This window comes from Sceloporus occidentalis, unplaced genomic scaffold (assembly GCF_023333645.1).
Source record: "Sceloporus occidentalis isolate IW3139 unplaced genomic scaffold, rSceOcc1.0.p SCAF_419, whole genome shotgun sequence".
Lineage (NCBI taxonomy): Eukaryota > Metazoa > Chordata > Lepidosauria > Squamata > Phrynosomatidae > Sceloporus > Sceloporus occidentalis.
The window spans coordinates 1-58767 of record NW_028317399.1 but is presented as its reverse complement, the minus strand read 5'-3'; the positions used below and the strand labels follow the sequence as shown (position 1 = coordinate 58767).

General features: G+C 39.1%; 2 protein-coding genes and 1 pseudogene across 2 annotated transcripts; 2 read left to right on the top strand and 1 right to left on the bottom strand.

Annotated features, from left to right (window-relative positions):
- The first annotated feature begins 1338 nt into the window (after positions 1-1338).
- LOC149272780 (peptidylaminoacyl-L/D-isomerase pseudogene) lies at positions 1339-2607 on the top strand (annotated as a pseudogene).
- Positions 2608-3077: 470 nt separating this feature from the next.
- On the top strand, positions 3078-15697 carry LOC149272779 (IgGFc-binding protein-like). Its single transcript, XM_089506732.1, has 16 exons — positions 3078-3362; positions 3564-4134; positions 4438-5036; positions 5460-6027; positions 6154-6749; positions 6902-7481; positions 7593-7792; positions 7885-8026; positions 9481-10079; positions 10206-10773; positions 11152-11747; positions 11933-12503; positions 12798-12997; positions 13123-13491; positions 13656-13904; positions 15644-15697. Exons 1-16 carry the CDS (start codon positions 3078-3080, stop codon positions 15695-15697), a joined length of 6747 nt encoding a protein of 2248 aa, XP_089362858.1.
- Positions 15698-16374: 677 nt separating this feature from the next.
- Positions 16375-39104, bottom strand: LOC149272778 (IgGFc-binding protein-like). The gene is made up of 21 exons (XM_089506731.1): positions 39062-39104; positions 34745-35082; positions 33341-34229; positions 31522-31862; positions 29716-30289; positions 28459-29057; positions 27786-28353; positions 27059-27657; positions 26304-26862; positions 25939-26138; positions 25480-25621; positions 24982-25310; positions 24140-24710; positions 23184-23782; positions 22110-22677; positions 21344-21939; positions 20669-21233; positions 20350-20549; positions 19659-20039; positions 18913-19199; positions 16375-16519 (listed from the first exon to the last, which is right to left on the bottom strand). The coding sequence occupies exons 1-21, from the start codon at positions 39102-39104 to the stop codon at positions 16375-16377; spliced, it is 9093 nt and encodes a 3030-aa protein (XP_089362857.1).
- Between the last annotated feature and the right edge of the window lie 19663 nt (positions 39105-58767).

Sequence of the window (58767 nt, the reverse complement as noted above, 5' to 3'; positions counted from 1 at the left end):
TGTTGACTCCATGATACTCATATATTGTTGTCAGGAAACTGTATCCTACTTCTTCATGGCGACAGTCATATCTCACACGTATGCCCTCAACTCCAACATCATGTCACCCAGAACAAAACCTCAGTATCTTCTTTTTTTAGCCTTTTTAATACTCTTAACTACAAGATGTTCCATAAGTCTTTTGCTCTTCCTTTGGGAAAAGCTGATACTAGAGCCGTTATCCCCAACGAGTGGGAGAGAAGTTGTACTCGAGGCATCTCCAACCCAAATAATGCCCAGCCCACCAACCTTACCCCAACCCTTCTCCTAGTACCTTCGTACCTGTAATAAAAGAACATGGAATGACATGTCCACAGCTCAACAATCAAAGTTTTATAATCTCCATTTATTTGTTGAGTGTTTTCTTCTATAAAACAGAATCAACACAGATTAGTTTTTTTCAGAAGGCTTTATTGTTGTCTCTGAAAATATGCAGAAGTTCAACAACAAGTTCTTGTCCATCTTTAAACGCCACCTTGATCACACAAACACACCTTCGGGGGCAGAGTTCAGCCATGTCAATGTTATCATGCCCGCATATGTTTCTAATCTTATTCTATCGAGAGGGGCTGATAACCCGTAAGGACATTGCGGTACGGGGCATGCGTCTTTGTACAGTTTGAACAAACATAAAAATGTGAAAATAGGCAAACAATGTATGTGGGATTTTTTGTACAAAAAGTATGACGAGGTCAATCTCACACATTATGATGAGTTACCTTGGCTGCTTTTGTAGGAGAAACACATGTAGCATGGCTTTCGTAATAAAAAAAAAATCCCTTTTAAATACAACTCGATAAAATTTCACTGCATAAGACATTAAACAAACAATAAGATCTGGATTAATGGAAGGAAAGAGGCAAATACAATGATTTTGAAATGCAATCCTGGAACAGGGGGAGTTTAAGCTGCCTCCCTTGATAAAGTTCTGTAACGAACATTTTGAATGTACATTTGAGTTTATTTAAGTGTAAAAAGGGTGGTTTATTGAGAAAAGAAAAACATGGGTAGGTGGTCAGGCTTGAAGAACTAATTGAACTGGCATATCATTCAGGTTCATCTTCAGGTTCATCTGAGCTTCTTAAATACTTGGTCTAGCCTGTCTTCTGAAAAGTCAAGTCTTTCATTTTTTTTTATTTAAAATATTTCCTTTACAAATTAATGAATATAGTCCGCAGAATCTTCCGTTCGGAATAATATCAACAGATTTTAAAAAATTGCTGTTTTTTTATTTTGGTTTCTTTTATTTCAGGGGTCTGTAGGGCAGGTCCACTGGGCAAGAATTTTGTTACAGCCTTTATGCAGAACTACAAGCTGACCTACAGCCAAGCGAACTTCCAAGTTTTCATCACTGGGTACTCACCATCCACCACTGTCACAGTATGGTTGAACAAGTCTAGCTTTAAAAAAGTCTTGAACGTAGATGAACGATCCACCATTTCGGTCCAGATCCCTCCAAGTGCAGAGCTACCAGGAGAGAGTAAGACCTGCAATGTCGTTGTCATCCAAGCAGACAAGGACATCTCAGTGCTGTCCCTAAATTACAAGTTACAAAGTGCTGATGTCAGTCTTGTGTTCCCTGTCCAAGACTTGGGCACAGAGTATTATGCTGTGACTCCTTTGGGTGGTCCTGATGATGGATTCAAGGAGTTCTCCGTCATTAGTACAGATGAACCTACCAACGTTGATATCTTCCTCACAGGAACTGTAAGATATCAAGGCAGTGTCTACCGAGCAGGAAGCAAGCTGACCGTACTGCTAGAAGCTTATAACGTTCTTCAACTTCTTAGCCAAGACGATCTTTCAGGGAGCAGAATAGTATCTCAGAAACCCGTGGCTGTTCTGAGTGGCCACACGTGTACATGGCAGAACACCAAGTGCAACCATGTATATGAACAGCTCTTGCCAGTTTCTAGCTGGGGTACCACTTTTTTTGTGCCCCCAGTTTCTCTTCAGACAAGGCCCGACATTGTCTTTGTGGTGGCTTCTCAGGCCACAAAGATTGATTATCAAGTAAATGCAAAAACAAATTCTCAGAACCTAAATGCAGGACAAGTGCTAAAGCTAGATATCCCAGTAAGAACACCAATTTTCATCCAAGCCAGTGCTGGAATCCAAGTAACTTACTATCTGACAGGCTGGCAAGACCGTTTTTTTACCCAGTTTGACCCTCTTCTGATGAATATCCCACCCATGAACAGCTATTGTTCCTCCTACTACATTTATGGCCAGCAAGAGTTTGAAAATTACGGCACACTGCTTGTGAGAAGTGCAGACATTTCTAAAGTGACCATCAACAAAAATCCAGCCGGAGACTTATCATGGACTGATATTCCTGGTACTGATTACTCATGGTCAACCACAAGAATGACCAAGGGATTCAGTTTCCAGCTTGTGGAGAACCCCTCGCCGTTTTTACTGCTATCATATGGTCTCACTAAACTAAATAGTTATGGAACCGCAGCTACTTGCATCAATGGTAAGTGTGAAAAAAACACTATTTTACAAAGAAACGCTTTAAAACAAAGTCTTACTAATGTTAGAGAGGATAAGGTAAAACAATATTAGGTAAAAACACAAAGTGTAGGAAAGTACCATGACACCACTACTAATAAGTTGGCTGGCGTGGGCATTACATTTAATAACATATTTCTATGATAATATACAGTACATACACTCATTACCAGGCATGAGCAGTTTCAGATAATTAACCTTTCTATTAGCCGATATGAGCAGTTTCAGAGAATGAACCCCTCTATTGCCAGACTTTACACACACAGTCACACAAACAGACAATCACAGTCACATACACACCCAGTTACAGAATTCTAATTCCGGGACAATGCATTGAGGCTGCATGGGACCCGGAACTTAAAGTCCCATTGCGGGACTGTCCCGGGCCATCCCTAGTATTAATGTTTATGTGATGAGTGACGTGAAATTCTGTCTTTAAATGTATGTAACATTGTCTCTCCTCTTCAGCTGTCCCAGTATCTTCCTGCAGCACAGTAAAATGCAGAGCAAAAGAAAAATGCACGATGGAAAATGGTAAACCCAAGTGCGTACCAGAGTTTGAATCTTACTGCCATGCAGTCGGTGACCCTCATTACCGAACCTTCGATGGCCGTTTCTATGACTTCCAAGGCACATGCACCTATACCATCGCCAAGAACTGTGGCAGCGATAGTGGTCTCACGGCTTTCAACATCGAGGCCAAAAATGAGAACCGAGGATCAACTAGGGTCTCCTACATCAGCTATGTCACAGTAGAGGTGTATGATTTTACTATATCCTTAGTGAGATACGAATATGGATTTGTGAGGGTAAGTTAATGTATCAATTCCGTTTCCTTATTAATTAAGACGTTCTAATGATTCGCAGAGACATAACTGGAAACTATATCAACCAACCTGAGTTCCGTAAAACTACCATTGACTACCCAGCTCCAGAATTTCTCTTTATATTTTTTGTTGGAACATATGTCTGTCACAATTATTTTACCTGTGGCTGTCCTTTCCTTCTAGGTAAATAACCAACGCCAGCGCCTTCCCATAAATCTGAACAATGGCCAGGTCCGATTATATCATTCTGGAGCCTTTGTCATCATTGAAACTGATTTCACATTGAAAGTCTACTATGATTGGAATTCCATCCTAAAAGTATATCTCTCCAGCAGCTATTTTGGAAGTGTGTGCGGAATGTGTGGTAACTTCAACGGAAACGCAGGAGATGACCTGGTAACATCCGCAGGCACCCAAGCTCCCAATTTGGTTGACTTTGGCAAGAGCTGGAAAGTTGAGGACGGAGACAGGTTCTGTTGGCATAATTGCAATGGAGAATGCAAAACCTGTCCTTTGGAAACACAAAAAAAATACGAGGCTGAAGGCAATTGCGGACTCATTTCCAAGGCAGATGGTCCCTTCCGCCAATGCCATGCAGTCGTAAACCCCAAAACCTACCTGGATGATTGCGTTTACGACTTGTGCATGAATGGGGGCTCCAAACAGATCTTATGCCAGAGTATAAAGACCTATGCAGAAGCTTGCCAGAGAAACAATGTTCAAATTGGTGAATGGAGACAACCATCTGGGTGCCGTAAGTCCACATTGTAATGTTTTTTTTTTACTTTGCTTAGTTAGCGGTTAATAATTCTCTACTAGAATTCAACTATTCAGATTCCAGATAAATGATTTTCACATACTGCTCCGGTCCATTTGATTAAAGATGGTGGACACCCATATCCTATGTATGAATGTAGTCTTTATGGAGCATAAATGATTTACATAACCGTAACGCAGAATAGTTAGAGAAGAATTGGAAGATATTTTACCAAATATTTCTTGTCAAAAGTAACCATGTATTATAAAAAAGCTAAATCGAGCTCCTTTTTTTCCGCAGCGATGCAGTGTCCCGATAACAGTCAGTATAAGCTGTGTGGCAGGTCTTGCCCCAAAACTTGTAACGATGAAGCTACACCAAAGATTTGCTCCAACACTTGTGTGGAAACGTGCGAGTGTAAAGACGGCTTTGTGTTGGATGAAGGTAAATGTGTCCCCGAGGCCAAGTGCGGCTGTATTTACGAGGGCAAATTGTATGCCGCCAATGAAAAGTTCTGGGGAGACAACAAATGTGAGCAGCAATGTGTTTGTAATCCAAGCACCAGGAAAGTCGAGTGTAAGGCCACGCGGTGTAAGTCTTCCGAAAGGTGTGCTGTGGTCAATGGCATTCAAAACTGCTACCCGTTGACCTACGGCACCTGCTCAGCATCTGGAGACCCCCATTATGTGACCTTCGATGGCAAGAGATATGATTTCCAGGGAACGTGCATCTATCAGTTTGCAGGAGTCTGCAAGAAGTCCGAAGACCTGATAGACTTCCAGGTCAATGTCCAGAATGAGAACAGAGGCAGCAAAGTGGTGTCTTATACCTCTGCCGTCCAGGTGAAAGTTTGCGATTTTGACATCGTCATCGACAGACGTTATAAGGACAGGATCTTGGTAAGCCTTCGGTTCACCTGGAAAAGATTTATCCTCTTTCCTGCCAAAACCCTCTTTTTACCAAGTATAATCTTTACCTACTACCCTGCTGTATCTACTTACTTTCATGAAGGAGGTGGAAAAAGGATAACATGTACATTTTCTTTTGAGTGGAAATGACCGTAACTGGAATTATTTGTAACTAATGCTAGATGGGTATTATTAACAGAGCCACAAACCTGTTTCCTCTAATTAGTAAATGTTTCCTTGGCAAATCTTTTACGTGTAGAGACAGGTCATAGACTGGACACCCATCGATGGTTTAAAAGTAAAGCGTGGCAAGAAAATAGTGATATCGATAATACGTAGCCTTTTTATGGTATCTTCTCTTAAAAAATTTGGTCACAGCTCTCGACTTAACAATTTTATTTTTCCCCTTCACAGCTGAACGGCATTTTGACTAATCTCCCTTACGTGGTTGACAATGGCAAACTGTCCATCTACAAGCAGGGCTTCCACGCAATCGTTCAAACAAGCTTTGGGTTGAGAGTGACTTTTAACTGGGAAAGCTACATCTCGGTCACCGTGCCTAGCACTTATGCCGGAGCACTGTGTGGTCTTTGTGGCAATTTTGATGGCAAAACAGACAATGAATTTACAATGAAGAACAATCAAGTTACTACAAAGCCGGTGATTTTCGGTAATAGCTGGAAGGTGCAAAATGTCCCCGGGTGCTATGAGGAAGATAAGGGAGACTGCACCAAACTGGCAGAGCTGGAATTACGACACATTAATAACAAGGAAGGATGTGGCATCATTGTAGACAAGAGCGGGCCTTTCCGTGAGTGTCATGCCAAAGTAGACCCTCAAGGCCACTTCAAGAGCTGCGTTTATGATGCTTGCTTCTATGAGGGACGCCAAGATGTTCTTTGCAAGATCATAGCCAGTTATGCGACTGCTTGCCAACAAGCTGGGGCTACCGTATACCCATGGAGATCTGCCAAGTTCTGCAGTGAGTAACTGCTTATATAGTACTGTATAACAACTAAACAAAAGTTAAAAAAACAATACCCCAAATAGCATAAAATGGAACAAACCGGTAATTGATACCTAACATTTTTTTTCTTATTTTCAACAGGTCCTGTCTGCGGTAAAAACAGTCACTATGAAGTATGTGCAACAGGGTGCGCTCCAACCTGCCTCACACTTGCCCCCCCATTGGGATGTAACCCTGTATGCTCAGAGGGTTGTGTCTGCAATGATGGTTTTATCCTCAGTGGTGGTGATTGTGTCCCCCTTGCACAGTGTGGGTGCAACTACAAGGACAAATATTATAAGTCTGGTGAAATCTTTTACCCCAGTGGGCTGTGCAGTCAACAGTGTGTCTGTACCCCAAGTGGGGCTGTAGAGTGCAAAGCTTTCTCTTGTGGTCCCAATGAGGAGTGCAAGGTGGTTGATGGAGTTCAGAAGTGCCAACCTATTGGTTCTGCCCAATGTTCTGCAGCTGGAGATCCTCATTATTTATCTTTTGATGGCCTTGCCTTTGACTTCCAAGGCACCTGCACCTACACGCTGTCCAAAACTGTCACATCCAACCTTAATTTAGAACCTTTTGAGATCAGTGTGGAAAATGAAAAGTTTGGCAATGGACAAGTGTCAGTTACCAAATTGGTTGCTCTTGAAACCTATGGCTATAACCTCGTCCTTCAGTATAACAACCGTGGTCGAATCCTGGTAAGATTTTAAATATACACTAAGTCCAGTTATACTGATTATTGTAATTTGTTTGTGGAGGGTTTCAAAGATATTGATGATTAATTCTTACCTTTAGAGGTTATGAATTTAATTGGTTATATTAAACATATTTATGGTACTTTTTTGTGTAGGTCAATAAAGTCCTCCATAACCTCCCTTTAATCTTGGAAGATGGAAAGATCAGAGCCTATCAACATGGCCTGAGAGTCAACATCGACACAGACTTTGGTGTTAAGGTCAGCTATGATCTGGTTTATCATGTAATAGTCACGGTGCCAGGAAACTACAAGGGCCAGCTTGGAGGTCTGTGCGGTAATTACAATGGCGATAGAAAAGATGAGTTCCAACTTCCCGACAAGAAGTTAGCTCCTGATGCCACCACTTTTGGAGCTGCCTGGAAAGTCAAGATCCCTGGTATTAGTTGTAATGATGGTTGTGGAGGTCCTGGCAATCCATGCCCATCTTGCAATGACAGACGAAAAGAAATATTCAAGACAGAGAACTATTGTGGCTTCCTGAAGAAGAGCGGTGGTCCATTGAGCGCTTGTTATGCTGTCATAAATCCCGATCCTTATTTCAACAGCTGCATCTTTGACGTATGCGCTAGTGAAGGGAATGCTGCTATTCTCTGTCAAAGCATTCAGAGCTACGTGGCCGCCTGCCACGCAGCCGGTGTGACGATCCAACCATGGAGAACAGAAGCTTTCTGCCGTGAGTCTCATTCTTCACTTTAATGTGAAACTTCACCATGTATCCATAAAAGATGAACAATATATATATATATCTTGATATTGTTTTTTTCATTTTTTTCATCCATGTTAGCTCTTAAATGCCCCGCCAACAGCCAATATAAGGTCTGTGCCGATGTCTGTTCCACGGGCTGTGCTGGAATCACTGACCCCGACAAGTGTCCCACCAGTTGCTCTGAGGGCTGTGAGTGCGATGATGGATTTTTCTTCGACGGACAGGGTTGCGTTTCAATGGACAAGTGCGGCTGCTTTGAAAATGGGAAATACTACCAGGTATGTAACGTCGCCAACGTGTTTGCAACCCATGGGTGTGTTATTTTATGTATATTTATTAGGTTTAAGTGTACTAATTTGTCTTTTGGCAGCCAAATGAGGAAGTCTTATCTGATGACTGCAAGGAGGTCTGCCAGTGTACCCCAGCTGGTGGTCTTGTTTGCCAGCAAACTGGATGTGCCGCTGATGAAAGATGTCAGATAAAAGATGGGATAGTCAAATGCATCAACATAGGTAGGAAAAAATATAAATATACAGGATGGTGTACTGGGAATTTGATGGAATGGATATGATAATGGGCAACAATTCTTGATGTAGAACTCAGATGGGCAATGGTATGTTAAAGCTTTCTTATAATACTGTAAGTGGTGGAATAAAAGTTAAATATGTGAATGATCATTCCTTTTGTTTCAGATCCATGCAAATCCGTTAAATGTAGAACTAAGGAGACCTGCAAAGTTCAAAATGGAAACCCAGTTTGTGTCCCTGATTATACCGACACCTGCTGGGCCTGGGGTGACCCCCATTATCACACCTTTGATGGTTATAACTACGACTTCCAGGGCACTTGTACTTACATTCTGTCCAAATATATTGGGAACGATGCCGGCTTGGTGCCGTTTACAGTAGAAGAGAAGAATGATAACAGAGGAAACCAAGTTGTGTCTTATGTTAGAACTGTCAGTATCTACGTATACGGCTACAAGGTTTCAATCCTGAAGGGTGAATCTGGAAGAGTTAGGGTAAGTTCACGAAATCTAGATATATATTTACTTTTTGGGGAAGACTGGGTTTTTTTTAACCCAAAAAATTGGAGAAAACCTAAAACATTGAATAAACTAATTTACTATTTTTTTGCAGGTTAATGATGTCATAACCAACTTACCAGTGACATTGTTAGATGGAAAGATCTCTATAAGCATGAGTGGTCCCAACGCGGTGGTGCGTACAGATTTTGGCCTTCAAGTAACATATGAATATAATTGGCATGTTGTGATCACCTTGACCAGTAGCTATTATGGTGCTGTTGGTGGTCTCTGTGGAAACTTCAACCAAAATGTCAAAGATGAGTGGATTGGAGTAGATGACAAACCAGTCACATCCATCATAGACTGGGCCAAGAGCTGGAAAGTGAATGACAGAGATCCCTTCTGCTTTGACGTCTGTCGTGGAGTCTGTCCTACCTGTGATGAGAGTAAAAAGAACCTGTATGGAAGTAACCAATTCTGTGGTCTTATTAGCAAAGCTGTGGATGGACCCTTCAGGGAATGTCATGCTAAAGTCAATCCAGATACCTTCTTTGACAGCTGTATCTATGATGTGTGTATTAATGGTGGGGCCAAACAATTCCTCTGCCAGGCTCTTGATGCTTATGCCACCACTTGCCGGAAGCAAGGAGTTAAGATTTATGACTGGAGGACACCTTCTGGTTGTGGTAAGTCTATCTATCTATCTATCTATCTATCTATCTATCATCTATCTGTCTATCTATCTTTCTTTCTTTCTTTTTATGTGCTAACCATTTTCTCTGAAGATTAATATTTTCGAATGATGGTATCCCTGAGCTCTGGATTAAACTAAACCAATGGGGCCTATCTAGCCAGAAACTCAGTAGAACATTTCTTCTTAATCACTATCCATATATTCATAGATAGAAGGACAAATTAATCGCTCAAATTTTTTTACAGTTCTACCATGTCCAGCAAACAGTCATTATGAGTTCTGTGGAAATGCTTGCCCAGCCAGTTGCACTGATCGAACTGCCCCAGATCGATGTACAGAAGACTGCGTGGAGACTTGTCAGTGCAACAATGGATTTGTTCTCAGTGCTGATAAGTGTGTCTCAGTTTCAAGCTGTGGTTGCAACTATAACGGTGCATATTACCAACCCAACCAGGAATTCTGGTCTGATGACAACTGCCGTGTCCTCTGCAAATGCGACCCAACCTTGGGCATGGTGGTGTGTAAGGAAACCAGCTGCAAAGCAAGCGAGAGGTGCATGGTGGTCGATGGTGTCCGTGGATGCCACCCCTTTAGCTTCTCTACCTGTTCTGCTTCTGGTGACCCGCACTACACAACTTTTGATGGGCAAAGATATGACTTCATGGGAACCTGTATATACCAGTTTGTTGAAGTTACCTCTAAAGACCCATCTCTCACACAGTTCACCGTTAAAGTAGAAAATAATAACAGAGGGAACAAAGCTGTGTCCTATACTAAGGTGGTCACTGTGGAAGTCTATGGACTGACTTTAACCCTCAGTATGGATTATCCACGTCGTATTTTGGTAGGTATATTTGAAAAAAACAATCCTGGATAATTGAATCATGTAACATATAATTTTATGAGTATAGACAAGTGTTAAGAATGTATTGATGGCTAGATAGTCATTAATTTTCCTTCTATCCTTTAGATCGATGGGGTCACCAGTGCATTGCCATTCTATTACCAAGCCAACAAAGTTATGGTTTACATCAGCGGTTATCAGGGTGTCATAAAGACAGACTTTGATATGACTGTGACCTACGACTGGAGCAGCTATGTAACAGTCACTCTACCGAGCACGTATTCCAATGCTGTGGCTGGTTTGTGTGGCAATTATAATAAAAATCCAAAGGACGATTTAACCATGAAGGACGGAAAGGTTACAACCAATGTCGTGCAGTTTGGCAACAGTTGGAAGGTGGGTGATGCCCCTGGATGTACCCCAGAATGCACTGGCAAATGCCCACAATGCACAGAGGCCCAGAAACAGGAGTACAAGAGTGAGAAGTACTGTGGAATCATCACCAAGCCCAACGGTCCATTAAGTCAATGTCTTTCGGTCGTTGACCCAACACCATACTTCAGTGATTGCATTTTTGACGCATGTCAATACAAAGGCCATCCATCATCATTCTGTAGCGCTATCAGCCGCTATGTGTTGGCCTGCCAAGGTGCCGGAGTGAAACTTCAAGAATGGAGATCAGCTTCCTTCTGCTGTAAGTTATATTTATTCAGACAAGATTTGTCCCAACTTCACATGGATATATTCTACAGGGGTCAATATTTTGACATTGATGGATATGAAGGGAAGCCATATATCCTTCTAGTTTGTAAGCTTGAGAGCTGGGCCCTCTTTACCCATTGTATCAGGTTGTCTTATTCTGTCAGTTCTCTGTTTTTTATGTTCTTCAAAAATATGTATTGTAAGAAGTGTTTCGCAAACTGTGGGATGTACATAAATAAAAGATAATAATAAATAATTATAAATAATAATAACACAATAATTCACAACATTAAGGTTAAAAATCATTTGATGAATGTTCTATGTTATGACTATTTTGAATCATCTGACATATTATTATCTCTCCCGATAGCTCTAACCTGCCAAGCTAACAGTCACTATGAGCTGTGCGGAGATAGCTGCCCCGTTACCTGTCACGGCCTCTCCTCACCTGCTGGCTGTGAGGCAACCTGCAAGGAAGGCTGTTACTGTGATAATGGATATATCCTGAGTGGGCATAAGTGTGTTCCCTTATCACAGTGCGGCTGTATCTACCAAGAAAAGTATTATCAGAAAAATGAAGTTTTCTTCCCGAAAAACCAATGCAACGAGAAATGCCAGTGTTTGGAGAACGGCGTTGTGAAATGCCAAGCTGAAGCATGTGGACCAGAAGAAGAATGCAAAGTTGTCAACGGTGTCCGTGGCTGCCATCCAAAGGGTTGTGGTAGATGCGTGGCAGCGGGAGATCCTCACTATACTTCTTTTGATGGCCTCAACTTTGACTTCCAAGGAACATGCACCTACACTTTTGCAAAGGTGGTGGAAGATGACCCTCGGCTCGTGAAATTCTCTGTGGTAGTGGAGAACGAGAGCTATGGTGATGGCAGAGTGGCCGTCACTAGGCTGGTGGTTGTTTCTGTGTACGGTTACACCATAGCCATTGAACGAGGGATGAAGTGGAAAGTGAGGGTAAGTGTATTACCAATCCTTTTTTATATGGATTAGTTACATCAGCTCAATAAACACAACTGACGCCATTTCAAGACAAAAGTTCTGATCAACCATTCTTGACACCATCTCTATAGACATATAGATATTAGAAGAAAGAAGTATAAGTTAGTAAACAAACCTGTTTTATTAATCTTCTCTCACAGGTTGATGGGGAGATATACAAATTGCCATTGCTCCTTGAAGACGGCGACATCGCCATAAACCAAGAAGGAAACAATATTGTCTTGCAGACCGACTTCGGAATGAAGGTTCTTTATGACACAGTCTACTATGTAATGATCAACATTCCCAGCACATATCGTGGCAAAGTGGGTGGCCTTTGCGGCAACTTTAACGGGGATAAGAATGATGAGTTCCAGCTTCCTGACAAACGAGTTGTTAAGAATGTAAATGAGTTTGGGGCATCTTGGAAAGTCAGCATTAAAGGGGCTAAGTGCAGCGATGGTTGCGGTGATCAATGCCCTGTGTGCGTTCCTGCCAAACTGGAGCCGTACAAGAAACCAACGTCATGTGGCATGATCACTAACCCAGCTGGACCATTTAAAGCCTGCCACTCAAAGATCAGTCCAGTTGAATACTTTAACAATTGTATTTACGATGCGTGTGCTGTTGATGGAAAAGATGACATTGTATGTAAGAGCTTGCAAGCTTATGCAGCTGTCTGCCATACTGCTGGAGTCACCCTTGCTGCCTGGAGATCACCTACATTCTGTCGTAAGTACCACACATGAAATGACGCTTACAGATCTAGTGAGTGCACACTATGGCAATATATGGCACACTCAGTGCACTCACTTCCAGATAATCCTCAAGGAACAATGGCCAACACAATTTTCACTAATATTCATCAACAACGCTACTTAAAAACCCCACCGATCTAGACACCTTAGAACACTAGCTACCGTCACAAACCTAGGGATCGCTACTAAGTCTCCCAACAATGAGTTTCTTGGCCAAGCGTGAGTTCCTTACATAAAGTAAAAAAGCACAATTTATTTTTCCCCCCAGCTCTCTCGTGTCCAGCCAACAGCCATTATGAGCTTTGTACTAATACTTGTGGAAACACTTGTTCTGGAATCAGCTCACCAACGAAATGCACGGATCGATGCTTTGAGGGTTGCGAGTGTGACACAGGCTTTGTGTTTGATGGCGACAACTGTGTTCCCATGGAAAAGTGTGGTTGTACATTCAACGGAAGATACCTGAGTGTAAGATTTTTCTTTTTTCTTTATTCAATATTTTTCATACATCATTTGTAATGTTTTCATTTGACTAAAATAGACCTGAAAACGTAAAATGCAATTTTTTTATTAACTTTTTTTAATTCCAACAGGATGGTGAATCTTTTGTTAGTGTCGATTGTAGCCTACAATGTAAGTGTCAAGCTGGAGGTGTGATCTGCAAGGCCATATCATGTGGTGCCAAGGAGCAGTGTGGCGTCGTTAATGGAGTTCGAGGCTGTTACAAGGCGGAAGGAGAATGCCAGCTAAGTCCGCAGAAGTTTGTGACTTTCGATGGCCTTTCGGGCGGACCTGTCGGAAATGGACCATTCGAAGTAGCATCTCTGTGTAACGCTGACTCGGATTCATGGTTCAGAATCGTAGCCGACATTCAGAAATGTGGAACCGTATCATCTGTGTCTAGGCTTCACATCTTCCTTCGTAATGCCTTTGTGACCGTGTCCAAAGATAAGGAGGCTTGGGTAAGCCGATCAATCTACATAATTTACTAATATAGCTGCAGATTTATGGGAATGAAATCCACAAAGACCAAGGGTACTCAACAATTCTTAATATTAAACTAAAAATTATTTAATTGAATATTAATTTTTTTGTTTCTTTTTTATATATTTTTTTTTCCATCTAGTTCAATGGGCGTTCCATAAGCTTACCAGCCGAGGTATCAGACTATTTAACTGCAAGCACGAGGGAAGACGCCGTGTTGATTCAGATCGGATCTTCCTTGAAGATAGAGTTGAGCAATAAAGGAGGATTAGTACTGCGTGCATCCGAGGGCTTGTCCAAGGCTCTATGCGGGGCATGTGGAGACTTCAACGGAGATGAGACCGATGACCTTCTGACTGCAGGAGGAAAGCAAGCTTCCAACGTTCTGCAGGTCATAGCATCTTGGAGAGCTTGGGATTTTTATGGCTGGTAAGTGGCTCTAATTGTATGGCTACTATACCAAAGTATTAATATGTTCTGCCCAGTTAGATAATTTGATTTTTAATTCATACATGGTGAAGACACAGAGATACTTCATAGAGATGTTCCTTATTGACCAAGCATAGTTCTAGAGTTGGTCCGAGAAACCAAACCACAGGCCACCAAAGAGTCATTTATTCTCAATTCGATTTCACTCTTAAAGGTTCAAGTGGGCCCAATTAGCCTCCTTGGCCAACCAAGTGAAGTTTGAACAACACATTTAGGCACATTGGAGATAATGTAACGAATTATCCAATACTTCAAAATTAAACTTAACAATAACAAGGATTATCATGTTCACTGTAGGAGCTCCAATCTGTTTTTTACCCCATTACTACAATGTTTTCTGTCTTGTATCTATTGCAGTGATGCCTGAAAAGGTAATTTACCAAAAAGATGAAGTATCTGCCACTTGAACTACCTTTTCCTGAAAATCACAACATACAAATACCCAGCGTACTCTTCATGGAAGACTGCCCATAACGAATCTCAACTTCTTTACACCGTCTCATCCACTAAAGACGATGGAGCACTTCTACATTAATGTCATTGTTAGAAAAATATATCCCAAGATACTTTGTCACTGACCATTTATGAGAAAGTTATTCCGTTATTGCACCTTTATATCCCATTCTCCTTAATACACATCAAGCAAAACATTTCTATACAACCGTATGTCTGGTTTTGACCTGTAGAATTTTTTTTACTCATAGTATAAAGGCATTTTGTAATAAAATTAGATATTTTAATACCCCTTTCCATATGTTAACACACTTAAAAATACACATTGCAAAAATGCAATGAACATTAAAAAAATTGAGTAGTTTTTACACTTTTTTATAATTTCCGAGTGTTGACCTTCCCAGTGTTCATTTTTGGCTACCAGAATTAAATGGTTAAATATTGGTGAATCGTGTTTTTTTTTTTTTTGGATGTGTGGAACGGGTATAGAAAAATGTAACATAAAAAATGAAAATTAAAATCCAGGCAAAATCTGGGGGGGGGGGGAAAGAAGAATATTCAAGAAAATGTTTACGCGATCCCATAACACGATCACACGATTGTAGCAAGCAGCTCTAAATTTAAGGGAACATTTTTAAGTCAAATCAATCTGAAAACAGAAAAAAATGGAATGTATAACTGCCATTGACTATTTCATGTAATAAATGATGTGCACGGGTCTATTGTCGTTTTTCATTTTATATAAATATATATTCTTGGTCATAGATATAAATGTGATTAAGTGATTGAGCTCTTTATTACGATGGTCACCAATAACTCCCGAAAGCTCACAGAGGCTTCTACTCTATATAATAGGTTCCGTCAAATCTGTCAGACTACAAAATTAAAATGAATCCATAGATTTTGTCTGTTGTTGCGATTATGATCAGTCTGCCTTGGTATATCCCTCTTTTAGACAGGCTTTTGACAAATATGGGTAAATAAGTGCAGGAATGTATGCTAATGGTTTACATTCCCATACGTGGGAACTATCAGGGTCTCCCCCCAGTCTCAGGGTGAAGGGGCAGATTCTCCAGGTGACACGGTCTGACTCCTTCCTATTCCACTCTGCTGTGAGCATACCCCAGACTCCCATTTGGCCCTTTTGATTCCTGTATTTTATGGTTGATAATCCCTGCTTGAACACAGGTGACTCGATTAAGAGTAACGACAAGTCGAGGATTCTGTGACAGCCGGTATTAGAGCCATTGGAGTAACACATTTGCTGTCACTGCATAGGATCTTCACAATAGGCTATTAAAGGGTGAATATTTTGAAAAAAAATACAGACTAGGGTATGGCAGCTGCAACTTTCACTCCACATGTGATTATGGCTAAAACCAGCTAGACCGGTTAAAGTTACCCTTCAGCATTTACATTCTGCAAATATTCTAACAGAAACATTCAAACAATCATCTCCGAAATGTTGATATTCTATATACTTTTACCCCAAGGACTGAAAGTTATCTGTTTATTTTTCTGTATATTTACTAATATGTAATTTCCAAAATATGACAGCTGATGATGCCAAAGAACACAATCCTAAGAACTTACTAGGGCTATTTAGATAACAAGACATGGTAGCTTCTACCACCAGGGTCAGACTGGAGATGACTAAAAAGTCTTGGCCATCAAATGACATGACAGCTGGATACACGTGGTCCCACGTTATGTCTTTATACTCTCACAGTGTGCATTCATTTGTATCCAGAGCGGCAGTATTATCACTTAATTTGGCGCCCTATAGCCCGGTCCGCCAGCTGGCCAACTCGGACCTTGGCGCCCTATAGCCCAGTCTGTCAGATGGCCAGTTCGGGCCTGTCTACCATCCACTGCCAGAATCATGATGATGACCTTAGCCTCCACCAATCAGTGAGCTACTAACCATAATCACCACTGTTCACCACCCACTGTCCGATAGCAAACAACGCTCTGTACTCAGCAACATCAACTGTCACAAAACGTTTGATGTCTAAAGAAGCCTTTTTTGTCTTTTGCACAGATTCACCCATCATTTTTTTGAGGCTGTAATTCCAGATAGTATGAACTTTGTCTTCATTTCATTCATTTCTTGCTTAAACTTCTTGTTAAATAATTAAATAATTTATAGTAAAAAATTAATAATTATACTACACGTTTGATATTATAAATTAGTAGGTCCTTGCGGTGGATCTATCATCAATGAGATGGTACAACGGATCTAAGTGGTATCTTTTAATTCTTTAGAAGCCACCTTCTTTATCCAGATATGTGTTTGCCAGTCTTCTGAAACCCAAGGAACAGATATACGGTTTGGACTAAACTCCTGGGTTTACCACAGATGTCCTGTAATTCCAACTAAAGACTAAGTACAAAAGCAAACAAACCAAACCAATACCTTTTCCTTAGAACAGGTAATTGAGATAAGACTTTATCTTTATCAAGATGGAGCACATATATCTTAACTCTCACATTCATATCTTAAGATAAAGATGCTGAGTTTTGTAAGCGTTTGGAACTTCACAGGTCTCTTCTGAAGATGAAACTAAAGTATGGCCTCAAAGAAAGACCCCAACTTCTTTTGGATCAGTATAACCATATCCATTTTATTCATCCATGAGGAATAATCATTAATGTTTTGCAAAGATGAAACAAATTTTGATTTGACGCAAAAATTCCATGAGAATCATTGCTAATATAAACATTCTTTAGACTTGGAGAACCATACGGAACCCTGAAAGCAGTGATTTAACGTGTTATGGGGGTTAAAGCTGAAACAAGAACCAAAGGCACCCACTAAATAGATCCATCACCATATCCTCTTATCATCTCAATGTCTTTCTATCTAGTCCCATTCCACGACATTCTAATGACTCCTAAACTAGCGGGATAATTGTAGGAGAACGTCAACCATTTCCTACAGGTTAATACTGAAAAAAATAGATGTGATACGTAGACGATGTTTCATACACGGGAAACCAAGGAAATCAATAGCGTTTTGATTTCTACAAGTTCTTATTGAACAACAGAAGGGTTAACTATTAGATCATTCACACATCACTGTAGATACTGATATAACATTCAAAGCCTTTAATCCTCATAAAATGTGTCATCGACGGCAGAAACCAGTTCTACCGGAATGATAAGATCTAACCCGAACACGATCTGCACTTTGTATAACTAAAAGCTTACAAAACAAGTGGTTTGAATGTCGGATCTACAATGAAATCAAAGACGCACTTGTAGCAATTAGTGATTATCCCGACAGCAATAATCCTATCCTCAGGGAAAATTCAATGAAGCGGCAAATCCACGCTTACAACATGAGGTTTAATTGTGTGGAGTGACAAAATCCTGTCCCTAACAAAGAGACGTGAATAATTACTCTGCGGTTAAAAAGTGTTATGACGGCCCAAGTCTTCTCTGTTGTTAATTAGCAAATGCAAGAGCGCCACCTATAGGCTTGATGGCATGCTTACAGCTATGGAATGAAGCCATGTCTATGTTTTGTATAGATTCTTGAATATAGGACAAAGTAAAATTTTTAACGTTGAATTTATTATTTATATATATTGAATATAATATCCAATTTATTTTGTATTTATTTGTACTTTATTTTGTAATTTATTTTATTTTGCACACAAATCAACAAATCAATGTAGAAAAAAAATCCACTTGGTTTTATGTTTATTTAATTTAAAACAGCAAAACATTTTTTTTATCCACATTACATCATAAACAAGAAAAAAAAGATGGATAATTAGTGAATAGCACAAGAATGATTATTCAGTATATGTTTATCTGCTGTTATTTTACAGTCTTCTTTGCAGAGGAACCCAGATTGGTCACCCTTGTAACGATAATCAAAGTTGTACATTGCGTTCAATGTATTTTAATCACATTAATGTCATGGAAATCCATGGGAAGGCTTGAAGAGAACAGACGTCATGGGTCACTGTGGAGATACCAGAGAGATAATGAGATGAAACGAGATATTAGCGGTCCTTATCTGTATTATCCAACAGCTATGTTTGTTCTCACGGATAAACCGAACGTCACATGAAACTTGTTGGTGTATGACGGTTAATGAAAGTTCCTAATATCTAGAATGCTTTCCCTTTTAAAGTAAACTGGTTTATAAAATGCTGGGCTGGGGAATATCCCTACATTGACCCTTGAGCCCCTTGAGAATTTACAGACTCTATCCATTAACTTTGTGGACCTGTTTGCTCTACTCTAGGACTGCCATTTTTCTTTATCGAAACATGTTTATGAACCTCAATAAATAAGATGATGGTTGAGCGTTAATTAGTAGAGGATTTAAACATTCATGGGATAGACACAACGACTGATTAAGGTTTGAATCTTTACAGCAGGAGAAACAAGCAGACTAGATGGGAGAAATGGGTCTACTGGCAAATTCTAGGTGAGTTACTCACCATCTTGAGAAATCTTGAGCTCTCCAGGAAGCGGTGAACTCCAACAGATTAGTTATGGCTTTTCCTGCAGGACCTTGTGCATCATCGGACTCCTGCCTGTTAAAATTCCCACAAGCTCCGCACAGAGCTCCGGATAGGTCTGGGCTTACGTTGAGGGTAATTTCCCCATTGGCATGCAAAAGAAGCTCCATGTCCTCTCCATACTTTAATGCCACCGCTCCCTCTCCTGAGCTTATCGACAAAGATCCAGACACCTGAGATGGAAGTTTAGTTTTCCTTCCATTGACCTGTAACGGAAAGAAGCAAAATATCTGAGCCAATGACCTAAAGTTTTACTTTTAAAACTTTCCGTACATGCCCTAGGAATATGAAATGAGTGCCCTCCTCGAAATGATTAAAGGGAACTGTATCACCTAAAAAAACCTTTTCACGATATGGTCATCTCTAATATTTTAGATAACTACATGGCGCTATATGTACCAACACGCATGCATTCATTGGCATGTGATATACTGATATTACAAATGGGGGATGGTATATCATGTCTACTTTTTTGGTCCTAGATATTATATATTAGCTTGAAATTCTGCTGCTATAATCGAAGTATATTTTATACATAATCATTTTGTTCATTTGGGTCTTTGAAAGATATGGTGATACAACTATTTGTCCTACAAAAAAATATAACTTTTTGTGAAACACAAAAACAACTGGATTTCTCTTTAGAACATGTCCGTTAGACTTACCCAGGCCCCTCCAGCAGGGTTTAATGCAACAGAGGCTCCCGAGAAATACGCGTGAACAGCAGAAACCTCAAGTCTATCCTCATCCTGGCAAGTCTCGGTGACGACCACCAGTCGGAACCAGGAATCGAGACTGGAGTTGCACACAGCTGCAAAGTCAAAGCTGTTTCCCGGAGAAACAGGAGCAGACAATTTGTCGAAGGACACCAGTTGGCGTTGGGCACTCAATGAACAGGTGCCTTGTTTTTTAATGCACCCCCGTTCTCCGTTCAGAAGACCACAGTACTCGGACTCGGAGCAGGAAAGGTCCGTACACACAACAATGCCACCATTTTGGCACGAGCAGCTTTGTAGACAGTCAGGAGATACAAGAGAAGCCCCAAGCTGTAAGAAAGAGAACAAAATGTAAAAAAAAAAAAACCAAAAAGAAATTCACAGAAAAGTATTTTATTTTCCAGGACTTCACAAAACTCTATATGGCTTTATGTCGTGTTTTGTAACATTGTAGCAACGATCTACAGCTATAAGCATATGAGGATTAGAATAAAACAGCAACGCAACCAAGCAGCTTATTAAAAGACAAATAATTCTAATAAATTCAAATAAATAAAATAATTTCAACATTTTATACTTAAAATTTGTATTAAAATAACACCCAATGAAAGACAACATTGTCTACAAAATGAATACTTACACTTAAATATCTTCCGTTGTACACGCAACCACATCTGTCCATTTGAACACAAGTGTTTCCATCGAACTGATACCCAGCATTGCACTCGCAGCCTTCAAAGCATGTGTCGGAGCAAGACTCTGCTGCCGTCATGCCATAACATGCAATGTCGCATGAGCTGGTGCACAATTCATAATGACTGTTTTTGGGGCAAGATAATGCTAAAAGAGAAATAAAAAAAGAATAAATACCCACAAGAAAGAAAAAACAACAACACAAGAACATATAAAGTTCTACCAATGGGCCCCTATGTACTATGCATGCTAGTAATGATACTTACGGCATAAAGTGGGAGATCTCCATGGTTTAATCTTGGCCCCAGCAGCTTGGCAAGCAGTGGCATATGCCTGAAGGATACCACAAAGGGTCTCTTTTTGACCGTCGCAGGCACACATATCAGAGAGGCAGTAATTAAAGTAATCTGTAGCATTGACTAGTTGACTGCATTCCGCAAAGGGACCGTCTTCGAGGATGAATATCCCGCACGCCTCATCCCTTCCAAATATTGCAGCGCGCAGTGGGTCGCAATCATTACATTTCCCCTGGCAGCCATCGATGCAGTTTTCTGAGCTTGATTTCCAGGAGGCTCCGAATTTCTCTACATCCTCAGATAGCTGACCAGACGGCAAACGGAAATCATCATCGTGTCGGCCATTGAAGTCTCCACATAGACCGCAGAGGGCTCCTTGATAAGCCCCAGGGACAGTGATCTGAACCCAACTTATAGAATCAAAGATGACAATCAGGTCATAGTCGGTCTGGAGTTTTATATTGACACCTTCTTGACTGATACGGATTTTACCATCTTCCAAAACAAGAGGCAGAGCATAATCCTCCTCACTGATCTGTAAAATATTGGTATAAAAATATAATATGAATATCAGGGATAATTACAATGTCTCTAATTGTTTTTCTGTTGTTAATCTTATTTTTAATGTACGTCCTACATTCTTACCTTTACTTTCCATTGCATTCCCTTTTCCATTCTGATTTCATATCCATACACATTTACTATCAATGCACTGGTCACGGCCATGTTGCATTTTCCAGAGCTCTCATTCTCTACAACAACGGAAAAGTTGGCCACTTCTTTGTTTTCACTGCAGACTTTGGCCAGAGCGTAGGGACAAGTGCCTTGGAAGTCATAATCAAGGCCATCAAATGTGATGTAATGCTTGCTTCCAGTTACCACGCAAGTCCCTTTGCCCTTAGAAAAGCAACCACGGAGCCCATTGACCACAGCACATTCTTCATTGGCACCACAGGGAACATTTTGGCATTCACCATGTCCATTCTCCAAACACTTGCATCGTTCATTGCATTGGCCATCGGGATAAAACTCCTCCCCTTTTTTGTAATAATGGTCGCGGAATACACAGCCACATTGGGAGAAAGGGACGCAAGTGTCTCCGCTGAGCATGAAGCCATTGTCACAGTAGCAGCCTTCGGTGCAGGTCTTCTCACAGACGATTGAGGAGAAGAGGTCAGAGCATGTAGGTTGACATCCACTTCCACAAAGTTCATAGTGGCTGTTTGCGGGGCAGGACATATCTAGCAGAAAAATTGAAATAGTTATCATTTTATATTTACTCAGGTGTCTTCAAAAGTGACAATTCACCTTTGTTTGGGTTTTATGTAATTAAAGAGTTTGAGGAACAGATCGATGTGTATGGCCTCACCACCACCTCCTATAGTCTAGAAATGTTACTCAATTTACTTACTGCAAAATGTTGGTGTCCTCCATTCTGTAATCTTGATCCCCTTGCTCTGGCATTCAGAAACATAACCAGCAATGGCGCTACATACCACCGAATAATAACCTTGGTATTGACAGCTGTCATACACACAGTCTTCGAAAAAGGGTCTTGGATCAATGAACTCAAAGCATTGGCTTAAAGGTCCATCGACATTACTGAGGATGCCACAATACTTCTCACTCTTATACTTATTGAGTTTCTCCTTGTCACACTGGGGGCATTTGTCTTTGCATCCTCCCGTACATCCTGGTGTTTCACCGACCTTATACCTATCTTCGAACTTGATATTGTCAGGTACATGATTATTGTTCGCTGGGGTCAGATCATCTGTTGGATCTTGATTGTAATTCCCGCACAGACCGCAGAGGGCACCCATGTAGCTACTGGGCACCATAACTCGAGCATAATTGTCCCAGTTGTAGTTCACCGTAACGTCAAAATCGGTCCTGACAAAGGCATGTTCACCCTTCATAAATGCCTTGACCTTGTTGTTTCTGAAGGAGTATGGTAATGAAGTTATAACTCCATTGACCTGTAAAAAAACATTAACGGGTCACCATGGAATTTTACACATTTACAATTCTTCCAAACTTTCTTTAGAGGAAAAAGAAACATTTTAACACAGATATAGGCCACAGGATGAGACAAGTCCATCCGAGAAGTATTACAGATGAAGAGTTAGATCTTCCAAAGGAAGATCATCTAATAAAGACATTATTATCTAATAATCTTTGTTACATGTTTGGTGACATACTGATGATACTGATATGGTGATACTGATCTGAAGGTTCTTTTGATGTCATTCCTAAGTGTGGATTGAAGATCTGCTCCATGTTATGTTACTATACATCATCAAGGTGGATCTACAGATCCTCGGGATCCTATCAACTCATCCCTAGGCAAGCCATCCTCTCCTATTGCTTCAATCCCCCCTCAACCACCTGCTCGATTGTAAGCTCACAAGAGCAGGGCCCTCTGATTGTAGCAGCTCTACAGAATCATCTGGCGCTGTGTAAATAAATGTAATGTAATACTTACCAGAATTTGGAGCGGATGATTCCTGGTTAAAGTGATGTTCTGGTTGTAGACCTTCAAGGTCACAGCTTTAGTGTACGCTACAGCTTTGTTTCCTCTCTGCTCGTTCTGGACTTTGACTTGGAAATAAGGAAGGCCGTGATCAAGAACGCATAATTCGGCAAGTTTGTAGATGCAGGTTCCCATGAAGTCATATCTCTTGCCGTCGAAGGTGCTATAGTGAGGGTCGCCGGAAGCAATGCAAGTTGAGTAGTTTTCCGGGTGACAACCTTGGATGCCATTAAGCAACGAGCATTTTTCACCAGTTCCGCAGCTTGTCTGCTTACACAGAACCATTCCCAAATTTGAATCGCATTTGCAGCGCACGCTGCATTTCTCATCAGCCCAAAACTCCTGTTTGGGTTGGTAATACTTATTGTTGTAGACGCAGCCGCAGTCCGAAACGTTAACACATTTTCCAGCACTGAGAAAGTAACCGTCATTACACTGACAAGTCTCCACGCATTGCTCGTTGCATCTGTCTTGCGAGGTGCGGTCAAAGCAACTAGCTGGGCAGGCATTGCCGCATGCTTCATAGTGGCTGTTCTCAGGGCACTGAAGGGCTGGAGATTTGTGGGGGAAAAAATAGAATTTCAACATACAAAAAAAGGGCTGAACTTGTTAAACTGTATTTTTTCTTCTAAAAATACGTTCATTGTCCTAAAATATAATATATACTTCATTTTAATCCTTCACCCTTCCAACACTTTGAAACTTTTACATGCATCTGGATGATTACAATATTTAAACAAAATTTCCAAGTGGATACAAAAAAAATACAATTTTTGAGTATTGAGTATTGATAACCAATAACTAATAATTGAAATGTTCTAAATAACAAGTGCTGAATATTATCTTAAGGCGATCTCTTGGAGATCACCTAGTCAAGATCAACTGTAAGACGGAGGTCTTTGACTTACAGCATCCTGATGGAGTTCTCCAGTCTCCAATGGTCACTCCTTCCTTTCTGCATAAATCTGCGTAGACTTGAAGAGCTTGGCAAGAAAACAGAGAAGATCCATCTTTCTTGCAAACATCATCAACACAAGAATTAAAGACTGCATCGGGGCTGACTTTGGAGTGACATGCCTTGAAAGGTCCATCTTCAGCCTTGATGAGCCCACAGTACTTCTCCCCTTCGTACAGACTCTTTTTAGTTTTGTCACATCCCAGACAGTTTTCTTTGCAGGTGTCCCAGCAGAAGGGATCTTTATCGACGACCTTCCAGCTCGCTGACCAGTCTGTGATGGAGTCTAGTTTCTTATTCTCAGAAGATATTTTCTCGTCTTTGGGGTCTTGATTAAAATTACCACAAAGGCCACCAACGCTTCCATAGTAGCTACTTGGGATGGTAACCGCTACCTGCTCATTATAGTCATAGGTCACCCGAAGGCCAAAGTCGGTGTTGAGTACAGCGCTCGATCCACTGAGGCTAATGTATATCTTGCCATTTAACAAGGTCACTGGGACATTGGTAATTTCATTGTTCACCTTTATGATGAAGAAGAAACAAAATAATGAATATTGAAATCAAGCTATATAATATTCTATTAACATTCAAATGATGAATATGGAATTGCTCTACGTATTGATCTATAGTAATTAACATGTCCCCAGCTATTATGTAGTAAACGATATTGAACTGGTTATCAGCAATGTAGCCCATGCTATAATTTGAAATATACAATATTTTACTTTTTTCAACCAGCAATCATATACTCAAATGTTGAGTGTAAGGCTGTGTTAAAATGCAATATCTTACCCAAACGTTTCCAAGTTCACTTTTTTTGACAGATATATTGTAGCCATATACAAAGACGTTGACCAGCTTAAGGAAGGTTAAAGAGAGGCTTCCCCGATTATCGTTCATTTCTTCAACACTGAAAGGCACCAGGGTAGTGTCTTCACCGATGTATGTTGTTAGCATGTATGAGCAGGTGCCTTGGAAGTCATAGGTATATCCATCAAAGGTGTTATAGTAGGAGCCACTCCATCTCCAGCAAGTGCTTGTATAATCAGGAACACATCGTGGGACACCATCTTGAACCTTGCATGTTTCCTTATTCCTGCAAGTTATTGACTTGCATGGATCTTGGAGGAAATTAATTGTAAATATTGAATTATAAGAAATGTTTTGAATGCAAAAACATTTTTAAATTGCTTAATTGTGCCAATTTTTGATAGAATGGAAAAAAGAATAAAAAATGTTCCAGTTCCAGATGATTTTGCATTGAAAAACTCAACAACATGGCAGACTTACCCACATTAATGCAGGTCACCGACCCTTCTATGATGGTACACATTTCATTTGCGGCACAGCTGTAGGGCTCGCACACCATCTTCAGACCAGAATTACAATTACAACGCTGCGAGCAGTCCTGAGATAAGATTGTTTGGTTGGCCTGTTGGGAAATACAAAGAAAGAACTTGAGTCCATAGCCAACTATACAGGTGGAGGACCCTACATGAGTCAACTCATTGATTGCTTCCCACCATACTTCCATCCCAATGACAGAAATAAAATTACTTCCTACGCTACACTCCACTCTGCCAATCAAAACCAAGAAAGAATCCAAGTGTAATATAAGTTTTCTTGAAGAATCCTGTCCTAAAGTTCTCCCTTTCTTCTTAGGATAGAGATAATGGGGAAGGAAAATGACGAAGATCAGGAAGACGAAGATCTACAATATTAAAACAGTATAAATATTATTTTATCTACCTTGTAATATGTTGTATTGTAGTAACAGCCACATTCATGTGGAAGTACGCAGGATCCACCTTGGAAGAAATACCCATTGTCACATTGACAGCCCTCGGAGCAAGATTCTGGACAGCTGGCGATATCGTACATTGAGGAGCAGCTGGAGGAGCAGAGATCAGCGCAAGTCTCATAATGGCTGTGTTCGGGGCACGTGAGGGCTGAAAATATACAAGATCCAACACAAGCATGAATAAATCATAATAAATCATTTATTGTCCCCTAGGTGCTAACTGCCTCGACACAATAACATATATTTTTATGTATCTATTTGTTTCAGGAATGTTTGAAATAATATTATACAAAAAAAAAAAAAAAATACTCACGACAAAAACTTGGAGTCCTCCATGACTTGATTGTTGTCCCTGCATCTTGACACACTTTAGCATAGCTTTGGAGGAGCAGGCAAAGGTCGCCGGTTCCAGCACAGAGGACATTAACGCAGCTGCTCAGGTATGAAGACGGGTCAACCACGTTGTGGCAAACTGCAAATGGTCCACGGAATGAAGTGAGAATACCACAAAACTTCTCTCCTGCCAAGATGTCTGCTTTTGACTTTGTACAGGCAGGACAATTTTGGTTGCCACTCAAACAGGATTCGCTTGTAACACAGGTGCTGTCGGCCTCAGAGTCTTTCCAGGACTCGGCAAAGGCAACCACATTCCCACTGTTTTGGTTAAAGTCATCGTCGTAATAGTCGTTATAATTCCCACATAGGCCACAGGTCTGCTGGTGATAGTTTGCAGGTATGGTGACGTGGAGAGAGAAGTCATAATCTATGATTAAGGCAAAGTTGGTGCTGAGGACAATGCCCAAACCTCGAGGGATGGCCCTCAGTTTACCAGAGGCTACCTCAAAAGGAAGACTTCGGAGAATGCCATCTACCTGCGTCGAGAAAGAGAGAAATGCCATCAATTGGTAACTATGGGATACAGTAAAAAAAAAACCTATAGAATTACAAACTATTTTTGAAATAACATTATAGAACATTTAATAATTTAATTTAAAATAACTATTTCATATGCATGTACGGTCTCTAGAAAAAAATGAATCGATGAGAAAACATGTTTTTTTTTCTTACCATAATTTTGCTCTCTGAGTCTTGAAGGATGGTTATGGTGTAATTATAGACTTCTAACGTTACCACCTTAATGTTCGACTGGCCATTGGTCACCGGATTTTGGTTTCTTACTAGAAGACGGAAGGGGGTGAGATTTGATCCATCACTTAGACAGGTCTTTGCCAAGACATAGGAGCAGTTTCCAAAAAAGTCATATCCCAGACCGTCGAAGGTCCTGTAGTAGGATTCTCCCACTGCGGAGCATGTAGCCGACCCATTAGGATTGCAGCTCTGTACACCTTTTTCAATGCGGCATTCTTCATAGGGCCCACAAGCAAAAGGAGAGCATACAACTGATCCACCAGGGTTGCAAGAACATTTCTTCTCGCATGTGTCTTCCGGGAAGAAGGCATCTCCTGGTTTATAATAAAGACTGTTGTAGGAGCAACCACATTCAGAAAGCGGGACACATTGGCCACCACTTAGAACAAAACGATCGTCACAAGAACATCCTTCCTTGCAAAGACTGTCGCATTGAGAAAACGAAGTCAGGGAGAGGCAAGTTGATGGGCATCCACTGGAACATACTTCATAATGGCTGTTTTCTGGACACTGAAGAGCTATAACACACAATAAACATTGCATTATAGAGTTGCAGAACCAAGTGAGGGATCTACTGCTACTACACTAGACTAGAATATTGGTCTCACAATTAGCCGTATTATCATTAGGACTTGAATTTACTTACGGCAAAACTGCTCAGTTCTCCAAGGGTACACGGTAGCCTTGGCTTCTTGACAAGCAGTTGTGTATCCTGCTATTAGACGGCAAGTTATGTCCTCCAGGTTACCGAACGCACATAGGTCATAAACGCAGTCCTTGAAGTAATCTTCTGGTGAAACCTTGGCATGGCATTCACGGAAAGGTCCTTTTTTATCAAGCAGCAGACCGCACCCTACAAGACTTTTCCTCTGTTCCTTTTCCAGCGATTTCATGTCAGAGCATGTTTTTTCTGGGACCTCTTGACATCCTTTCACCTCTCCTACCTTCCAGCTTTTGGCAAAACTAAAGGTGTCGTTGGTAGGATTACCATCCCTGTCAATCAGGTCATCACCAGGGTTGCTATTAAAAGTACCGCAGAGTCCACAGACCTGCTTAGAATAGGTAGAAGGAACCATGACAGCCACACGGGCGTCCCAATCAAACGTAACACGAATGCCACGCTGGGTCTGAATCACGCAGTGCCTTCCGGACTGAAACACGGACATCCGGCCAGAATTCAGTGTAAGGGGAATGTTGGATAGAATACCATTAACCTGAAAAACATAAACAATGTTCAATGATGTCATCATAAAATTAGAATTTTAGAAATTAGTATTTTTATCCACACAAGAAAGTTACCCCGTTTACGGGGATCTTACCAGCACTTGATTTGGAAATTCTCGGCGAATCTGTATTTCTGTGTCATATATCACGAAATTGACCGCTGCTGTATAAGAGACAAGACGACTCCCTCGATTTTCATTGCGCACCGTTACTTGGAAATCAGTTAAGCCACTCTTTTTGTTACAGAGTCCTGAAAGTAGATACTCGCAGGTCCCTTGGAAATTATAATGTAACCCATCGTAGGTAATGTAGTGGGGGTCCCCAGAAGCAGAACACGTGCCGTACTTGATGGCATAACAGTCTTGCAAACCATCCCTTACAGTACACTCCTCTCCGCTCCGGCATCCGGCTTTGGAACAAGTCACCTTATGGCTGGCTCCATTGCAGGCGCACTTTTGTTTGCACTGGCTGTCTGCCCAGAATGTCTCATTGGGGGCATAGAATCGACCTTCGTGCTGGCAGCCACAGCTGTCCTTAGGCAGACACTTTCCTCCGATCATTACAAAACCTGGATTGCACTCACAGGTTTCTATACACGGTTCAGAACATTTTGAGGGAGCATTTGGATCTTCACATGTTGCTGGGCAAGCGGAACCGCATGCTTTATACGTACTATCAGCTGGGCATTCCACAGCTGGGAGAAAAAAAAACCCAACTGGTTAGGCACTTGGTAAGTAATAATTGGAGTGAAATCACATTCTAGATCATGATATATTGATGTTCCGTCACCTGATAATTCTAATATCGTCTTACAAAAATATTCTTAGCCTGTCTGGACAATGCTGGGGAAGAGTTGCTGCAATAGGACTTCTAACCCCTTTACGCCATGACGTTCAGCAAGCCAAGTGGATGGTTGACTATCTTGGTGTTTGTGGTTCACCAACACCAAATCAATGACTAGACCTTGCCCATCCATGTGATTAATCCAACCAACATATGTCAATGAGTGGGGTCCCCAGAACCTTTTTGCTGGGTCGATGCGTGTTCCAATATGGGGTACTGGAGATTTATTGTTTATCATGTATATATCATAACTCACATGAAGTGCTTTATGTTCTTCACATAACTACCTAAATCAAGTCTAATATAGTCTCCTAATCTTCTAATACACTATTGCAGATGTCTCCATGGAAAAAGAATTGGATTTTTTTTGTGGCAATGTACTTAAGACCACCTTAATCATTTTTGGGGTATACTTTACATTTAGGAATATGTAAAAGAAGACAAAAGCAAATCATGAAGCAAATAAAATTAAGTAAATATGAAACCAACAGTCGGTATGTTCTACTTACTGCATCCTGTAGAATTTCTCCAGTCATAAATGATCCCCCCCTCTTTACGGCAGTCATCGCTGTACGCCTTCAATGCCTGGCACAAGATTTGTTGATATCCATCATTCATGCAGAGATCATACACACAGTTGTCTTTGTATATTTGGGGATCGGCCACTAAATGGCACCTCCTGAAGGGTCCATCAGTCCGTTGAGTGATGATGCCACATTGGGTCTTGCTCCCATATTTTACCATTAATGGCATGGGGCATTTTTTGCATTCCCCATTGCAGTCATCCCAGCATGTGCTATCACCGCTCTCATTGACCTTCCAACTTCTTCCAAACTCGATTGGGGTTAGAGGAACCCGCGTCGGGGAGTAGAGGTCATCTTTTTGGTCACCGTTGTAATTGCCGCACAAGCCACACACATTTTCGGAAAAGCTACTTGACAGCTGGATTTTTACTAGAACGTTCCAGTCGTAGTAAACTCTGAGGGAAAATTCGGTTTGAAGAATGAAGTAACCTCCGCTCTGGTATATCCGAAGCTTGCCATCTTGGAGTGTCACAGGGAGCTGAGCCTTTTGGTTGTTTATCTGCCAGAGAACAAAGTTTTATAGTTAGAAGAAGAGAGAGAGTGGTTTGGATAGATGCACTTAAATATGATAGGGAAGTATATTTCAAAAGAAGAATCCCAGTCGAAAGTCACAGCCAGAGTCTTAAACATAATGCCATAAAATGTTATTTCTCTGGTGGATGAGGGGAATGACTTCCCATCAGCCGTTGTAGGTGGCTAATGGTCTTCTAGTATGACGTAGAGTTCTGTTACGATTCTTGCCACGGGAAAACAATTTTTTTTGTAACATAAAACAAGCAAAACAGGCCCAACTAAATGTGTTAAACATTTATAAAGTATTTTGGAGGAATTCTGTATAACACTAATGGACTTCATTAACTAAAGGTGGAGAGGAATGAAGTTTAGAGGCAACTAAAGGTGAGCAACAGTGATGATTAGAGGAAGCCAACAGCAGGGAGCCATTAAACTTAGACACAACCAAAGATTGGGAGCAATGAAGTTTAGAGACAACCAAACGTGGGTGAGCAACAGTGATGATTAAAGACAACCAACGGTGGGAAGCCATTAAGCTTAGAGTCATCCTAAGGTGGGGAGCAATGAAGGTTAGAGAGAGTCAAAGGTGGGGAGCAATGAAGATTTTAAACAACCAAAGGTGGGCAACAGCGATGCTTACAGACAACCTAAGGTGGGGAGCCATTAAGCTTTGAGACAATCTAAGGTGGGGAGCAATAAAGTTTAGAGGCAACTAAAGGTGGGCAACAGTGATGATTAGAGAAAGCCAATGGTAAGGAGTCATTAAGCTTAGAGACAATCTAAGGTGGGGAGCAATGAAGCTTAGAGAGAGCCAAAGGTGGTAGGACATTTCATATTGTTACATTATTACATCAGTTGTAAACAACCAAAGGTATTAAGAAGAGTTCCTGGGCCGTGTGGAACGCAAAAATGTGACACCATTAGTGGGTGCCTGAAAAACTTGTAAAGCAGCCAAGGAAGGATAGAATGTCTTAACCTAAATCACAAGGTTCCTTGGATAAGAGCTCAAGAGCTGTCCCTGGTTAAGTGTCTCAATATAATCAGGACTATCTGAATCCCTTTAAATCCCAAGAACGTCCTTACTGCCTCTCCTGCACCATTTTTTTATTTAGTTAGAACAGAAATGTAATGTAAGAAGGGTGAGGGGGCCGGTGGAAACAATACAGAACATGCCACAGTATTTAATGTGTACAATAATAATGAAGAACGGACACTCACCCTCACTACGCCGTGTTCCGACCTGACGCCCGTTATGTTGTAGCCATACACCTGAATGTTTACAAAACTAACATACGATACAAGGGATGACCCCCGATTCTCATTTTTGGTCTCGATATTGAAGGGCGGTAATGTGAGGTCAGGCCCGCAGGTTTTGGCCATGGTGTAGGTGCAGGTCCCCTGGAAGTCGTAATTTTTCCCGTCGAAGGTGTGGTAGTGGGGGTCGCCCCATGCCCAACACACAGCCTCGGATTTGGCGAAACACGTAGCTTTCCCGCGGAAAATTCTGCAAGACTCTTGCTTCTTGCACTTGGTGCGACTGCACGACGGGCGAGTCGAGCCTGGATCACAGGGGAGGAAAAAATATAATTTTGGTTGTCAATCCCAGAGAAGGATACATATTTTTTTTACCAATCATAGAATATGATATTACAAATTAAAAAACGTTCTTCTTAAGCACTGCGGGAACATAAGCACACAAACCATTTATTGTTTTTTACTGGAATAAACTGGTTTTGTCATTGCTAATCCAGTTTCCACCCAGTTCCTTAGCACAGATACATCAACTATTAAAAATAGGTTTTTTTTTTTCTCTTTCTTATTTTCATAATTTATTACTACATTTATCATTCTCTCCTACTGGGGCATGAAGGTATCTGATCTCTCAAATTACTGTAAAAGAAAATAAAGCCTCGAGTTTCACAGCTTTTAAGGAAGTGGTTACAAGGATTTGCATACAAGAGTTTTGAGCTTTTTGTGATTTTTTATTTTTGTATTTTATTTTTTTCTATTTCCTGATACAGGAAGCCATTTAAAGCGTGGACTAATCTAAAATAGGTCTCGGCTAAAAATGTATTTAGTGACAACGCGGTTTACAAACTCTGCACCCAGCGGCTTGCCGATATGATCAGTATTTCCACTTGCGGTGTTTAAAGAACATTGTCTAAAAAAAAAAAGCATGTTCCGTATAAAGGAAATAGTTAATGAGACCACCTCAAAATAGAAAAGAAATACACATTTCATTCAATTCAAATCTGTCAGCGGATCGGCCCCATCCGGCCCCCGTCTCGTCGCTGTAAAGACTCAAACCTTAATCAGTCGTTGGTCTCGTCTTAGATTCAGGAGCCGTATGTCTATCCCATGCATGTTTAATATCCTCGCTGTACTACCCTCTACCCCTTCTACTGGGGGGCTGTTACTTATCTACCACCCCCTCGGTAAAGTAAAACTTCCTTCCATTCAAGCCTCCTGTACTTTGTGAAATCCCTTTATGTATGTAATTGGTTCTAATACTAAAATAACCCGACCCACCTGAGTCAGCCCACCTGAGCCATATACATTTGTATAAGCAAGGTGGCTTCAGGATAGTAAACGTTCTCTAGGATTCTTGAGGGCTACATCTAGGTGGGGTATCTTCCAAAACAGGTGGACGCTTTTCTGTTGGGTCTATGCCATGTCCCATGGTGCATGTTCTATTATACTAATAATAATAATTATAATAATAATAATAGGATTAAACAGCCCAAACAAGAAGATTTATTTAATAAAACCTGTATGTGTAAAGAAACGATGCAATTCTTTTCTTTTTCAGTGCAATATTATACTGCTGTGATATGATACGACATGCGAGGAATTATAACTCTATTTCCCTCTTCACGAACGTCACCAAGAAATATCCTCCTGCATGAAGTATCACATGTCCTAGAATTTATGTGTTCTTAATAAAAGAATGTTAAGAAAATGCCTATTTATGTATTTTCTTTGAACGGGACTTCCAACCATTTTCGATACATCGGAAATTCTACGCAGAACCCCTTACCTTTAACACAGATGCCAGGCTCTCCGTATGCGTTCATCGAGGCGATGCCGGCCGTGATGAGCCCGAAAGGATTGCCTTTATTCTCAACCAGGTATGGCTTGGAACTTGAATCGGGGTCGAATCCCCCCAAAGAATATTCTGTGTCTGGGATTTCCTGCCAATTGACATCTTTCAGAGGGACATTGTCAACTGTCACACCTTTTATTGATGAAGTCTTGGCTACCATGATAATGTCATTGATGAATTTGTCTTGGGCTACAGCTAAGTAGGAAGTACAGTAGGAGGTCACATCAGGTACGGCCATGAGAAAGGTGTCATACACCACGCTTCCATCATGACCCCCTGCAGAGAAAAATAGGACCTGTATGCCTTCTGTAGAGTTGATGAAGAGTGGTAATGATGGCTTCAATTGGAGCTCTAGAAGCCCTCCAGCACCAAGCTCCTTAGTTACTTTCTCTAGACCGGCTTGATAGGTCACTTGAGTGATCTGGGAAGCGGTCACATAAACCATGTCATATTTGGTCTGAAAGGGCATCGGAGGCATTATAAATGTATTTGCCCAAGAAAATACAGGCTGCAGCTGTTCATAAACATGATTGCACTTGCTGTGTTTCCAGGAACACATGTGGCCGCTAAGAACGGCCGCTGGTTTTAGAGTCACCACTCTTGTGCCGGTGAGATCATCTTCACTTTGGAGTTCTACGGCTTCATACGACTCAAGGCTTAAGGTGAGTACGCTTCCTTTACCATACTCACGGTCCTCGAATGTTACCTTCCCAGTAAGATAGATAGTTACTTTGTTTGGCTCTTTTGTAACTACAGCAAATTCTTTGAAGCTCCCATCTGGACCATCGGTGGGAGTAACAATATAATATTCTGTTCCCAGCTCCTATATAATTATAGGCAGGGGGAAATTGGGTTAGATCACATGGCTGAGTTATACAATCTTTACATTGTTTTCATATCAACTTCAAATAAAAACAAATAATTTTAATCAACATTTTGTTTAAATAGTGAGTCGGGATAGAAAACTCTGGTTTGCCCCGTGTTGACGTTAAACATGATTACTCTACGTCTCTTCCATTATAATCAGAGTTCTGTTTCAGAACTCAGACCTTGTTCTTAATCTGACAGCTCCAGTGGCAGATCAGGTTCTGTAGTGTATGGTCAGCAGCTGGATATACCCGTCTACAAGCTACACGAGAGCAAAATCGTAGCATATCCAGCTGACAACCATACTTACATCATCAGGCACCTGCTGGCCAGTGCCACCACTTCATCAACAATCCAACCCTAGCTAGATGTATGGATGTCATATGAGGGGTTTGGGGTATTTGGAAACTGGAGAGCGAAGGGTATGACTTAGGAAGACCACCCTAATCTCTCCTATTGAATGTATCTTACCTCAACCGGGTACAAAGATGAACTATCTGAGCTTTCAACCTTGGAGTTGAAGGACGTCACAGAGATGGGATTGTTGGACATTACGATGACCGAATGAGAAAAAGGTTTGGATGGTAGCATTTGAATTATAGGCGGCAGTACGATGGTGGTCTGCTCCAACTCATTCAAGGTGATTTTCTTTCGGAAGCTATATTTGTTGACACTGATGGTGACAGAGGTGGACGGGGAGTGGGCGGTGATGGACAACTGGAGATTAGGGTTTCCAGACTGGGTATTGTGGTTCTGCATGAAGGCCGTGATAAATTCTGTTCCTGGGACCCCGGCGGAACAGAGACCTGCTACAAGATATAAAGTAAAGGTCACACAAAATCAACAATGCCCACAATGTATCAATTTATTAGACTCGGAATAGTCTATTTACTTTCAGCTTCAACATTCCTTCCTATGAGTTTTCCTATCTACAAAACACTACGTAGGTAAACGATGCATTGTTTGCTCTCAGACTTAAGCCGCATGTCAGTAACACCTCTGCAAATATAATGAAAGGGATTTCAGAGGAAAGTTCAAGGTGGAGAACATCTTAAAGTGAGCGCAACCTTTCATGCTTTCTTAAATCAACAACATTGTGCGGTTTCTGTCTATGAACACTGCAAACGATATGGAATGTGTGTGGAATGCGTGGGATAATCACTTATCACACACACACATATATATATGTGTGTGTGTGTGTGTGTGTGTAATATGCGTGTGTGTGTGTGTTTAAACACTTGAAATGCACTTTTTACATGTTACATTCGACTGACCTCTGAGAAAACATCCCAACACACCCAGTTAACCCAAGGATATCCCAACACATTCATAAAACGAAACAGGTTCAGTTTTACATAGATATTTTTTTTCAAAACAAGTACTTTTCCCCCCAAAAAAGTGTAAAGGACCTAATCTCGATACTTAAATGACTTACCATATTGAAGCGTCAACAGAAGAAGGCAATGAAGAACCCTTGGTGTCCCCATTGCTAAATAATAATAAAAAAAGGAATAAGTTAATATTCAGCCTTTTAATTTAAGTATCCCAAACACTTTAATTATCAATATCGTTATAGCGAAAGAGGGGCTTATCATCTCAATCGATGCAATTAATATATCTCAGAAATACTTTAATGAACAAATATGAACAATGTAACTTAATGTTTGTTTGTTTTATAAAAATGTAGTTTATGTTACAATGTTACTTAATGTGTTTTATTTGATAGTTGGTTCAGGTACCAAAAACTATGTATTGGAAACGGATTGATTGATCACTGATAATTATATATATTTTTAATTTTAAACCTGATTCTTCTAGAATGAATAATGAATTATTTTTATGTATGTATGTATGGGTGAGCCCAAAAAAACACCCCTTATATCAACAAGCCAAAAATATAACCTTCCACTGCAGTATTTGCAGTTTCTTAGATTTTATATTCAATTTTTAACAATACATACAATTCTTTAATGCAATATTATACTGTTTGTGTAGCAAAATAAGCCATATAAGGTTGAAATTTGACTTCATGGCCTGACCTGGTCTGCTGTATGTAATGTGTATAGGTTATACGTAATAATGTAGTACGTCTGATCCAAGAAGAGTTATGGTTGTCATATGACTGATTTCATGTTTTTTTTTGGTTTTTAAAAGTATTTGTTTAATTAATTATATGTTAATTAAGACAAAGCTCCCTGTAGCACCGCTGCTCAATGCGCTGGTTAAGAGGGAGATCACTGATCTCTATTAACATTATATAGGCCTTTTTTATTAGTATCAATTATTTAAAAAGGTCTTATGCCCTCTATTGAACATAAAAGAGAAAGTGTAGCCACTTGCAATATACCCCATTTATTAGGTTCTCTCTAGACTTTTTGAGACTGAAGTATTAAAAGTTACCACTAGAGGCACTATAACATCCATTCCTGCCAAATCAAAGGAGATAGCCTAGAATGTGTTCAGAGGCTACCTCCATTCATAAAGTCAGGCTGCTGCTCATCTATAGAGCGGTTCTAAAGCCAGAAATATATGTATAGCATATATACCTTTGCTTTGAAATATCTGGCCTGAATTTTTTTTTTCAATCTTAATTTTTCCTCGACCTCTAGATGTGAATATTTGTAATTTTCTGTACTTTCGCCAAGAGGCAATGTATACTTTTCTAGTCTCGGGGCATTTTTCTCTGTAAAATGTCCTACAGCCTGATAAACTGGATTCCTGGCTATTGCTTCTGAAAACATCTCATAATTCAACAAGTCCAGTCAAATAAAAATGTATCAGTTATTCACATTGTCTGACAGCTACAATTCCAAACAAAAACTCAAAGTTGTAGTCATGTTATATATATTTTGTTTCATATAGCCAGCCTGGAAAGATCTTAATTAATTATTTTGTTCCTGATACAATGTGTGCACAATGTGAGAACGGTTTTGTTACATACAAAAATACATTTTAACTCTGCCACCTCTGCTGGGAGGCGGTTCCACTCATCTACCCCCTTTCCAGCCAAGTAAAACTTCCTTCCTTTACAACCTTTTTGTCAGCTCTTTTTAGAAAGTGTCTAGGTATGCTTATTGTTAAATGAATCTGAATTAAAAACTAATAACTATCAATAGACGTGGTTTTAAAGTCATAAAGGCATTAGATTGTTATGAATAGATTCTTTATGCATATTTGTAAAAAAAAAAGTGACCCGAGGGCTTATAACTAAATCATGCATTCCAGCTGTCCAGAGACATGAATAAATAACAAAAGTGGAAATTGTCACGTTAGTTAAATATATATATAATGTATATATATATATATATAGAATAAGTCCATAGGAATCAATGCAAAAAAAATGAGTATTGCAGTGTGGCAGTTGGGGGTTAATATATTAATGGTCCAGGTATGGTCCACAATACTCAGGACTTTGTGTCTAAGAATAAATATATAAGTTAAAATAGCTGATATATAGGGTAAAGGAGCTTACGAACCTTCTCTGTTGTCCTTCGAGGAGATCAATGCTCTACTTTCTCCCTTTCCTCTTCTTTTCAACTCTTATCCATGGCGCCAATCTGGAGAAACCAGTACCACCGGTCTACCAACTTTAGTTATCTTCTCGAATCCCCTCTTCGGGGCAAGTATTTCAAATTGTCAAGAAATGTTGGGTAAAGAAACACAGCCGTCCATCAACAAAGCCACCGTGTAATTAAAGCAGGCACGAGGGCGAAGGTTCTTGAGATTGAGTCCCCTGCTTGAAAACGATGTTCCTTCATGGAACGTAATGGAATTATAAGGGATTGTTCTAGAAGTATGAATCCAAATACACCGTGATGGGAACAGGGGTCCGCGCATGGTTACTCAGTTGCCAGATGCTAATTCATTAGTCAAAGAGTCTGTATGGTTCATTAAGACTGAGCCATTCTACTGTTTTGCACAGGCAGTATGCTAAGGAGTCGGGGGGTTGTCTAGTAGATTGGGGCTTAGATAACGGAGCGAGAACGTTATATTATGGGGCACAAATGATTTTAAAGTAATATAGGATTCACGACCTGAGTTTGAGTAGGGCAGTATTTTATTCAGAGCTCGCTGAGAGTCCCATGAGCGGAGCACTTATTATTTTATTCATGTCATTTTTATTTGAATTGTGGAATTTGGTGTTTGGTTATGGTAAGAAAGTAGCAGAAGAATGCTGGAACCGTGTAGATTAACCCCTTAATGACAAAGCCCATACATGTACAGGCTCAAAATGCATTGTTTTCAATGGGTTTAGGGATCGCCCATTGTCCTGAGGGGGAAAATGGCTTCTAGAATGCGACGGACGTTGAGTTCTATCAGAGAGGTTTAGGTATGAGTGTTGGAGGTATAAATGGTTATAAATGGTGATGACAGGTTCCTACACAAACAGTCCTTAAAGACCCCGTGGGCTATTATCCACATGGTCTGATACTTTGTTATTTCTGTGGCCTGTTCTCCACGATTTGCGTGTGAAATTAGGGTATGGTATTAGGGTATGGTTTGGACATTTGCCCGAGAGGGACAATTCTAGGTTTTCCCAATCGGAAGGGCCATTTTGAGACTATGACACGCTTCACGCCAAAGCTATAATATTTTTTAGTGTCCTGACCACCAAACATTAAATGGTGAGACTGTCGTTCAGCGTGGCTACCGTGTATTACACAACAAGACTTGAAAAACTGGAAAACAAAGACCAACCTGATCAACGATGTTTCCCAGGACCTAGCGTGTCATAGTATGCTTTGCCTGGGGTATTTTTATAATAGTTGCCCCTAGGCGCCTCAATACCTGCTGTACTGCTTTCTGAAAGACATTTCTTCATGAGAAACATCTCTGTGGAGTAGGGCGATGGTTGAAAAAGATAAAGCATTATACATTAATGGAGGAAGGGGTCGTGTTCATCAAGCCCAGGCTGGCCATCTGGCACACCAGGCAAATGGGCCTGGATATGACTGGCCTAATAATACAACACCAAATAATAATAAAAATAATAATAAAAGTAGTAATAATAACAACAACAACAATAATAATAATAAGACACATAATAATAATAATAAAAGTAGTAGTAATAATAATAACAACAACAATAATAATACACATAATAATAAAAGTAGTAGTAATAATAATAACAACAACAATAATAATACACATAATAATAATAAAAGTAGTAGTAATAATAATAACAACAACAACAATACTAATACAAATAATAATAAAAGTAGTAGTAATAATAATAACAACAACAATAATAATAAGACACATAATAATAATAATAATAAAAGTAGTAGTAATAATAATAACAACAACAACAATACTAATACAAATAATAATAAAAGTAGTAGTAATAATAATAACAACAACAACAATAATAATAATAAGACACATAATAATAATAATAATAATAATAATAAAAGTAGTAGTAAAAATAATAACAACAACAACAATACTAATACAAATAATAATAAAAGTAGTAATAATAACAACAACAATAATAATAATACACATAATAATAAAAGTAGTAGTAATAATAATAACAACAACAACAATAATAATAATAAGACACATAATAATAATAATAACAATAATAATAATAAAAGTAGTAGTAATAATAACAACAACAACAATACTAATACAAATAATAATAAAAGTAGTAAGAATAACAACAACAACAATAATAATAATACACAAAATAATAAAAGTAGCAGTGATAATAATAATAATAATAATAATAATAATAATATAATAATGCAAAGTAAGACTGATTTTAATCTGAACCTACTGTATATTTTTGTTTCCATATTCATCTCAAGTAAAAAAAAAAAAAAAAAGCCATCTTGTAACTCTTATGATATTATCTTATGGACAACAATAGAATACCTCGGTCTTAATTTCCCATGGGACCATGATCTGGCAAAGGTCAGGCAGAACATAGAATCACAAGCTTGTAACTAAGACCCATCTTTAAAATTTTATTTATGTATAAATTCTGCCAGCGACCAATGCAGTGTGGTTTGGCAATGAAAGGGTGCTTATAGGTCACATGACTGCCTACAGTGGAGATAAAATAAAGTTAGAATTAAGAGAGAAAACCTTTAATCCCTTTAAATCATCTAAAATCACACTTTAAATATTGCTTTTATTACCATTATTTAGCGGATAAATAATGAAACCTTAATAATTTATGGAGATTGGGGCCAGTGTGATCTGAATATGAGCCTCAGGAGACCTTGACCAAATGTAAAGGGACAGCGTATCCTAGCAACGAAGTTAACCTTTTATTAAAAGGCTGATTTGATGCCTGTGCATTTTTCAACTCAACTCCAACTGAAAGCTTGAAATTATACACGTGAAACCAAATATCTCGAGTGTAAATATTATGGATTCAGAATACGATACAAACCCCGCTAATTTCTTTATTCAGACATTAAACAGAAATATTTGAGCCAACAAATAGTTACATTTTAACAAGCACCACGTTTTATTAACCCTCTCCTCCCCATTAATAGATTCCTGTGATTCCCATGCTGCTTAAAACCAATGAACACAGAAGTCATTAAAACAGCAGGATTCTTTGATTGAGAATGATTATTATTCATTATTATTGGACTTCTATAACCTTTTAATGGTTAATACACCCTTTACTCTCCCAGGTCGAACACGCGCCATATTTAACATTATAAAGAAAGCTATCCCATATATATTGCCTGTTAAAGGGGAAATTTGTTTTTTTTAACTGGGAAACCCTATAAAAATATATGAAATCCAGATAATCTTCCTTTAACGCCCCAGCCAAAAACGGTCTGATTAAAAATGATTTGTAAAGCAATTTTTATGATAAAAAAGCAGGATTTCTTTAAGGCATTGGCAGAGGAAGCAATAGGGGGTTAAGATTAATACCCATCAGGTGAGTGCAATTGGTAGTGCAAATAAATACCCCTCCCTGTGTAATGAGAGTCTGCTCAGAGGATGGAGGCACTGGCTGTTTGGTAGTAAACTGGTAATGGTGGGATTGTTATTGAAGAGGTTTGGGAATGTTTGTTTCTTCTGGTTGTGGCTCTTTGATGAGGATAATATATGAATTATATGTTGTTTGTTATATGATTTAAATATAAATGTATTATATTGTAGCTTGTTTGTCATTTAGAAGACAGAGGGTGTCTCAGATACTTTGTAACTGGTGAAAGTTTCCATGTCTCCTGTAATGTTGCAGAGACTGTGACCCTGTTCAGAGAAATATATATATATATATATTTATATATATATTTTTTTAATTAAAACTTAGTACCATAAATGAGTGACTTATTGTAATATTAGAATTTTTTTTCTCTTTCCATATATTAGGTATATGGGGGAGGGGGGATAGAAAAAAAATATTGCTCAAAAATTGAGTATGTATTTTTGATCTATATATCTTTTTTCTATCCCCCCCCCCCCCCTATACCTAATATATGGAGAGAGAGAGAAAAAAATACCCTTAATCCTGTAAATAAATGCTTTTAAACAGCTGCTAGGGGTCCCAAGTGCTATAATCTAATATGGTAGCCCCACCTCTGCTGTGATATGTTCTTTATGTAACACACCTGGCATTTACAGGGTTAAAAGTGAACTAGCGGCACTGGGCTCTCCTGCTATATCAGTGGCTTCCTCCATATTGGGAATTTGGATATTTCTTAACTCTCTGTGTATGTGATGTTTGTTTATATCGGTTTTTTATTACGTTATATATCTTACAGGTTTGTGTGAAAATGGCTGTTTCTTACCTTCTCCTGTTCCTTGGAGGTAAGTGGTACACTGACGGGGGCAGTTTCATGCTGAAACTTTAATTACCCAGCTTAAGGGGGGGGAATAAAAATTCTTCAATGTTAAATAAAAATAAGATTAACATTCTTATACTTTTTTTTTTTTTTTTTTTTTTTTTCTCCTCTACAAGGCTTTTGTCCTCTGCGGTGCTTCTGGTAATGAGTTTGCTGTGGTCTTCATGCAGAATTTTCTTCCGCAAAATGGTGACCCGCGTCTACAAGTTACCCTCGCTGCTCTTGGAAATACCACTCGTGTCAATGTGTCTGTTCTGGATGGAACATTTGACAAGGCTTTCACTTTAATCCCAGGATTCCCAAAAACGATCACTTTACCGGCAGACTCTGAGCTTCAGGGTAGTGTCCGGTCGAACAAAACGGTGGTTTTCAGGTCAACCGGTGATGTCTCAGTGGTGGCTGAAAACTCAAGGTTACACACCAGAGGTACATGGTTTGTACGTCCAGTAGCAGACTGGGGCTTGAAATACTACAGCTTTACGCCGGACAGTGGGCCGAGTGGCACGTTTGCACAGATTGCCATAATAAACGGCCCCAAAACAAACACGATTAAACTGACATTAAGTGCTCTGGTGTATCTTGAGGATAAAAACTGTTATCCTGGAGTACCTGTTCAGCTCTCGCTCGGCCCCTGGGAAGCGGTCCAACTCCAGAGTACCCAGAGTCTGTCTGGAAGCTGCATAATATCACAGGAGTCCCGTCGGCGTGTTTGCCGGTCACAGCTGTGCCCAAAAAAACACGCACTGCAACCATGTATGCATGCAGCTCCTGCCAGTGTCTTCATGGGGCTTCAATTTTGTGGTTCCACCAATACACTTTCAGAACGCCACAAACGCCATCTATATTCTGCCATCGGTCGAGACCTTCGTGCAAATTAAAATAGGTGACAGACTACTCAACAAGACTCTTGTACGTCGAAGAGTGGAGGAACTTCACGTAAACTCATCCACCCCAGTATTCATTTCAAGTGCAGCTCGCTTGATGGTTTTGTTTCATGGCAGCGATGGAGTCTACAAATCCCTTCCGTACGATGCGTTCCTCATCACCTGGTTCCTGAAGAGCAATTCTGTTCTCGGTATACTCTGGTTTCAATGCCTGGCTATAAGAACTTTGCCTTTTTAATAGCGCATAAGGACAGTGTCCCTGAACTGACATTTAATGGAACCAGTTTGCCGAATAACAAATGGGGTCACTTCTCTGGAACAGACATGATGTACGCACGGATATACTTTGGTCAGAGAGGGGGTTACGTTGCTGCCCAGTCTGACAATCCCTTTGGAATATTCACTGTTGGCATTGCGATGATGAATACATATGCAGTATCTGGGGTATGTCTGGATAAAGGTAAGGGCTATTGTTTGTGTACACATCATATGAATATTCCCCCCCCCCCCCCTCAGTCTTGGTCCCAAAGCATACCTCTGTCCATGACTTTCCATAATGTTGATGAAATAGTTTGTCTATTGAGAAACACGTACACTTTCTCCTTAATACAGGCAACAGTCTCCCATCAGGCACAACATACGTGGCACCTCCCATCTTAAAAGATGTCTCCTTTAGACCTTTTGTCTGTATGACCTGGGGTGGAATCCATTATCTGACACTTCGTGGGGCTTTTTTGGCCCAAACTGTGAACTGCACAACAGTGCTGATGGCACTGGCTGAACATGATGGCGATTTACCGCCGTTTGCTGTTGTAAGAAAATCTGATCTGACATTGAGAATTAGAGCTTTTGGGAAGATGTTGGACATACCTACAACCAAGCCAAGAAATATGATGGTAACTATGTTGTTCTGTCTCCTTTACCTACTTAGAACACTACACTGGCCCCAAATATGGGCTACAGTCATAATGTATTGTTCATAGTCTAGTATCTCTGTCCAATGCTGTAACAGGCCCAACATCTGGACATCTATTTATTTGGTCTCTCCATGAATGGTGTTGGCATAACTTCATGGCTAATAAGATGGCCCACTCAAAGTTGTACTGCCCCCATATGAATACATAGGATTACAGGGGTGGGGGTGCTGCTATGCAATGTGACTCTAACAATTTGATTTCTTTTCTGAGGTTGATGGGGCACAGAAGTATCTTCCAGCAATGCTTCAAGATGGCAGAGTAAACCTAACACTGCAAGGTTTGTTGACAAAGGTCAGCTTCTCTTTTGGGCTACAAGTTATATTTGGACCACATGGGTTGCTTCATCTTCAGATGGATAGAAATTCTAGAATGCTTGATGGGATCTGTACTGGCTATACAAGCAAGGACCATGGACAATTCAAAAGAGGGAAATGGCAGATATGGTCCAACATGGCAAATGAGTTATGAGCCAATTTGTGACTTCCGTGACCAGCCCCAGTATGAAGAATGCAGCAGTAGCAAGGCTGATGTGAAAAAACCTTGCCAAATTTTGGAAGAGTCTGAAGTGTTTAATGAATGCCATGTGGTGATGGATCCAAAACCATTTGTCAGTAGTTGTAAGCTATCTGTCTGTGAACATGGAACATCTAACGGATGCATAGCTTTGGAGGCCTATGCTTTAGCTTGTGGAATAGAAGGTGTGAATGTGACCGGATGGAGGAACTTGGCGCAATTGTGGTAAGTGATTCTCAAGTGTTCTGTCTGAGATTTGTTTTGACTTGTGAACAGGTCTTTATTTCAACATCTATCTTTACAGCCCATCAATGTCCATTAAATAGCCACTATGAAAGCTGTTCACCATGCGTGGATTCAGGCTCTGGGTGTGATGGCAAGATGTGTTATGAGGCATGTGTATGCCAGGATGGCTACAATCTCGAAATGGGCGTTTGCATTCCTTACAACCAAAGTGGCTGTATGTGGGATGGCAGTTACTACCCTCATGGAATGGAATTTCTTAGCAGTGATTGCCAAACTTGGTGTCGTTGTGCTGGTCCCAAAGGAAGAGTAGAGTGCCACAGGGTGAAGGATGTGGACTTGGCTATACATGTGGACTAAACAGAGGCTGGTGGTCTTGCAATGCTATTAAACAGCTTTCCTGCTCTGTGTATGGAGGCTCCCATTACGTACCTTTTGATGGTAATTCCTACATTATTGAGGCTCCGTGCTGTTCCAGAGTGGTAGGTCTGTGTGCCCCAATCCCGGGTTTGGAATATTTTCAATGTCCACATAGTGAATGCTCAAAGAGGACAAGGCTCGGTCTATACCAAAGCCAATTGATATAACCGTACATGGATTCAATCTGACACTCAGCCAAGAGGACAACGGAAGAGTCGAGGTAATGCCTCTTTATTTTCTATACATATAACAGATGTGTGTGGGTTAGATGATGGCCTTATGTTAAAATTTGATTGGCTGTAACAGTTGACCTAAGATGCAAAATATTATTTTCTTTAGGCAGCTGGGATATTGCTTCATACTTCACTTCTGCTAAATGGTGGGAGAGTAGAACTACTGAAAAGCGGTGTTGGTGGCGTGCTGTTGCAGTCAGATTTTGGTCTCTCTGTTTCCTTTGAAGCTGATGGCCGTCTGTTGGTCAGTATCCTGTCTCCTATGTGGATGCTGTCTGTGGTCTGTGTGTCGCTATACCCCAAATTTGTTCAGAAAAGGAATCTTGCTGCAATATTTGCCACGGAGCAGACTGTGTAGCATGTAATGAGACGGAATATAAATTGTATGGTAGCCCCAAGAACTGTGGTATGCTGAAAGACCCCCGAGGACCATTTAACGAGTGCCATAAGTTGATATCTTATAAAAACTACTTTGAGGGGTGTCTCCATGATATGTGCCAACAAGAAGCGAGTGAGGCAACCCTCTGCAATGTTCTTGCCAGCCTACACTGCTGCATGCCAAGAAGCGGGAGCTGTGGTCGACTCCTGGAGGACAGATACTTTCTGTAGTGAGTATAAGGGCTGAAGTTGTGGCTGAAATTATGCTAAGGGACCCATATAACAGGCATCTTGTCTTAAGTATGCTAAAACGAGTATTCTAAAGTACCTCATTTTTTTTTTTTTTTGGGGGGGGTGTTTAATCTTTTTCAGATATCAAGTGTCCACTAAACTCTCACTACGAGTTATGTGCCACCAGCTGTCCTAGAACCTGCACTGGTTTGGATTCACACCCCTTGCACGTTGCACTGCCGGGAAAGCTGTTCTTGTGATCCTAGCTATGTTCTTAGTGGTGAAGACTGTGTCCTTCTTGAAGAATGTGGCTGCCTGCACAATGGCCGCTACCTAAAACGAGGTGAATTCCTGTACAGCGAAGACTGCAGTGAACTCTGCGAGTGCCATTGGGGTAACTTGACATGTAAGAACCAAACCTGCCACGCTGGAGAAAAATGTATGAGTAACCAAGGAGTAAGGGGGTGCTTTCTAGAGAAACTAACCTGCTGGGTATCGAGCAGCTTTGCGTACTATACTTTTGATGATACTGTATTTGATGCTAGTGGCACTTGCTCGCATGCAATGGGGACATTATGTGAAACCCAGTAAATCTGACTAACTTTGTGGTTGAACTGTGGACCACCAACAGTGGAGATCATCTGGAGAGGCTTGAGCGAGTAGTCCTCGACTTGCATGGGCATATGATCTGGATATCAAGGGATTCTAAAGTACAGGTAAGACTTTCTGTTGTGCATGTGTCAACGACCAGGTTTGTGGAGCATTGTCTGGATGGGCACCTTTACTGGTTAAGACACTAGCTCTTGTACCCCCCAATATCTCCATTAAACTTTATTCAATCTCTTCATAGGTAGATAACATGGATCGCCCCTCCTCCTTTTGTTTTAGAGGATGGGAAAATCATGTTGTCCAGGCAGCATTTGACTATTCAGATAACTACTGACTTCGGACTTGTCTTCCTCTACAATCCTTCATGGATTTCCCTTCAGCTACCAATGAGCTACAAAGGAAAGGTTTGTGGACTCTGTGCAACGCCAACCAAAAATGGCACAAATTCTACTGGCTTGAGTAAGGACTTTCCATCTCTTAAACCAGCCTATACAAACGGGGGTGGATGTGCTGATATGGTTAACTTGACGCTAGAGACTCTTTCATACCCAAGTCAATATGAAGACAAAAAGTACTGTGGCTCTCTTCTGATGCAGGAAGGGGATTTCAGGGCTTGCCATGATGTGATAAGCCCAGAATCTTATTTCAAAATCTGCGTTTTGCTCATGGAAATGGAAAACGGCAGCAAGGAGTCATTGTTGCAGAGTTTAAAAAGTTATTCTGATGCTTGCCAAAATGCTGGTGCCATTGTTCACACCCTGGAATTATATTTTGCTGGGTAAATTGCACAATGTTTTTTGTTGCATTTGATGGCTAATTTACAAGATGGCCAAATAATGCACTTCTAGAATTAATTCAGCTTGTTCTTATTCCACGCAGGATTACTGGAATATACAGACGAAAGGCTAAAGTGTGTAATTGATCCCAACAATCCAGGGTGTGTGGTTCCAAACTACATGAGCTGCAGCATCTTCAGCAATTTCACATACATAAAGTTTAATGGTGACGGGATTGAAAGTTTAAACTCTAGCTCCTCTAATGATTCTCTACTTCATATCTGTGACCTCGATGGCTACCCAAGTTCTGATTACTTTTCTGTTCGTTATGTGGCTGGAAAGAATGAGAGTATCCAACAGTTACTGGTGAAAGTCTATGGTATGGATTTGGTAATGGAGAAGGATGAGCCAGCTAGTGTGTTGGTAAGTTGAATTCTTGGGTATTTGTGCTCTAATGGAGAGCGTGACGTTGGATGAAATATTGGTAAAGATGATGACCATTGGGCAATAAGAACACATACTGTGCTAAATGGAGGGGGTACCATTGGAGAATCATTACTCTGATATAAATGGCCTTTGTAATGGAATTCAATATTGAGTGTTTATTCACGTGTCTTAAAGGGCATCAATGCAAGACTAAGATTCTGGTTACCAGTCTTAAACTAAAGGTTTGGGGGGGGGGTGCATTAAGCAACTTACAGATGTGCTCAGAATTACCATTCCAAATGAGCCTTTAACAAAATTGTGTAGCAAATGGTACTCCTGAATGACTGCAAAAGTTGGATAATTTTTTTTTTTTTTTTTTTTTCTCCCACCCCCCCCATTACCTAATTAACAGGTAAATGGGACACTGGCAGAGCCACCATTAACTCTAATACCAGACCAAGTCTGGCTGACGAGAAACGACTTTCAGTTAATACTGGAAACAGATCTTGGATTATCACTGTTCTACAATGTTCAAGATGGAGTTCTCGTCGTATTTGTTCCTGAGACCTATGTCGAAGAGTCTGTGGCCTCTGCCAACAGCCCATCTATCATGATGTAGTCCAGCTCCCTCCTCTAAATGAAGAGTACTTGAACTGCTCTAGGCGGTGGTCGGAAGGAGACAGTCGCTGTTCAATGCTCTTGGACGAAGATGGTCCTTTTGGATATTGTCATCAGTCTGTCAGCCCTTATGGCTATTATGAGACATGCCTTGACATACACTGCCATTATGGTGTAGATAATGCCTTGGTGTGCCAAATTTTTCAGGATTATGTTTCTTCATGTCATGCTCAAAGAGCTTATCTTGCACCACTGACAACAGCTGCCTTCTGCTGTGAGTTATGCTTGGTCTTTATTCTTTCTCCTGGGGATAGATTTGTGACTTGGGTACAAAGTTCAACTGGTTTCTGCGTTTTTATTTTTTTTTTATTGCCCATAAAGCTCTTGCCTCGCCTTTCTTGTACATTTTACTCGACTAAAATCTAGTAGTCCTAGCAATGTCCTCATTGTGGAGGGGTTTAATTCTGTTACGTTAAAGTCAATAGTTCAACAAACTCTCATTGTTTCAGATTTCAAATGCCCCTTGGAGCAGAATTACACCTTGTGTATGAAGATCTGCAAAGAGTACTGTTCCTCTAAATGGTGTTTCCCTCACTGTATGGAGGGCTGTAGCTGCACAGATGACTTGGTTTGGGATGGCATGAACTGTGTCAATGCCAGCACATGCCTTAATGTACAAAGTAGCCAAGAGGTAATCAATAGACGTTTATATTCTTGTAGAGGTTGGCTTTGTTTTATTTTAAATCGTCCAACTTATTCTTGTCTCTCCCTGCAGGCAACGACTCCACAAAACTATCTTCAGTGTATGATAAATCCAAGCAATATTACATTTGGCAACTATTCCAGCATCACTGGTGTAGAGAGAGCATATGATGTACTGAGGACTTGTGAATTTGCCTCTGAACACTGGCTACGGGTTGTCCTGCTCATCCGACCAAATTCACAAACAAAACTCCAGGTCTTCTTTAAACAGGCTTTCATTACAATAGATTCTTCTATGACTGTATGGGTGAGTTTCTTCCCCCCACCGATTAAAGTAGGACATCCAAAACTACACTGAAGCATTCCATCTAGACTCTTTGGCTCATTAAAGCCATTGTGATAAGCATTTTGTTTTTCCTTTTTCTCAGGTAAATGGACAGAAGGGTACACCTTCCATTCCAAGTCTTGCCAGAACTCTCCATTAACTATGCTGATGCTGCTGTAACTCTTGATATAACGGGGGAGCTGGTAATTACATTCAGTATACTGGGAGATGTCCATGCTATAACCACACATGAGTTTTCTGCATCTCTTTGTGGGGCTTGTGCCAGTCCTGATCCTACCAGCTCTCTGGATCAGTGGCAAGCAGAAGACTTGTCTTGGTGACTGGACTTTTTATCCTCTGAGTAGTTTTGTCATAGCTAAAAACAATGTTATGGGTAATTTAATAAATACCATTCTTTCAAAGACACGTGGCCATCTTTGACTCCATGAATGGGGAGTGTCCATACTATGGATTAATTTTTTTCATAGATATTTTATCCGTTCTAAGATGACCATGTTGGTCAAATCACTTGTTTTCCCAGACCAGCAACTGTTTCAAAGGTATGGCACCTTACACCAAAGAAAACTATCTGAATAGTTGGCTTATTATCAAAAGATGTGATGTAAGCTTCCAATCTAGCACATACAATTGTTATGACAGAGGCTTGGGCCTCGAGGCCATGTGAAGAGGCTGTGCCACTTTAGGTGCTCGGTTCTCCTTGTGCATGATTCCGCTATGACTACATTAAATTACAGGCATGTTCTTGCTTTCCTAAAATCCCACTCTGAGGTGATTTCATGAATTGTATAATGTCCAAGCACTGTACCTGAGTTTCCCTGCTCTGTATAGTCCAGTACTGCATGTAGTTATTGCTACTATATGCACTCATCGGGTCAATGGTTATTTCCTGACTCCTAAAAGTAGAAATGGGTGATACCCCCCCCCCCACCCACACACCAAATACAATGGACTCTACAAATTAACACTTGGATAAACCCAAGGCAGATTGGCCAACCCAACAAAAATATGGTGTTTGTCTTCTAAATATACATTGAGCAATATTCAAATTTATGCAACTAGGTAAAATATTTTTTGAGGGAATGTCTGACATATATCCATCACAAACATTAGGAAGGGAAACTGGGTTAGGGTTGTTTGTTTTTTTTTGTTTGTTTTTTTGGGGGGGGGGGTTTAAAGGCCCTTACTGTTAAACAAAAGAAGTTCTCTACATATGGTCATCCCGTGAGACAAATTAGATTAAAAGCATCATTTATGGTAACCATTTCTAGTTCATCTTTCTGTAGCATGACCAACACTCAATGTCGCAGATCTTCAATCCTCGTTAAAGTCGTTCTGGACCTGTTATCCTACGGTTGGCACCAAGGCCGAAGCGAGAGAACCTAAACTCCTCATCCAACAAAAGCATCTTGTCTTGTCGATGGCTTTATCTCCCATAGCCATTTTGATCTGAAGTCATTGGGATGTGCTTCCATAACGTGTAGCTGGGAACGTTCTCTTTGGGTAGAGAGTCCCTCCCTCATTGTAGGGGTGAAAATGACAGTGTAGCACTTTCTATAGGATTATTGGTGGCCAGAACATTCTTCCAGGCTTGTCCCTCATAGGTTCTGGACTTGGTAACCTGGCGCATATCGTGACATTCCTAAATAGGACCCAATGTTAAAACTGTAATTTGTGACCACTAGGTTAAAGAAAAATAATGTGTCAGACGGGGGCAGATGTTATCTTTCTATCAACAGCAAATTCTGACTATGGTCAGTTGCTCTAGCAGCAGGATAAAGCACTGATATAATAACACATGAGGGGTGTCTTCGGATTCTAGTTCATGCGGTCTGAAAACTTTCTAATTTAGTCGGTGCCTTGACTCAAAATGTAAACGCATCTCTATCGCAAATGTCTGCTAGAAAAATAAAAATGTAATACTGGGTTGCATGGGGTCCAAAATTTGAATTAAGAGCTATTCCTGACCCAGCTCTGTCTAGGTTTTTTTTTTTTTTTTTAAATCTTATTATTTTGTATTTTTTAATCTGCTGAGTTGCTTGGTTGTTAAAGGAAGTGGTTACACAACGCAGACAATGAAATGTGCTAACACATGATAAGACGCAGTGCAAAGAGAGATCTCTCCAGATTCACTGTGGCCATCCTTGGAGGACAAGTTAAGTAAGTTTGGCTTTTTGACTTTTTTTGTTTGTTTTATGAAACTTATACAATTTTAAAAAAATAGGAGATTCAGAGACTGGCTCCTCAGCTTTCAGATCTACCTTAACTAGCTATGGAGGTCTAGAGGCTCTTAAATTGGGACCCCTAAAGACCTTCATCTTCAAACAATTGTTTATTCTGAAGATTCTACATTAGGGTCCTTCAGTCTTGAGTTTGTTCTCCTGGTGCTTGAAGGTCCCGGTTCTTGATTAGTAAATGAAGGCTGGAAATTCAGAGTAGGTCAGAAAACTGTTTTGCGACCGAGCGGTGAGTTTCGCAACAACAAAAATGTGGAAACAAGTTGTGATTGATAGAACTTTGACTGTTAACCGTTTATGTCTGGTGGAAATATTTTGAAATTAGCTGGCAGTGATGGAGGTAAGTCTATCTAATGATAGATTCAGCTCATAAGGCTGGAAAGGGGAAGGAGACTTTCACGAGCCACAGACAGAGAAGTAACTAGTTTATGGTGGCCAAAAAAAAACAGATAATAGACTATCACGATAATGTGTAAAACTTCTATTCTCGCTAAAAAATTAAGTGGGTTAATTTCACCTTTGTGAGATATCTGATACTTTTTATTTTCTTTCCAATTTTGGGTGGGAAAAAATGTCTATGCTGAAAGGTGGTGGAACCACCCAAGTTAGGGTCCACCAACCCTTTCGTGGGCAAAACAAATACTAACGTCTCCTGTATTCCACAATATCGCACCATGACCTGCATGCTTCAGCACTTGCTAATAGTTGACTCCAATTGTAGGATGCTGGCTTGGATCGTGATTTTAATTTCTTCGATTCTCGGTAAGTAAAATATTGAATATGGGGGGGGGGGAAACAATTGAATTCTAAGTAATCCGTTTCAAAACTTGTTAAACTTAGGAAACCAAATAACAATATGGGAGAATGAAAGCTTAAGTCTTTTGTGTTTTATTTGTTAAATAAAAAAATATTGCACTTCTAATCTTTTCACGCTAGTAACTGATGTATTGTAGTTGGGAGTAAAAAATATTAAACCACATTTACAAATATCCTAACTTTAGGAAAGTGTTAAGACTACTGATATTTTATCTATTAAATCTTGAGCATATTATAATTAGGGTCGTTAATGGTGATCTGGAAGGAATATCAGAAAATATACAGAAATGTCCCTGAAATCGATGTTTGCTAATTATTCTCACACTTTTTATAACAGTGAGGAGTCTTGGCGCAGAAGAAAATGACCTTGTAACCAGCGCGCTCGGTCAGTAAACACGGCCATTTTTAATGTTATGGTCCAAATACGTATTTGTTGCATATTTGTCCACCTGTTTGTATACCGTTATTTGGTATTACGTTCTCAAAGAATTATTTGAAAAGTAGGGTTATATGATTTTCACAATTTTATATATAATATATAGTAAATGTTTGTGGAGCTCCTATAGTCACTAGACTGGTTTCAGATTCGAAATTTACAGAATTTGAGGAATTCGTATGAAGCCCCGAAAACAAGGCCAGACCTCCACTAATCGGATAAACTAAAAAAAAAAAAAAAAAAAAAAACCCTCAATTTTACTCTGAAATTCATGGGTCAGCATTCTTACTCTATCACTGTCATTCTAATTCTCTCTCTAAATGTGAGAGAGTGAATGTGGGCACAGAGCAACACATTTTTGTTCCCGAAAAATGCCCCCAAATTTTCAGCTGAACTGAAAGGGCAGGGAATGATATTAGTTGCCCTGAAAACTAATGTCTAATAGTCACCCTGTGTGAACCCTCCAATAGCGTCCTGTATCTCCATCTCATTATCTCTAATTGTAAGGGTGGGGCATCATCTTATGGACAGCGTCCTCATTTTCTAACTATTCATCCATTTTAGATGATGACTATGAAGATCATGAAATGGGATCCGGAAATCAAGATTATGGTCAGTTATTGAAATTTCTTATAAATTGATGTTTCACTCCTTAGAGCGAGGGCCGAAGTACACTCGGAGTCCATGAAAAGTTAACTGTAAATAAGACTGTTTGAGAGATCATTCTGATGTGGGGAAGTGGCAGATTTTAGCTATAGACATTCCAGAAAGAGGAACAATTTCTCAGAAACATCGTAACTATGGCTGTATCTCAAAGCTTTGATATGCGATAGCAGTATTATGTCCCAGGCAGACCACCGTACAGCCTTGAGCAATTATTTCGATAGGGCAAAAAATAAATGTTTGAAATAATTTCACATGCTCCTTTTCTACTACAGATCATGCTGTTTGTTCAGCGCAAACAAATGGTGAGTCAAAATACAAATTCTTTTGAAATGTGCTGACTGTTAATAGAATGTGTAAATTTTTATTTATTGTTTTGATAGATTCCGAATTGGATATTTAGTAAGTTGCAGTTCCACATGTGTCCACTGGGAGGAATCCGAAACTTTTTTATTCTGCGTGCTTTCTGTTTCTACTAATGTGCATGATATACGCAATTAAAAGGTTGTCAAATCCCTCATTACATTTAATTCTGTTCTGTTTTTATAAAGGTAATGGAATACCTGTTATTTTCTCTGTTATACTGGGGATCTGCACAGTAACAACAGTGAGTACATATTATATACTTTGTCTACATAGAACATTTCTTTTTAAGGCTGTTTATCTGGTACTCAGCTTCAGGTTTAAAATGTGCTTTTAAAATGTATATTGTTAGTACATAGAGGGAAGTTTGTTAAACAAATTTGGGGGGGGGGGCGGCAGCCATAGCCTGCGATCCCTTCCATACACGATATTAGGATGAGATGTTCGTGTCAAAGTTTACATTTTCTGAAATTTTTTTGTTTTGTCTTTTTAGATCTCTAATTTTTAGCAAGAAAACCCCCAGGATTTGGATCCGTCACCTTTTTTAATTCACTTTCTTTTACCATTAATAAAATTGGTGGTGTAACGCTTTTTGTAGGTAGAAGTGTCTGTTATGTATGTTGTTGGTATTTCATAGTTACCAACAGTCTCGATGAGGCAATCAAATAACTGTCCCAAACATTGTCCAATGTGGCCAGAGGCAGGACAAATCGCGTAAAGGAAAGTAGTACTACTTGATGCGTCCCAAACGAGGCCCGGATTATCCATTGGCAAGTGCCTGGTGGGACAGTGCATGATGGCTTGTTCCTCTTACCTCAATTGCCAAACTTGCAGCTTGGCCTATCTTTTAATGCCAGGCTACCTGTGGCAAAGCTTGTGAGTGAGTTATAAGTCTGGTTTTGATCCTCATTTCTCTAAAGCTCTGCGCCATGTCGATGTGACGTTTTGTTAAACAATATAGTTAACTTTTTTTTATGTAAACATTTTTAATGTCCAAATTTTAATAAAGCATTTGATTAAAGAACTTCAATTTTCTGCGAAGGAACAATTTAAATAAATAAATAAAGCCACTTTCTGTAGAAGCTTGTAAATTCTGTGCTCGTTGTTGGATTCATCACAATTGAACAGTAAAGCCATAAAGAAAATCTTGTCTCGTTCAATCCTAATGGCTGAAGCTATAAATGGCGTGTATTGTTTTAGTAAAGCAGGGAATGGAACTCTATATATGAAAGGTCAGGCTGGAATTTATAAAATCTAACAGAGGAATGGACACCAACGCAAAAGAAAAAAAACATGTAAAAATAAATGTTTACTGGTTTTCCAAATCATACATATACACACTGGGAATCAAATCACAGATTAATTTAATGTCTTTATACTAGGTGGCAATCTGGGACAGACTGAAGATTTTCAAGAAATACGTTTTTTTGTTTTTTTTTGTAAGGCTAAATATCCATGAGACTGAGTTCCTGCTTGAGTTAACGTCTTCTGCCATTGATATCCAGAAGTTTATTCATCTGCTATTTGATATTTCCTGCAAAAAAAAAAAAACATTTTAATAAAATAACTATAACTTATGAAGTAACATTCTGCAGCGGGATGCAATTTAAACATTATTGTATGGTTACAAGTGCATAACAAAAATTTTGTCCGATTTCTAGGCGAAGTGGAAAGTTTGTTCATTGCTGGATTAAGAGCCAAAAGGAGGTAATCCAGAAGGATGATTCGCCTCCATTGTAATTAATGGCGCTCTCAGTGGTTACTGCTCTTCTGGCTAGCGCTCTAAGGCCAGTTCGGCTGTATATGTAGGCTAAATAGCTGCCTGTCGTGCTATGACCTTGCTTGTGTTAGTGGTGACTATATGAATGCAGGGTGGGCCAGAGAGAAGGCTTTAAATTGAATTAATAGTTGTAGATTATCTTCTTACCGCCTTTGTTTTCTTCTACAAGAACATTGACTGCATCTCTCACCTGCAAAAAATATATATATACTACAGTTTATATATGATATATATATAAATATACACACATATGTTACACGCTTATAATATACACACATATAGATATATAACACCTATACAAGAATAGCAAACACTTATAGCTATATAGATATAACACCTATAGATATATAACACCTATAGGTATATAACAAACACCCATTGATATACAACACCTATAGATATATAACAATGCCTATAGATAGATATATAAAACGCCTATAGATAAATAGATATAACACCTACAGATATATAGCAAACGCCTATAGATATATAATAATGCCTGTAGGTATATATAACAAATGCCTATAGATATATAACACCTATAGCTATATAACACCTACAACGATGCCTATAGATATATAGCTATATATATAACAAATAAAGATATAGAACAAGAAATGACATATATATATATAACACCTATAGATATATATATTAATAATACATATAGATATATAACAAACACCTATAGATATATAGATATATAACACCTATAGATATATATATATAGATATATAACACCTACAGATATATAACACCTATAGATATATAAATATATAACACCCATAGATATATATATTAATAATACACATAGATATATCGCAAACGCCTATAGATATATAGATATATATAACACCTATAGCTATATAACACCTATAGATATATAACACCTATAGATATATATATATATATATATATAACACCCATAGATATATATATATATTAATAATACATATAGATATATCACAAACGCCTATAGATATAGATATATATATATAACACCTATAGATATATATATATATAACACCTATAGATATATATAGATATATAACACCTACAGATATATAACACCTATAGATATATAGATATATAACACCCATAGATATATATATATTAATAATACATATAGATATATCACAAACACCTATAGATATATAGGTATATATCACCCATAGATATATATATATTAATAATACATATAGATATATCACAAACGCCTATAGATATAGATATATATATATATAACACCTATAGATATATAGATATATAACACCTATAGATATATATAGATATATAACACCTGCAGATATATAACACCTATAGATATATAGATATATAACACCCATAGATATATATATATATTAATAATACATATAGATATATCACAAACGCCTATAGATATATAGATATATATATAACCCCTATAGCTATATAACACCTATAGATATATAGATATATAACACCTAGATATATATATATATATATAGATATAGATCACAAATGCCTATAGATAAATAGATATATATAACACCTATAGCTATATAACACCTATAGATATATAGATATATAACACCCATAGATATATATAGATATATAACACCTACAGATATATAACACCTATAGATATATAGATATATAACACCCATAGATATATATAGATATATAACACCTACAGATATATAACACCTATAGATATATAGATATATAACACCCATAGATATATATATATTAATAATACATATAGATATATCGCAAACGCCTATAGATATATAGATATATATAACACCTATAGCTATATAACACCTATAGATATAAGAAATAAGATAGATAGGTAGATAGATAGATAGATAGATAGATAGATAGATATAACACTATAGCTATACCTATAGATATATATAGATATATAACACCTACAGATATATAACACCTATAGCTATATAACACCTACAACGATGCCTATAGATATATAGCTATATATAACAAATATAGATATAGAACAAGAAACTACATATATATATAACACCTATAGATATATATATTAATAATACATATAGATATATAACAAACACCTATAGATATATAGATATATAACACCTATAGATATATATAGATATAAAACACCTACAGATATATAACACCTATAGATATATAGATATATAACACACATAGATATATATATATATATTAATAATACATATAGATATATCAAAAACGCCTATAGATATATAGATATATATATAACACCTATAGCTATATAACACCTATAGATATATAGATATATAACACCCATATATATATATATATATATATATATTATATATATATATATATATATATATATATATATATATATATATATATATATATATATTAATAATACATATAGATATATCACAAACGCCTATAGATATATAGATATATATATAACACCTATAGCTATATAACACCTATAGATATATAGATATATAACACCCATATATATATATATATATATATATATATATATATATATATATATATATATATATTAATAATACATATAGATATATCGCAAACGCCTATAGATATATAGATATATATAACACCTATAGATATACAACACCTATAGATATATATATTAATAATATATAGATATATAACAAGCACCTATAGATATATAGATATATATATAACACCTACAGATATATAACACCTGTAGATATATAGATATATAACACCTGTAGATATATAGATATATAACACCTATAGATATATAACAAACACCTATAGATATACAACACCTATAGATTATATATTAATTATATATAGATATATAACAAGCACCTATAGATATATAGATATATATATAACACCTACAGATATATAACACCTGTAGATATATAGATATATAACACCTATAGATATATAACAAACACCTATAGATATACAACACCTATAGATATATATATATATTAATAATACATATAGATATATAACAAACACCCATAGATATATAACAACGATAGATAGATAGATAGATAGATAGATAGATA

Coding starts and splice junctions, on each gene's coding strand:
- LOC149272778 (XM_089506731.1), bottom strand. CDS start 39,104: ATGTTTCTCATGAAGAAATGTCTTTCAGAAAGCAGTACAGCAG. Junction 31,863..33,340: donor GCCTGGCATCTGTGTTAAAG/GTAAGGGGTTCT, acceptor CCTGTGATCCAG/GCTCGACTCGCCCGTCGTGC. Junction 25,622..25,938: donor ACAATACAACATATTACAAG/GTAGATAAAATA, acceptor ATTTCCCAACAG/GCCAACCAAACAATCTTATC.
- LOC149272779 (XM_089506732.1), top strand. CDS start 3,078: ATGGAAAATGGTAAACCCAAGTGCGTACCAGAGTTTGAATCTTACTGC. Junction 4,135..4,437: donor GAGACAACCATCTGGGTGCC/GTAAGTCCACAT, acceptor TTTTTTCCGCAG/CGATGCAGTGTCCCGATAAC. Junction 6,028..6,153: donor GAGATCTGCCAAGTTCTGCA/GTGAGTAACTGC, acceptor TATTTTCAACAG/GTCCTGTCTGCGGTAAAAAC.